General features: G+C 50.2%; 1 protein-coding gene across 1 annotated transcript; it reads right to left on the bottom strand.

The window, feature by feature from the left end:
* Nucleotides 1-13,186: 13,186 nt before the first annotated feature.
* Nucleotides 13,187-61,163, bottom strand: SGSM1 (small G protein signaling modulator 1). Its single transcript, XM_067307350.1, has 26 exons — nt 61,014-61,163; nt 42,557-42,632; nt 33,066-33,228; nt 32,127-32,279; nt 31,482-31,549; nt 30,835-30,980; nt 30,196-30,327; nt 29,512-29,636; nt 28,410-28,472; nt 27,380-27,447; nt 26,753-26,916; nt 26,033-26,162; nt 24,708-24,887; nt 23,407-23,545; nt 22,899-22,963; nt 22,348-22,493; nt 21,580-21,708; nt 20,895-21,077; nt 18,881-18,952; nt 17,249-17,833; nt 16,917-17,041; nt 15,342-15,424; nt 14,814-14,923; nt 14,417-14,513; nt 13,825-13,992; nt 13,187-13,309 (listed from the first exon to the last, which is right to left on the bottom strand). Exons 1-26 carry the CDS (start codon nt 61,161-61,163, stop codon nt 13,221-13,223), a joined length of 3,609 nt encoding a protein of 1,202 aa, XP_067163451.1. The 3' UTR covers nt 13,187-13,220.
* Between the last annotated feature and the right edge of the window lie 8,722 nt (nt 61,164-69,885).

Here is a 69,885-nt window from a genome sequence, read left to right as displayed (position 1 = left end):
CCAACCTCACAAACACGACTGTCGGGCGCTATGTCAAGATTTCCTCCGTTGTTCCAGCTGTTAGCAATCTCCGTCTCTTCCCGCTGTGCAAGTTACTCCTACTACAAAAAGGTGGACATGCATGCAGAAACACTTCAGCTGGACCTGGGGAGCAAGCATCCGGTCTGTTCAGACTGATGTGGGCTTGAAATCCTCTGGCCCAAGCAGTCAGGCACCTTAGCGTCCAGTCTGGCAACCCTCCGCCAAGGAAGCACTTCCACGGAGGCCAGAACTCTTGCGGAAGGTTCAAGATGAGGCCACAAGCACAGCTGGCCGGGAACACTCCCTGCCTCCGGCATTAAGTGCTGCAGGAAGCTGCTCTATTGCCAAACTAAAGATAATTTTCAGAAAGGAAAACAGAGCACAAAGCTTCCCTCACTTCTCCCCATCAGCACCACAGCGGGGGGCCTTAAAAGCTCCTTTCCTGCCTCTTCATGTTCAGCCACCAAGAAAATCAATGCAGATGTGCAGGGAGAGCACTAAGGGCCAGGCCGGGAGCGGAGCAGAGGCCGCAGCCCCGGCACAACCTTTCGGATAAAAGCTCTGCCAGCCCAGGGCCCCCCCCCCCGCTCAGAGTCAGGAGACTCCTCTCCTGCCCCCGAGTTTCACTCCTGATTTAAACAGGAGCAAGACTTGGACAAGGAATGCAGAAGCAAGAGCGCTGATTTAATGGCAAGAGTTTGCAAAACGCACCTCCGAACGTCAGCCCGCTGCACTCGACCATCATTCACCGCCCTTGGAAACGCGCCTGCCCAGGGCTCTGAGCAGCCCCGGCTGCCACCAGGGCTGAAGGGCACCATCCCTGCACGGGCACACGCTGCCCCTCACGACTATACCTTCAGCACGCACAAAACGCCTCCTCCTCCAGAAAGCAGAAATTGCCAAGCCTTCTTCATCCCTCCGCCCTTGAGATCCAGCAGCAACAGCCAGAAATCCTTGACAAAAAAACAAGGATAAATGAGCATCACATTTGTATGTATAACGCTCCTCAGTAGGAGAGAGCTGTTGCAGATCGCACTGCCGCGGAGGTTACATTGCATCCGAGCGAAAAGTCGGCGGGTGCGGATTTTTTGCCAGTTGTAATCTCCGGCGTCGCTGCCTTTGCTGGTTTGGGCGAGGACGCGGGAAGCCCATCCCTGCTCGCGGCCTGCCCCACGCTATCGGCGGCGGCGCAGGGTCGGCGCGCGGGGGACGCTGGCGAGAACAAAGGAAAGCAGATTTCCTGGGAGCCTGTTTTTGTTTTCCCAGGCAGAGGGGTGACTCAGATTTCAGTTTGCGCTCCTGTAACTTAGCCAACAACAACACATTGTTAGTCACAGCAATAAAGGTAAGTATTCCTGTACTATTTGCTGAGCTAATAAAAGCTCAAATACACTTGCCCCCCCCAGGGCCAGCAGGTCCCAGTAAGCCAAAGAGACCATGCGCTGGCGGCCGAACCCCTCCCCAGCTCACAGCGACAACAGCCTCTTACTCCCAAACAGCCTCCCCGAACTCCGGGAGCAACTAGGCAAAGTCATTTCTAGCTAAAACAGAGATGATCTCAGCCCGAACATTATCATAGCTAAGAGTTTTATGCTAAATATCAGTGAACACTTCCACGTTATTCTCATGTAGTTGCTGAAAGTGTTGCAGAAATGCTTCCGCTCTCTGAAAAGCGCTCCGAGAAAAGACGCTGTACTTCCTCTGTGCTTGAGAAACGGCTTAACACACCGCCGCTCTTCTGTCTCCTTTACCCGAGCTTGTTTTCCACGGCTGTGGGGTGCATTCCCGGATGCTATGGAAATATCACAGTACGAACTGCTCCGTCGCGGCCACCGCACACAAGTCCGGCAAACCGCAACGCCGAATCGCCCGCTGCCGAGGGTCGTCCCTGCCCGCACCCCTCCAGCTCGCGGCCCCGCTGGGCCGAGCGCAGACCCCGGCGGCGGCGGCGCTTTGGGCTGCTGCGCTTCACCCCGGCATCGGACTGAAGCAAGCGGGGTCTGCGCAAATTGTGTTGTACTGGCGCAAAACGTGGCTACCCGAAGGATTTGCCCAGGTATTGCTACACGCAGGTGTGGATAAGCCTTTGTGCAATGACTTTATTTTCCCTAGAAAAAGGGCATCTCTGAAATACATGTTAGAACACATTAAACAAGGCAGACGTAGCTAGGGGTGCTAACAGGACAGAGCGCATCGCAGCAGGGGAAGGTGTTTAGACTGGAAATACCTTGCACTGAGATTTTAGCATGTTCATTCACGCATGCTGACAACGCGCTATAAACGCTCCTCGCCTTCGCCGCCGCCGCGGTCAGGTCGGGGCGCTGCGCGGGCCAGACAGGCAGCGATGCTGGCGGCGGTGCGTGGAAACACACGCGCGTGGCGCCTCGGACCGCTGGCAGCTCCCTCCGTCCCCGGCCCCCGGCTCGTGGCGTGCTGGGCACGTGTCGGGTGAAACAGGTTTGTCAGCCGCTGCTCCTGGGGGCGCGCAGGCAGCCTACGGGCTCAGACTCGCGCAGCGGAGGATCAAAATGGGACCACTGAAAATATCGGGGCTGCTAGTTGCTCATCCGCCCCGCGGCGGCGGCTGCTGCCCTGCGACACGCAGCGATCGCAAAGCGCCTGACCTGCCCGTGCTGCCGGCCCCGGTGCACCGCAGCAGGGCGCTTTACCCTCTTGCACCAGGCAGAAAACCGCGACGGTTCAGGGGCCGCTTTGCAGGCTGCCGTCCCCTCCGTGGCACCGAGGGGCAAAGCTGGCGGGCAGCTGAGGCAGCGCTCGCCCCCACGAAGCTCTAGAGCCTCCCACCAGGCTCCAGGCTTGGCGCCACTTGACTGAACTGGTGCAAAAAGCCACACGGGCGCTTTTGTTCTGGATTAAACCGGGTTTGTTCTCACTGAGTCACTTAAAAACAGACTCAGCACAAGTCTCTACACACGCAGACCTCAGGCCTTAATTTCCCATCCGCTTAGGCTGGGGCCGCTGAGAAAAAAAAAAAAAAAAAAAAAAAAAAAAAAAATCAGGCGGCGAAGCTGATCCTGCAGCTAAAGAACCGAGTCGGGTTTAGAGGGGCAGAACGCAGAGGCGCGTTACTGTTTTCAGTGGCTGTGCCAGCGTAACTGCACTTCAAAGCACAACCTCAGGACATCTGCATTTGTGAGCACACATCCAAAATTAAAAATTAATGAAGTTCACTTTTAGGATCATTTACTCCCCTCCATCTAGACAGCCTAATTTTTGCCAGTCTCTCTGCACCGCAAATACAGGGCATTTCTGCATTTGCACACTGGGGACCTGGCCACCAGTGATTAGATTGCCAATTAATACCAGGTAATTAACACATTTGTAAGGGTTGGTTGAATCTCATCCTGATGTTTCCCAAACTATGTATGTTCAAGGAGCGTCTTCATCAGGCTTTTGAAGTTCTTAACTCTAAGTTCACTGGCAACCAATTAACCTGCGCTAAAAACTGGTGCTGTGCCATTAGAGCAAACATGCCGCAAGAAGCAAACATATTAAGGATTAATTAAATACCAGATTTTATTTAATTAAGCCTCTTCTAGCAAGTATATAAAGGCAGGAATCTGGAGCTAGCATCCGATCTTGCTTTAGCTTCTATCCCATTTTTAAAAGTGCACTTGGACTTTGTTGGCGGTGTTTAAAACATCAAATCCAGGCTGACGCAAATCTGTTTTGCCCTCCCGGCGTAAGCACCAAAATCGAAAGCGCAACATCAGCATGGGAAGGTGGCTGACGGCACCAAGCCCTGCCAGGGTCAGGGTCCGCTTCGTCCCCCGCCACGCGCCCGAGGACGCACCGGGCTCTGCAAGGACGGCAAGCGCCGGCCCCGAGCACAGGCGCTGCCCCGCGAGCGCCTCCCGCAAATCCCCTCTTCCGCTCCCATCCGCCTCGCAGCATCTTAACGGGAAGCTTGTCTCTCCTTTCACCCGCTTCCCTTCCGCAGCCCCTCCTATCGCTAAGAGTTTAAAGGTCCAGAGATAGGTCCAGGGAATGTCAAGGCGATCTAGCGAGCTCAAGTCCAAGGTTGTTTTCTGCACCGCCGCAGCGAGCGCAGCCCCGGCACCGCCTGAGCCTCCTGCACGAGCCACCTGCGTTCGCGGGTGATCGCGTGCAGACAGAGCAGGGCACCGCCACGGCCGCTGTCCGGGCTGCGCCGGGCCGGGAGCTGCCCTCACGTCAGGGCCCGCAGGGCCCCGTGCCGGCTTTGCCTGTGGTGCAAATTGGGGCAATTCACTGACCCGGAGTGGCTCCGTTTTTGTCCTAACAGTAATCAGCTTAAATTCTCTGTGCTCCCCCCGGGGATACGAGGCAGAGAGCAGGCAGAGGAGACGGTCCGGGGAGCAGCGGGAGGCGGAGAGCGGTGGTGGCGAGGAGATGTCGCGGCCCGGCTGCACGCGGCACCTGCCCGCTCCCGGCCAGGACGGGGTCAGGCAGCAGGGGAACCTGCCAGGTGGACCAGGAGAGGCAAGAAACACCATCGGGGAAGACGAGGGCTGCGACAGAGCGAAAGCAGCACTGCGACAGCGCAATGGGGGGGGTAAGAGACACCCGGCAGGAGAGGTGACAGTGGCGTCCCTGAGAGACCGGGGACTCGCCAGCAAGGGAGGGCTCTGGAAGCACGGAGCAACGTGAAAATACCCATCTCCACCAAAAACGCGATTCCAGCGTCACGCCCGTGGCCTCCCCCCGACGACCGGGACCCCACGCCACGCGCGAGCGCGACGGCCCCTCACCTGGCTCCGCTCGTGCCTCCGGGACCCAGGCGCTCCACAGTGCAAAGCTGTCGCCGACCTCCCGCAGGGCGAAGGACGCGCTCTGCGAACCGGCCCCGGCGCACGCAGCAGCCGCCGCGGGGTCTGAGCTCGAGAGAAAGACAACGATGGGGCAGCGCCGGCCCGGGGCTTGGTGGGGCGAAGGGCTGCAGCCTTCCCGGCGCAGTCGCGGCCGCTCCGGCTCCCTCCCTCTCTGCACACCAGCCCAGCCTCCGCCCGGCTCCCACGGCGGGAGCAGGGCTTGGCTCCGGCAGAGCCCACACGCCCGGCGCAGGCCTGCCCCGGCGCTCCCAGCCCCCGGGGTTCGCTAGCGCCAGGCTCCCACCTCTCCCTGGGGCTCCCCGCGCGTCCCGGCTCCCCGAGCCCACGCACGCCGACTCTCGGGGCCGTTAGAAAACTTGGCCCCGTCCCCAAGCAAAGTCACGCAACCGGCGGGGAAACCAGGGCCTCGGGAAGGCGCGGGGCAGACCGCTGGGGAGGCCGCTGGCACGAGCGCGCCCGGCGCTTGCGGGGCAGGTGGTTACTTGCTCTTCCCTTGGGCAAGACGCACAGGACCCCCAGCACCGGGGGAGCCTGCGATCCCTCGTGCCAGGGTGGAGAGCAGCAGAGTTTCCCCAAAACACATCCCCAAAGCTATTCCCCTCCCCCTGCCCTCCCCTAGCTGCCCCCTGCCTTTTCTGGGCCCCCCCTGCACGTGCTGAGCTGCAACCCAGGACCCTCCGTGCCCCCCCCGCTCCTCCCAGGCCGTTCTGCTGAACTTCTGCCAGATCGCAAGCAGGTTTCCAGAGCAAGAAGCCGGCAGCCTGGGGGCTTCACCCGGCCCCAGCGCGCCGGCGGGAACAAAACCAGCACGTCTCCGCCAGCCCCGGCGGCTTCCTCCGCAGGGCAGCGTTACTCGCTCCCAGGCCTTCCCCTTCCTCCAGCCCGCGCTGCAAGGAAGCCAGAGAAGGGGCTCTGCAGCACCGCCTAAAACCACCAGCAAGCACAGCGCCGTGAGCAACCATCTGTGACGTTCAGAAAAGAAAAACACATTCTCCACAACAGAAATGCTGGAAATGGGTGGAGGCTAAACAAAAGATCATGCTCCAGAAGATCTCAGGCCCTCGAATGGTTTCTACATTGAAGAAGTCCTTGCCAACAGCTTAGAGAGCACAAAAGTAGCTTAGCGCAGATTAACTCAATTTGCATCATTTTGAATTACCGCTCCGGTAGCTGCAGCAGCAAGCATTTCTGCCACACGTTCAGTGACTAGAGGAGCTTTTTCCAGACCAAAAGAGTTAGGGACCGATTACGTTGCCGTGGTTTTGAGCTCTCATTAAAAACTAGCAGCATTTTTTCTGGGAACGAGGAGCAGGTATGCTGAGGAGGGAAGGAAGCAGAAGTCCATGACGAACATTATCCTCCCAGGTGCCCGGACAGATGCACCACGAGCACCCCCCCGCGAGGCAGGCTGGACTACTGCCTTACCAGGGACTACACAGCCATTTAGAACAACCAGGATTTTATTGATTTGAAAATACATTAACCATAGAGAATAGAGCTTTAGTTTTTCTTTCGGAACAACAATAAGGAACTGTTTACATTAAAAAAAACAAAAGCATGAATAAAATAATATAAAACAGATATTATACCACAGTGTGGACTTCAAATAATCTAAGAACATTAGCAGCACTTCTACAAATATATTAAAAGCTATAGTGCTCATTAATCTCAGATAGAGCAACTCCCAGAGACCAAAATGGCATCCAACATGTAAAAGCAGCAATTCAGTGTAGGGCAACGTAAAAGTCTAACGCCAGTACACAAAACGCATTCGTAACCCTGCCGTTGAGGGTAATCCCTCGTCCCACAGGGCTCGTGACGCTGCCCGTGCCCTCCCCGCCGCTCCCTGCTCACCCTGCCAAGCTCTCCCCAGCACGCCTCAGCACGAGCGAAGTGACGATGAGGGGCCTAAGGTTACGGCTGAGGTGGACCTTCAACAAGATTTTAGACTAACTCTGTTTAGGAAGAACAGCTTTCTCCTTCCCTGGCTCCCGGGAATTACTCACCAAGAAGAGACTGAATTTCTGAGAATTAAAGTAGATCACCTTATATAGTCACGAAAATGAAATCTAAGCGTCTCAGTATCCAGTATCAAGATTTTTAATTCATTATCTTCCTTAGCAGTGAAGCAACACAGATTCTTAAAACTTCCATGTATTTTTTGAGATTTTGTGCATAGCTTAAATTCTAGCAGATTAAAAAAAAAAAAAAAGTGCTTTTTTCCTTTTACCAGAAGTTTCTCCATTTAGCATTTTTTGGTTCCTACAAGAAAGTTAAGGGAAAGCGGCTTTCCTCCTCAACATCGCCCACCTTCTCCGGCTCTGAACAGCCGCTGCCAAGGGAAGGCCCCCGGCTTCGAGGGCTCTGCCGAGCGAGGCCAGGCAGCAGGGCGGTCCAGCGGGACCGGCCGGCCCCGGCGCTCCGGTGTCTGCACGCAGGGCGCAGGAACCCTCCTTCCCTCCCTCCCTCCCCGCCGCGCGCTGGGCTCCCTGTTCCGCCTCCGCGCGCAAAATCAATTAGAGAAAGGAAGCTGTTAAACTACTGAACTGGAATTAAAGGTTGAATGTGCTTATCACTAGTCTAAGATTAGATATATATTAAAAGAATGACACGGCTATTTCAAGAACACACATAACCCAGGAAACTCGGGATTCTGATGACGTTTAGAAGAAATCTGAGCGCTAACTGTAAAAAAAGCGCAGCTACGGCACCGAAACAGTCTCAGCTTGGGCCCACACTGCCACCGTGAAACCAAGCGTGGAGAACGTAACTGGGGACCACAAAGACCTCAAGCACCTCAATTGCTGATACGTGTTTACTTCATGGCAGGCAACAGGGGTGAAGACCTCGAGTGAAGATCATCCGAGTGCCTTAAACAGGAGGCAACAGTCAATGGCATTTCTACCTACTTTAGGGTATCTGAAATAGAGTTCTGAGAGCTGAGTCTAGTAAAAGTTACAACACTTCCATATTGCTAGAAAATTGTCACTTCATCTATAAGTTGTGCTCTTTTGCTATCGATTTGTGCTCAAGCAATACTGAAATCCAGAAAATGTGCCTAGAACCACTTGGTACTGGTGAAAACTCCTAAGCAGGTTATTTACTGAGCGAAAACATTTGACAAATGTATCGATGAAATAGCAATCACTCTGGTCGCACTGAGGAACCGGCTCGGAGCCTACCATTAGCTGACCAAGAATGCCACAGTACCGAGCAGCAATTTACTATATTTTAAGATATTTTTCAAAGCAAAGCTTACGCGATGAGAATCTTTAAATTTAGCCCATATCTATTTTGAGGACTGTTTGCCACAGTGGCTCCCAGTGCAGTGAGTTATCCAACTGTTCAAAATAAATAGAGAAAGAAAGGTAGGCCAGACATCCCAATCAAAAACAAAAAAAGAGAAGAAAGAATAAGAAGAATCTCATCCGATAAATTTGCTCTTGGCCACAAGCCTGCCTCGAGGTTTGCGCCTCCAGAGTGGGATTAGGGATGGGCTCTCGGCTTGCCCATAGATGGATTCCCAGCAGAACTCAGATTCTAAGCTGCCACATCAGGAATAATCGCTTCTCTTGATATATTTTTTTTAATTATCAGTGAAAATGATTGCCGATACCTGCGTTTCTGTTGCTGACTTCAGCTACAATAAAAGCAATATTTGGATATGTTAAGAGCTGTTCAAAAGATAAGAGGCTAGGTGAGAGCAGAACAGTGCGGCAGCAGGGAGTTCCCATACAGAAAACCCTCTCCATCTTCATGAAACATGTTAGTAGCAAAGCAATTCAGAGACTCAATACAGTAACAGAAAAACTCCTATAAAAATCACACATTCAGGAACAAAGACAACTTCTAAAGTGTTTACATTAGTAACCCTAAAAAAGATGGGCACCGAGAGTTATTTGGCAGATTGCATCAGCAGAAAGCTCAAATTCACAAAGAAAATCCATTAATAACTCCCTCAGGAGAAAACCGGGCCAGAACTCAAATATTCCCTGCCTCTAAACATGGCAACATCATGTGAGAGCTGAGCAGCTCCAGCAAAAGATAAAGTGAAAAACCCCACACCTCCGCAGATGCTCAAAGCAGAAGCTCGATGCAGAAGCCAATGTGACTTGAACAGATTAGCTCACGGAGTCTGTCCTTCAGTTCAGCTCGAGTCCGGAGCGAACCAGAGAGGAGAGCTCGGCTCTGATGAAGTGGGATCCAAACCTCCCTTCATCAGACAGGAAGGAGGCAGCAGTCTCGAGAGAGAAGGCACAGCAAGCCGGAGTCCCTGGGTGCACACAGCTAACGCAGGCAGGCTAAAGATAGCCACCAGACTTGCACTGACATTGCGTGGGGTGAATTTCAGCCGTGTGCAAATGCTAGGAAAAAATATTCCTCTCGCCCAACAAGCTAGACAAGATTACTGTATATGGGCAAGCATTCCCCTGCGAAGGGCTTTCTCTAACTCTCTCCCTGGTAAACAGCAATCCTCTGGCTGCAGAGCCAAGAGCGGGAGATCTGTGTGCTCTTGCAGGCCCATGGGAGATTCATTCTGCCCGAAACCAAGAACGCTTGGTTTCAGCAATGCTTTCATCTCAGGGCAACCTACCAGAGGTACAGAGTGAGGCCAGAAGAGGCTGCGGCAGGAGAAGGCCTATGAACAGTTAGACAGCAAGAGCAGTTTCTTAAATTTGGTGACTTAACTTTCAAATAGGTCTCGAGTCCCAGGCTCCTGGTGTGCACTTGCTCTGCAGGTCTACGCAAGCACGTTAACCTACCAGACAGACAACTGCTCTCCCAGAGGAGTCACTAAAGAGCACAGCCCCTACCGACGCTGGTCACAGAAACTATTACTTCGGTTAAGATGTTCAAAACCGAGATGGGACCACGCGTGGACAGAGGCTGTGGAGGAGCAGAACACAGGGACTATCAACACGACCTGTTTCTAATCTCCCACAGGCAGTTGGCCGGTTGGCCGACCTGCTCCCGTGCCTGACCAGGGTGGCAAGGGTGAGACAGGGTGTGCAGCCAGAGAACAGCACTGTACCTCCATGCTGGGCCCGAAAACTGTTCACATTTTCTGCTTCATATGAGCACAGGAACATAAAGCTGGACCTTTGAGGTCAGAGACTCTAGTCCTCCTGGAACATTTAGGAGCAGAACATTCTCACTGACTTCAGCAGAGCTATTCTGCACTGACACTAGTTTAGAGAGCAGATCATCTCCACAAGCAGTCTGTGCAGGTAATTCAATACTCTCTTCCTAACAAAACAGTAGGATCAGCTGCAAAGCACAATGACATCAGTCCCAATTTAAATGCAGCCTGACATATTACATTCTTTGGACTATCCAATTTCTTTGCAACTCATATCAGGCCTCAACTCTGCAACTGTTCTTACCCAAGCTGATCCCAGGGCATGAACAAAACCCTGCGCAGCTCGAGCAGCAGTCTGCCCATGTGGATTTTACTCAGCACCATAGCTGGAACCTCAAGGCTGTGTTTCTTTTCCACAGTTTTAAAACCAGAACTAAACCCAAGCCAAGCTGAAGTCACAACGGTTCTTCTGCTCTGAGCTTCCTGTTACCATAAAAGAACAATTATCACAGTACAAGAAAAGTGACAGATTGGCACATCATTGAATAGGTGCTATAGAAACCACACAGTTCTTCAAAGCAAAAGATTTCTTCTCCCTCCCCCATCAAAAAATAACCCACTTAATTCACATATTTTCTCTCTATACTGTATATATATATATATTATATATAGACACAATTTTTGGTAAACATTTACAAGATATGTTTGCAACATTGAAAAGATATATCTCCATTTGCATAACAATGCACACTCACATAATTCAGTATACAAGGACACACAGTAATGTACAATCAATAAATAAATACTTTTTCTCCCAGAAGTTATTCAAAAAACACTGCTATTGAACGGCCCAAAGACACTCTCAGGTAAGACAGACAGCAAATATTGTGCAGAATTTCTTGGCTGTTTTTGTTTAAAAACCAAGAAAAGAAAAACTGAAGTTTGAAAGATAAAGTGTCAAAGATGTTGCTTGATAAGACTGTATTTAAGTCAACATATTGGTTCTTGTCCCTCAGACAGGGGAGGACAGAGCTCTTTCCCTTCCCTTTTGGAAGGGATTATGCAGTCAAATTGTTACCTGTCCTAAGATCTAGAGAGCTGCAGAGGTCTCTGAACAGGAACAGTCTGGTTGGGAGGGCACGAGCTTCACTCTGCTTTATGGAAAGATGAAAAATCCACATGCGAACTTGCAGATTTGAAGTTCAAATGCCTTTGTTCCCTGTGCTACTGCACCTTACGGACCAAGCACTTTTTGGAGATTTAATGCATAAAATTGCCTCCAAGAATTTCCTACGTTGTTGGTACATCTTCACTCATCAGAAATATGAGAAATAAAAGAATCCCCATTACTCTCACCCCCTGCTGCAGTCCTCTCACCCACAGGGTTCAGTATGCATCACCCTTCCCTGTTTTTGTAGCGATAACCCCCTCTGTACCCCAGCACTGCAGAAAGACTGATTTGCTCAGATACTGCAGACTGCTTTACCAGACTCTACAGGACTTTTCTGGAGCAGCAGTTTTCTCCTCTGTAGCTTTATATCTTTCTTTTTTCTACAAGCAACATCTGACACATGCCACAACTAAACACAAAATACAGTCAGCACAGACTGATGTTCCACGGAAGAAGGGAAGGGCCCCTCTTCCCTTCTGATGAGCAACACTCCACCAGCAAGAGAAAAGCAGGGCTTACCTTGCAGAGGGAAGGAGGGGAGCACACACATCACACACTTCAAGTGGCAGAACACAGATTTTTGCAGCAAAATTTGAGAGAAAGTACCCTTATAGAGAGCTACAACAAAGCATCTTCCCTGCTGCTAGCAGCACACGATCACGGCAATCTCCTGTGGCCATGAGAAAGCCCTCCCTGACTGATCTGGACCTACCAACAACCTACACCTCTCCTTTTCCTTTTTTGTTTTTACCTGAGTTGAAAAATGAATCCAAACCCTCCGTACCCCAGCCTCAGCGTGACACAAAACTCAGCTCTCACCCTGGCAGTGCTGGAGAGGCACTTCATGCAGCGTGCTCCAGGGGCTGCAACGCTGCAGAGCCGCTGCCATGCGTCTTCCAAAAGCAAAGACCACTCGGGGACCTTGGGCTATTTCCTTCCTCACAGGCATAACACGAAAGCAGCCCACAAAGACCTGACCGGAGACTTTCAGTGGACTTCGAAGGCTTTGCAGCCAGCCCCATAAGCACACACAAAACCTGCAGGCACTACGGGGATTGTTTGCACTGTCTAGCTTTAGGCAGCTGGTCATTGCAATGACTAGAGGAAGAGACAGGCACCTTCAGAGGGAAAGTCAGAACAGCCACTTAAGTCGGGAGCTTTGACTTGCCTTCCAAGGAGCTTTCCCCCACCACGGGTTGCAGGAACGACAGGGAGACCAGACTCCTAATGCAAGCAGCTAGAGTAAGGCAGGTATGAAAACCTCAAGTCTAGAGTTCCCAGAAGAGGTTAGGACCAGATTTTCTAGCGCTCAGAGCCCATTACAGAGGCTGGATTTTGAAGTAGAAATCCGATGCTGAATTCAGAGCTCTTCTGAAAACCCATCCAGAGCTGAAACTCTGTGTGCTCAAATACTATAGTAACAAAAAATGCAAAAAACCCCAGAGGGAGAACAGACTCCTAAAAAAATTTAAAGGGGATGCTATGCACCAAGGGGCAACGTCAAAAGAAGAGGAACTTCTGTGACCAAAGTCCCTCTCTGTTACTGGTAGAACCTCATAATGCTAGTAAGAAAAAGAGTACTGAGAGCGTCCCTGTCTTGCCTGGGCTTGCACGGCTGGCTGGGCTCCCTGTGCCACAGAGTAACTGCTGTCAAAGGAAGCAGCTTTATTTCCTTGCAACAAAGGCTGTAGAGCCCAAGTCAGCCCCAAGGAGGGCTGGCAGCACTGCTCTCCCAGACCCCAAGCTCTGACCTGGGATGCTGGCAACTGCTTTTGCAGTTGCGGTGGTAACCACACAGGCTGCACTTCTATTGCAGCAAGGCAAGGAAGTGACTGCCTGGGTTCTGCTTCCAAAGCAAGTCTTTAACGATAAAATGCAATTGTACAGATCTTTGGTTAAGTCACTGAAGAATGCTGAGAAGAATAGAGCCGGGGCTCCCTGACCTAACACTGAACACAGCATTTTGAGAGCTAAGGGTACTTCCACTTTAGAAAGCAATACGTGTCCAGCTACCTCATTTCCACGGGTCTGGCACTTCAAGAAAAAGGAGAGGGGGAGGAAGCATCGAAGGGGAGTCCCAGCTCTTCATCTGGATGCCTCATCTTCCCCAGGTCCTTCATTTGTTCTCAATCAGAGTCTGGACTTTATACACAAGGTCCCGAGCCAGCTTCAGGATCTGCTTGGTGTTGTGCCGCTCAGCCATTTCTGGAATACAGACAGAAGGAACCCATGAAGAGCCTCGAGCAGGGCAGCCCAGCCTCTCCAGAGGAGTCCCCCCGAGCCTCGTAGCTGTCCGTTTCACAGATGAGTTTCAGACAGCAGCTGAAGCTGCCAATTTGTGTCCGAGTCCCCAGGCACAGTCCCCTCTAGAGACATCTGACTCGGAAGGGCCGTTATTAACCAACTCATCTCTGGATGGTTAGTGCCAGCAGGAATCATAGCCTACGCTCACAGCTCGTGTTAAGCACAGTAGGTGTTTAAGCAACATAAAGTAGGCTGCTGCCTAGGATGGCAGGCTGGCTTTCCCCAAGCACCATATGACCCCTCAGAGCCTTGCCCTTTAGCATCACGTTCCAAATATCAGCGCCTCACAACCAAACGCTGCTCTGTTAATTTTAAACATTTACTGACATAGTCAGCCATGTAACCTCATCACAGACATTTGCAGGTTACATCTGAGGAGCTGCCACAAATTCAGCCCAACAGAACAAAAGCTGTACCATTGAAAAACTTGATGATGTCTGTAAAATCCATGTTGTTCTCCAAGATGATGTCCCGGTACATTTCCACCAAAGCCAGGGCTATGAAGAGCACATAGTGTGCAGAGGAAACATGTGCGGCTGCCCAGATGGTCTCCCAGACAGCAAAGACGTCATCATACACCAGTTCTGTGAACAAAGGAAAAAGCCCAGCAGTTACTAAACCAGGCAATGGCTTGCAACCATCCCGATTCACAGAGTTCACAGCAACTCTGGGAAGACAAGCTAGGCAGTTTCTTCCCACAAGAGCCAGTTCCAATTGGAAGAAATAAGTCATCTGTAGAGACAAATATTCTGGCCTGCAGCAGGTCAGACTTCAGGACACAAATCTGGTAGAGATTCAGCACCAGTTCTGGGGAAACAGGGTCTGTCTAGACAAAAAAAATCAGCCACAAATCTACCAGAGAAAAGCAGAACAGGAACACACAGCAAAAAATTAAGTCCAAACAACTGAAATTGCAGAGTCAAAACATGTTTAGAAAGGTGGAAGCACAGCAGACCTAGCCTTCCCTTCCCATTTGCTGGTCTCGACTGTCTCCCTCCCTGCACACACCTCTCTTGAAGTCCAGGAGAAACCATCGGTAGCAGAAGTAGAAATGAGTGTAATCCCCATTCTGGTGCATCAGCTCAAATAGCTCAGAGTCTAGAATCTGCCAAGAAAAGCAAAGGAAAATCATCAGTGCACATTGGAGGCACCAGCCATTCCTCTATTTCCTTCCCTCCGTTCCCACTGCTCTCCTTCCATGCACACCATCTTTCACCCAGCTTCTCCCTCCTTTGCAACCCTGTCACACATTACTTCCAGGCTGTCTTTACAACCTCCCTGCTCTCCTCCTGCTTCCCATGACAGAAAACTCCCCTCAGCACCTCCTACTGAGGCTCCCCTGCCCAAGAACAGCTTTCTCTTGCTGGTCTGAGAGGCTGCCGTCCCTGTGCCAGGACCCACCTACCTGGATCAGAGATCTCATGTTAGCGAAGTGGGTGTCCATGGCTCCTCCATGGGGGAAGTTCTGATTCATCCTTTTCATAAGCTCAGTGAAACAGCTGAAAGCCAGAGCCTCTGCACAGGTAAAAAGAGAGTGTCACTGCTCTGCTGGACAGACATCGCTGTACCTATACTCATGCATCACTATATCCAGCCATCCAGGAGCAACAGAATATCCCTCTGCGTTTCGCACACACAGAGGAAAGTGCCTCCACTGTCCGCACAGCAGGGACTGGCCTTGGAGACACAGGCCACAGCTCACACTGCGAAAGGCGTCTCACAGTCCCACCATGGCAGGGTACAGAACACATACTGTCCCCAGTTTGGGCTACTGGAAGTCAGACAGCAGAAAGGACAAATAGGATCCTGCCATTAGCTGCTCCACACCTCTGAGCACGGGACCCTCCTGCTGCAAAGATGAACTCACCCAGCAAATCCTCCCCACATAGTCCCACCAAGGTACCAGGAAAACTGAGCAGAGCCACCCACTCACCGTCATCCAGGATGACCAGGAGAGGGGCTAGCAGGTCACACATCCCCTGCACATAGCCGATCTCAATGTGCTGCCAGATGTAGCTGTGTGAGAGAGCAGGAAAGGCGGCCCATGAACCCTTCCCATGCAGCAGAGCTAAGCCACTACACCTGCCTCGCACACGTGGGCTCAGCCAGTCTGCCCGTGCACGAGTGACCCAGCCTGCCTTGTCACCTGCTTGCACATGTCCTGTCTTCGCTCCTCGTATGCTGGCACTCTGTACATGCTGCCATCAGCACACGACAGCAGGCAGGGCAAATCAGACCTCTTTACTCTGTTGTGCCTATGCCCCATGTGTCTACAGCCAGGCTGTAAACTATTAAGTTCTTTGGAGGACTTTCAGGTAAGCCATGCACGGCGCAGCCCTAGATCAACGCCATGCAATGGCCATTCCAGGGAGATCAGTGCAGGAAAAAGTGAAATCAGAAAGCACAACGTGGTGGGGTGGTTTGTCAAAGGACAGAGACTGACAGAGTTTGTTAATTCAGCTCTCATCCTCATCCTTCCCCCTTGATTCATCCTCTCGGCTAGCAGAAAGCCTGTCTCTGCACAGTATTGCCTGCTTTTGCTCCCCTGGACTCAGTGTCCTAGAGAGCAATCAGCCCTGCAGAGATATCTTCCCATATTTGGTAGCAAGTCAAAATGTGTTCAGAAAGGACTCAGATGCACTGCTGGCACAAGGAACAATCTTTTCCATCCTGCCCACTGGTCTTCCAAAATCTGCTGTACTGTAGGTCTCATCTCAGCAGAGATCTCAGACTCTGACTGTCAGATAAAGTGACAGCTTTAATAAAATAGCTGTTTCTCCTCGTATTTGCAATATGAGTAATCAAGTTTTAGCTTTCACTGCGTCTGAAGCAGCTACAGTGGCTGAGCTGGAGATGGCTGGGTCTGTAAATGTCACACAGAAACCTCTTAGTCAGAGGAACTAATTAAAAAAAAAAATCATAAGCCTACCCAGGTATTCCTGTCTCCTGGGTTCTTTTTTAGGCACTAACCACGAGGCTATCTCTTTCAGACGCTTTCTCATTAGCACTAGAGCTCTGCAGGCCAGCCCTCATTACAACATATTTTCCAGGCATATTCCAAAAAGCAGTTGGGCTGCGATGCTAACACTGTGAGGCAGCAGGCATAGGCAGCCCCAGGGAGCTTGCCAGCAAGACAGGGAGCCCTCTGCTTTGGCTCACAACTCCAACACACGGCAGAGTCGCAGGGTAAGCAGTTCCTAGCACAAGGCAGAACTGTGGGACTCCTCAGCCTGGTAACCGTGAGGCCCCTGGAGCCCTGTGTGACCACCAGCTCTAGTGATGATGAAGGGGTGTTGGGGAAGAAGTAAAGGAGGCAAAACTCAGTAACTAAAGCAAAGAGTCTCAAGCTCCAGTCTCAAACTGAGTGAAAGGTGCATTAGGATTGTTGGAAAAATTAAGAGGTGAATTCTGGGAAATCAACAACCACTGTCCGGAGCCTGTTCCTGGACAGACCCTGTCTGCAGGGATGACTGCGCAGGCCCTCATCCTGGCCCCACGCAGTTCCCACCTGCACATGATGTTGCGGAGTTTCTCCAGGTTGGCAGGGGTGAAGTACCAGTAGTTGCGGTCACAGCGCTGCACATCCTTCTCAATGCGGTGCAGGTTCACAGTGTACATGTCCAGCAGCTCTGGCTGCCCAAAACAAAAGCAAAGTTGATTTATTTTCAAATAAAAACCAACAGGAATGTTGCAAGGGCAAAGGAGCAACAGGGCAGAGCTTGGGTGGAAGGTGCAGAGCCACTGTGCACGTACTGCAGGACTAACACAGGGCAAAGGCAGGTAAACAGTGAGACACCCACAAAGAAACCTAGTCAGTGAACATCACAAGCAGATACTTACAGAGTAGGTAACACCCGTCAGGGAGACAGGGGACGCTTCATTGTTAGCCAGATCAGCTACAGCCAGCGAATCCAGCTGCGGATACAAACTCTCCATCTCTGGCTCCTCAGAGAGGTTATCTTCACTCTCCACCAAGCTTTGCTTTTCAGCTTCGCTGTCTGCCCAGCTCTCTACCACAGTCAGAGCCACAGCATCACGATCCTGCAGCACTCCTGCTGAGTTCTCACCCATTCGAACAAAGTCCATGCCTCCACTGGTGGCAAATTCACCTTCCAGGCTGTCTTGGCCCTGTAGCTTGTCCTCCTGCAGAGCACTGTGCGAGTTCTGTGGGGCTGGCACATCAGACCCGCCGGCCTTTCCCTGGGAACTGGCTGAGGATTTGTTGGTTTCCAGGGCGCTGTCTTCATTGCTGAAGCTGCGTTCTGAGAATCCTGATGTGATGGAGAAGTTCTGGGAAGAGGGATGGCCAGAGTCAGGGGAATACATGCCGTTGGGAACTGTCCCATTGGAAATCTTGCTTTGTTTGCCATCTTCCAGTTGAGCATCTGCTTCAGTCTGTTCCACTTCATCAACTGATTCGAACACCTGCACAGCATAAGCAGAGAGCCCCATAAGAGCAGGCAAGTCCTCTGCACTCAGCAGTTCTTGGGGACGTAATGCCCACGCTCCCAATGGCAGCAGGGAGCAAGCTCTGCTCTGAAGAGGACTGTATGTAGGAGGGCATTTCCCTACACACACACAAATATATTGACAGCCAAGTAAGCAGCAAGTAGCTCTTGTTTCTGGTTAGCACTCTAGCCCCAAAATGGGATGCTGACCAGCACCCAGTGACCCACAAGTCCCATAGGAACATTGGGCACGTTGATGCTTGAGCAACAGCGCAGCACACAACATGTTTACATGCAAGTCCAGGGATCGCTCACTGCAGCTGGCAGCCCTGGGCTGGGCCAGGCCCTCTGACAGTCATGGTTTGTGCAGGTCTCATACAGGCAACCAGTAGAAAGAAGCTCAGAGGACTCAGACATTTTAACTTACTAGTGCTGCGCTCGGCTGTGGCTCCACATCTTCACTGCAGTGGAAGTTGACCTCAACCAGAACACCTAGCTCCTCTGTCCCACTTTAACCACACTCTCAGAGGAGTTTCTGGACACAGTGAAGGGCCAATTCTGAAGAAGTCCCCAGCCTTTAGGCTCCCCCACTTTGATATGCAGGTCAGTGTTTGATCATTTCCACAAACCACAGCCCACAGTCCCTGCTCCAAAAAACTATGCTCTACTCAGCATAATATAGTGGGCAGAATGTCATTTAAACACATTGGTTAAACACATGGTTGTAATACATGGAGCAGCCAGGGGCCCTCAAGTGTGAAGGCCACATGGGGGTAGGTCTTTCACTGAGTCCGGGCAGAGCAGGTTGGTGAATATTAAACACGGCCAAGCAGCACACAGTTCTGACCTCAGTGGCTCCAGAGGCAGGTCCGCAAGTCACTGAGCTCCCCTGAATATGGCTTAGGTTTGCCAGAAATCATTATGGCTATAGACTAGGGATCAACCCAAGCTGGGGGAGGGAGCCTTAGGCTGTCGAGGGGCCAGCGTGTGACTGGGCAAGAGGTTACAAAGCACTGCCTTTTACCTGCGTGCTGGAGCTGGAGTCGCTCTGCAGCCGGGCGTGATTCTGTCGGCCAGAGCTGCAGCTTTGGGAAGACTGCAAGAGAGAGCAAAAAGGCCAGTGAAAAGGCAAAAAGCATAGCATTCCGGTGCTGGAACCGGGGAGAGGTTGAAGCCACACTAACAGAGGTGGGCACATCTGCATGTAAAGAATGAATGGAAAATGCATGCAATAAATTCTCAGATTTGATCCACAGAACACATTCACTTCACATGAACTCTGCTGTGCAGATTTGTCACACAGCCCAGCACCCTGTCTCAAAGAGCAACTGACATTTACTGCTGGAGAAGATGATAAAAAACAAAGTCCCAGGCCAGTTCAGTTGTTCAAACACTGTAGGTTTGGTTCTGAAATGAACTGCTTTCTTCTGGCCTTCAGAGAGGTCAAGCTGTCTCCCTGGAGTGCAAGTTTCTACTAGTCCCTGTCCTAATTTGGCAGCAACGAGACTCACACGATCTTAGTTTACACAAACGATGAAGTCACAGGCTGTAAAACAATCCCTCTAAACATACTAATGCTTTTTCCTATTATTAAAAGACAAATATTGATGCTTCAAGCCAGTCTCAGTCAAGAGTGTCTAAAAGTCAATGGCACCATTTTCAGTCTTCCAGCTGAAACACAGAAGAAAGCACTGCGCTTTGCAACAACCAACTCAGTGCCTTGTCTTGTGGATTCCCTCTGAGCAATGAGCCTTCCTTTTGGAGCGAGTCCTCCCTTTATCCAAGCCGCCCCTGTGCAAGGGATATTGCTGTGCCATAGCCTGCAGCTGCTCACACTACACGCAAATCCAGATATACGGAGCGTTGCAATTACGTCACACAGAAACAATAGAGTTTTAAGAAAACACAACGCTTTCAGAATGACAGCAGTAGTTGTCCCCACCCTAATATTGTGGGTGTTTGCTGGGAAAGGCTATGATGGAGAGAGGAAGGGCGATAATTTTCCTCCATTTCCATGGGAGCATTTTATAACAGGAAATTTCAGGTTTTAAAATGGGTAAAGGGTGAAACTTTGCATGTATTAACTCTGTCAGCTCCCCTGTCAGCACACGTCCCTGGAACAGGGCAGACAGATACAGAAAAAGAACGACAGAGGAGACACTGCAGAGATGAGAATGATTCACAGAGCTACAGCAGTGCCGACTGAACAGCCCACTTCTGCTTCTCACCCACGAGAGCTGTGTCACCTCAGGTCTTGCAAACAGATCCTGGCTCTGGTTTGCCTTCCCTGCATCTCTCACTCTCTGTATACACACATGTAGCCCACGTGGTTGGAGCTAACCTCATCTCTTTCCAGAAATACCCACATCAACTCCCAAGAGGAAGCCAGATGAAGCTTCCATGGGGTAGGCACAAAGCTCAGAGTGCTGCACCCACCGGGCCCTTTCTGGCCTGGCCTGTGTTTGTCTCCCGTGGGCGAGCACAAGGTCAGAGGTCCTGGTACTGCTCATCCCATTACACAGGGCTCCTCCTGCCCATAGCCATGCTGCTCTCCTCTGGCTGCTGGGAGAGCACGGCCGGCACGTCACCAGTCCCTTCGCAGCCCATCCTGCCCAGTCATTCTTCTCCAAGAACAAAATCCACATGGAAACAATCACTGGACTCTGTTCCCAAGATTGTTTTCCTTTCAGAGGCTCTTCCCTCCACACACTTGGGTTTGGGCTGTGGACCTGTCTCCTCACTACACCACCATAACCCAATCCCATGGAGCCAGGTGCCTGGGGCCCGAGTCTGTCCCAGGTCTGCCACATGATGGCAAGGTGTACACAGGCCTGTGCAGACAGATGAAACAGGTGAGAAAGCTCCTATCCTAACTTGCATGGATTACAGTGAGCAATGAGGCCTAGGGCCCAGATGCAGGCAGAGATAAGGGGAGGAAGGTGAGCAAGGCTGAAGAACTCTCTCCATCCCTCCCTGTAGTACAGGCTGAAATGGTGTCTGGGTGGCAACGGCCCTTCCCAAGTCCCCTACTTCCTTACCTCGTTGCTGATAGTTGAATCTCTGTGCATCATCCTCTGAATGTGGGAATCTAGACTTGCCCCAGAAGAGCACTTGGCCAGAGCTGCTGCGTGCGACTCCTTCTCCCTCTGCCGGACGATGGCCTCGCAGCCCAGCCACTCTGCCATGGTATGCTCGTAGCAGGTGCGGATCTGGTCATCAGCCTGCAGCATTTGGAGACAGTGGGTCTCTGAGCAGCTGCCCCTGGAATAGCCCAGAAACCAGCACTTCCTCGACCCCCAAAACAGCCCTGCGGGGATGAGTTAAGTGCATGCTTGCACTAACTATGGCTAGATGGGACATAAATCACCTGGTCTGACCTGCTCTCTCTGCCAATCAGAGCGCCTGACCCAGGAAACCTTGCAAAAATTAGGTTGGAAAATGATAATTACCTCCTTCCTACCTGAAGGAGTTCCAGACAGGAACAGGGCACTCTGAAGCTGAGCAACTGGCAGCTGCACATAGGAACTTCAAGCCTGGTCCTATCACTTCCTGACCATCTGGATCTTTCTCCCATCTTCTATCTATGGCCCCAGTACCATGGGAACACAATGGCCTGTGGGTTCAGTGTGGACTCTGGTATATGGATGCTTAGAGCTAAGAAACTTTCAGGGCACACAAATGCAATGCACCAGGTTGCTGAGCGCGCTGTACACCCATACAGACCTCTTTCCTTTCTGCCTCCGTCATTCCAAACTGATAGTGGCCCAAAAGGAAGGGCCAGACAGCCTTCCTGATCTCATGCTGGATCCCACCATAGTAGATCAGCCGCAGCAGCTCTTGGTCCTCATAACTCTGTGGGGAGAACTCTGCATCACTGCGCAGACACAGACAGGACTTGGAGCCCCTTGGCTGGCAGACACAAGGGCAACCCCAGCTGGGCCACAACACCTTTCAGCACCAGAGTACTGCTGAGACACTGAACACCCACAAACTCGCTGCCCATTCCTATAGAGCTACAGATGCTCTCTCAGGTCTCCACTTTGGCCTAAGTACAGCCAGAGGCCCCACAGATAGACATTTTGGGAAATACTGGCTCATTACAGCTGGAAAGTGGCTCACCAAAGTTATCTAAGGTCACTGCTGTGCCTCTGTGCTCCAGCAGCATGTCAGGGCTGCAGCACCAGGCACAGCTCTTGCACTGTCCTGCTCAAGTGACCAGAGCACAGTACTCGGGGCAGCACCACGGACACTGCCGCACACCAGGCCAAAATAAGAGAGTGCTGAAGACAGACAGCAGCCTTCATTCCCTGGCTCCTGCGTGTCTCGGATTAGGAGCCCTGTGCAGCCTGGGGCAAGTTGTATGACTTCTCTTCTTTGGGGAAGATCTTGAATAATTTGCTTTACTTCATTGTGCCACAAGCACTTTAGTGACCCTGTCCTGGACTCCCCACGCCCACCAGAACTGGCATGTCCTGAGAGTGCCAGCCCTACCGTGCTGTCCTGCAGGTATCTCTGCCATATGTCCACAGTCAGTCCCGAGCTAGCATTGCAGGGCACATCAGGAGACACAATGTTGTGGTTAACCAATGCAGATAGGTGGGTTCGCACTGTGGACAGGTGTCTGCAGTAGGCCAGCCCTGCATCAAGCAGAAGCAAACATTCACCTGGAGCACTCAGGGGGTCACAGGAAATACAAGAGGAAGTGCAGAAAAGAGCTCTGGTGAATCTGGTCCCCAAAGGACAGCCTCTGAAGCCACATCCAGCCTAACCAGCAAAGCAGGGAGTCTACCGGGACAGGCCAGTATTTTGTTGTCTTATACCATCAGCATCACTGCTCACCGGGCCGAAATCTGAGGATCAGAGCCTGAATGTCTGCTCCCAATCCTGAACATGTCTAGGTGTGGCCCTGCATACAACAGACTTGATCCAGTGCCCTTGGCCACTACCCTGCTGCCTTAGCACCGCTCCTAGTCCTGAGCCCAGGACTTACCCCTGGCCCATCACACATCTCAAGAGGCATCATGGGGAAGACAAGTACTCACATCCATAGAAAGCTCGGGAGAGGATCTGGTACTTCATATTGTCACACAGGAGCTTCAGCGGGGCTCTGCCAATAAAAACATACGAGATGTGAGGAGAGGATATGCTCCCATGCATGCTCTCGGCCTCTGCTCTGATCTGACTGTTCCAGCTTTGCCTTCGCAGATATCTGAAAAGGCAAGAGAGCAAGTCAACCTGCTGCACGGGGTCCCACCGAGAAGCCGGGCTGGCAGGTGCCGAAGCATCACCTGTCCTGTACCTCTGCTCAGCTTGGGATCAGTCAAGACATCCCAGACCAGGAGACAATCCTCACTTCACCCTGGATACATCCCATAGGCTGCCCACAGCCAGCACAACTGCGAATAGTCCCTGGACAATTGAGTTGAGTGTGAGCTGGAGACACAACTTGCACCATAACTGCACTAGTTCAGCCCTCCAAACTCAGCTGGGCTTTCAACCGTAACCCTTGTTCTATTTTATCTGCGTTTATCAGTGCAGCATTAGAGATACCTTTCATGGCTGCAGCCATTGGATGGCCCACCGTCAGAGGAGCCGCTCTGAGAGCAAGAGGAACAGGAGGACTTGCGGGTGCTAGGTTGCCACATGGGAGGCAGGCCACCACCCTGCGTGTCCATCAGGTCCTGGGGCACTGCAAGAGGGCAGAGAGAGAGAGAGGAGCATCAGCTACTGTCTTGGCACTGCCCCTGGAGTCAAGTGGGCCACAGCAGGCCAACAGAAAGGCAAATTTTGATTAGTGAATGCAGCATCCCACAGTCTTCCCAAGGAGACTCCAATAACCAGGCAGGACCCATGCCAGGTGATCACAGCACCAGCACTGATGAGCTCAGGAGAAAGGAAGGAAAACAAAGAACACTGATGAGAGAGAGCAAGAGAGCACCGTCTGCTATTTAAGTCCAGTGCCTTCAGCAAGCTCATCCTGAACCACCAAGTGCCAACCCAGGCAGAAAACGAACACCCAACCCAGAGAGACTCGAGACAAGGGGCTGCAACAGGCTCCAGCGTAAAGAGAAGCAATAACCTGATGAAACTTTGTCCCAGGAAGCATGGATCACTGGAAGAAAAAAGGCCCCATCTTTCAAACATCCGGATCCCATACGAGCCTTAGAGAAAGAGAGGAGCATCCAAGTCACAAGACCGGCAGCGGGGGAAAGAGTTTGATGAAGCAGTTGAGAGGGACAGCAGAAACAAGCAGCTCTTCATGTTGTCATTTGCTAAATCCCTGCTTAAACTCAGAAGCTCTATTGCAAAGGCCTCAGATTTTGCTTTTTAAATGCAAGGCCAAGGTACTGCCCTGCAAACTCTGCCTGCCAGGTGCAGAGATAGTGCAAGGTGAGGAGACAGCCCTGAGACATTGAATCCCCCTACCCTCACCCCTGTACAGCTTGCTTGCTCTTCTGACCTGGAAAGGCCCTTTAGTCTTGGGCCTCCCTAGGACAGGGGCATCATGATGGTGGTGAACTGTGGGATGCAGACAAAGATTAGGGAAGAATAATCCTATTTGTTCCTCACCGGAAATCAAATCACGGTAGAAATTCAAGCTTCCAGCTGGGAGAGGGCTTACTCTCTGTGAGGCTCACCAGCTCTCCCTGCCTGTGACATTGAATAAGTGCTGATATTGGCAGGAAAAAGATTGGAATATTCTTACTCAAGCCTCTTCCCTCTGCCTCAGCCTGAGCAGGTGCTGATAGGTCTTTTATGGTCAGCATTGACAAGGGACACCTTGCTGCAGGAATTGTCAAATGACAGCACAAGCGAGCAGTTGTACCAAACACAAATGACAGCTGTATTACACTGATGCCGAATGGCCCCCAAAGTGGCAAGGGGAGGTCGGGTCGCAGTGAGGAGACTCAGAGACCATTTGGGGATCACCACCATCTTGCTTGCAGCTGGAGTCCTCAGGATCTTTCCTCTCCCAGCAGTGACGGAGATCACAGAAGCAAGGAATGTATGAAAATTACCATTAATGGTAACTAAAGAAGACACAGAGACAGGACAAAGGCACAAATGAATGGAGGAAGAAATAATATGTAAAGAAAGAACTGATGCAGTTCCATCCCCCTCCTGGGAACATCCACAGGCACCACACAGACCTCAGTGACGCCAGCTGACGAGATTAAACAATTCATTTAACAGAAAATTTGGCCTCCAGCATGGAATTTTATGGAGTAGATCAAAAGGAAGCTACAGAAAGGACCATCTCGATCAGCTATTTTAGCCTCAGTCAGATTTTTTCTGACTCACTTAATTGTGTTACTCAGCTAAAGGCAGGGGGAACTAAGAATAATTTTTACTGATGTTATGAAGGAGTCAGAGGAGACGTGAGGCCCCTTCTAGCCTCAAAAGTGTAGGAACAGATTTTTGATCAAATTTCATAGCTTTTTAAAAGCACTCCAGCAGGCTTCCATTACACTCTTGGTTTCTCCTCTTATAAAAACCATCTACAATGTTTCCAGAGGGACCATTGTAAAAGTGTTCTTGGTATCCCAAGAGCGGAGACAGGGATGTAGTCAAACACGTTGTTCAGATCATTCAGAACTAGATATTAAGAGAGATTTCTGGTCTGTGAGTCAGGCAGGATCACCTCCCTTGCCCTGTGAGCTAGGGAGGAAAGATATGTGGGTCAAGCTTGGTAGTACACAGAGAAGGGTTCTGCTACCACCTCTTTGTGCTGCAGGAGCAAGGCAGAAGGAACAGAGCTGGATTTAGTAGAGTGCTTGCCTAGTTGGCCTGGTGATAGCAAGAGCAGAATCAGACCGGGAGGCTTCTAATGATGAAAACTGATCCCATCCATGGATACCTGCTTCCTTGAAGGAGGAGGAATGCCCAAGAACATGATCAAAGTGAACATTGTTACTGAGGTTATGTATAAGATTTTTTTTTTCCAACCATACAGGCATCTGTATCTGGTTCTACAGCTGCAGAAACAAAGGATTCAGGAGCAAGCAAAAGGTAAAAAACACATGATTTTTAATAAAAGGCAGTACTGCTACAAGCAAAACTCTTCTCTGGAACCACCTCCCAGTACAGTTTGCAATATGTCTGTCCACGCTGGGTCTTGCGCTTTTCATATACCCAGTGATAACCCACCCAAAACACTCACTGCCAACACACTTACCAAACTCAGACTGTGTCCCCGGGTAGATTATTCTGAAAACATAATCTGTGGCTTCGTCATCTTCCTTGTCGGACGCAGACTCGGAGGAGCCCTGGGGACTTCGCTTCCTCAGCTTGGGAAACACCTTCCCCTAGGTGAATAAAACTTGCTCTTCACAAAATTGCCCCATGCCCTACCTGCAGGGCAGTGTGGCTGCTACCTCATTCTCCAAACTCCTGCCTGACTAAAGCACATGCTCTGTCAGCATGGGCTGATGTTTGCATGTTCCCTTAGCCAGGGAAGTCTTTGGGCTGACCTTTTGCTTATGTTGAGAATAAATAACCCTGGTTATGCACACAGCTGCTACAATCCATGCGGCAAGACAAGGTCCATTGGACCTAAACCTACCATGCCTTGTGGATAGCGCTCCCATACCTCCTTCCTTCCTACAGGTGTGGAGATCGTGCTCTTCTCATAAGAGCCATGCATTGCAAATGGTTTGTGATTAGCCCAGAAGTGCGTGTTTAGCTCCTCAAGGGCATGAGCTAAACCAGACTGCCATACTTCAAGCCTGCCCTTTCTTCCTACTTTGGAGGGTTTGTCATTTAAAATACAGCAGCCAATAATGCTAGGCAGAGGGTCCTCCCCATTAGATCTGTTCTGAGACACTCCACAGGGAAACATCAGCAAGAACCCACAATGCCATGTCCTCAGGAACAAGTCCAGTTCCCAGGTGCCTACCTTGCCCCGCTGCGACCAGAGAGGTGGATCCAGCTGCCCATGGGGTAGGAGGCCATTTTCCAGGCAGGACAGGAACTGCAGTAAGTGCCCCCCTTTGGGGAACCTCAGTGGAGGCCTCTGAATCCCATCCTGGCTCACCAAGACGACCGTCCCACCGCTGTCTACTATTAGCAACAGCAACAGCAGAGAGAAGATACACACACAAGTGAGGGAAACATTAGTAGCCAAAAATGCAGAGGGCAATTGTCTTTCTGGTATACAAAACACCAGGATTTTCCTCCTTGTTTGGAATCTTCCCTGAGTCAATAACATGTCTGGGGCCCTGAAGAAGGCCAGCCTGGGAGATCACATCCCTGAAAGCCACAGAGCATTGCTCTGCAGGAAGCCCTTTCCAGCCAAGAAACACAGACAAGAGCTGGTTTAAAGGTTTTCCAAGAAGGAGTTGCACAGCAGCAACAACTTGGCGCTAAGAACCTCTGCCCTGTGGTCTCAGGACATCTGCCCTGTAGTTGAATCAAAACATTCCCGTAACAGCACACCCCAAAAATACAATGATGCAAATGTCAGTGTGATAAAAGCATCACACAACACCATCCAGTCCAGCAGCCCCCCACACTCTGGCCTTACCTTGCTGGTGACAGTGCAAATAGACGATTTCCTCCAGGCGAATAGTCATGGCATAATCCCAGTACACACTGGAACAGAGAAAGAGGAAAAGCCCTGAACTTCAGGGATGCAAGTAGCTCTGCTTCTCTTCACATCCACTCCAGATCCTGCCCCCAGCTATCCTAATGCCTTGGGGAGGTAGAGAAAGGATGTGGCCCCAGCAGCAGCGACTGCCACAAGGCCAGCCCGAGTCAGTAACAACATCCCTCCAGAAACAGCTACTGCCCCCTTTCTACTACAACTCAATCAGAACATGTCTAGTCCCACCTGCCTCAGGCTGTTCCTCTACCCTCGCATCATTCCCCGACATGGACAATGTGATCATGCATCCTGGCATGCATCCTGTCCCCCCAGAGAGGGGCACAGAGCCCTGAAGAGCCAAGCACTCTGCTCTAGGCACCCTGGAAATGACTCCTGCCCTGCTGCAGTGCTAGGAGACCCTTGTGAACCTGGTATAAGCAGCTCTGGAGCCCCAAGAGAACATGTAGTGCAGTCTGAGCCTGGGTTGCTGCTCTGATGAGCTCCTTTATCCAAGGGAGAGGGAATAAACCCTAACAATTTGTGTTTTTTCAAAGCTCAGAATAGATCTGGCTCCATTTGCTTCTGCTTCAGAACTGCGCCCCCCCAGCACAGGCACCTCTAGAGCAAATCTAGAACATGCTGGGAGTGTTGCTGGTCAACACAGGGCAGAGAGCCACAGAGAGACACCAGGAGGAAGCTGGGGGAAGAGGATCTCTCCAGGAGAAAAGATGCCTCATGTAGAGTTTCATTTCTGAGGAGAGCTTAGCAAGAGCACTGCTCTATGAGGGTGTCAGCATTTAATAACATTTTATTTCATCGCAAAAAGCCCCAAATTTCCAGATCCTGAGAATCAGTATCTGTCACTTTACAAAAATAATGCTTAAAATAAAGGCATCATAAAACAGCTCATAGGGAGAGTTAAAGATGGGGAGGAGTGTGTAAGAGTCACTCCTAGGAGACTTATACTTACTTTGTCATCTGGCTCCTCTCTTCTTTGGTCACATCTTGACACTGGGAAGTTTTAGAGCTTAGGCTGATGCCCAAGCCAAGAACTCAGAAAAGTAGCGCAGAGATGAAAATAGCAATTTAGGGGGAGGGTACCAGTTATCATGAAACGGCCCCCAGGAGCCAAGAGTAAAGAAAAGATGAAAGGAACACAGAAAAACAAAACCCAAGAACTATAATTGAGAATAAACAACCTGAAAACAAGTTTTGCTGAAGATTTTTGCCCCAGGCCAAAGAAACATGCTATGTCCTAAATGCTACAGCTTTCCTGGAGCATTTACTAGGAGAAAGAGATTTTCTGTTTGCTTTGTTTTGTTTTTCAGGCAAATTGGGGTCTGGCATGATTCGGTAGTTTGTTAAAAGGATTGCTGCTGTCAAGAGAAATACCCCCAGCACATATGGCAATCCCAGATGGAGGGGCATCGCAATACATACTATCAAGTAAACTTCTCCTAAGTAGACTTCAGCCCTACTAGAGGAAAAAAAATCCAGGGACTCCATTAAATCCAGAAAGACTTTGAATACCTCCACATAAGATCAACTTCAGACTGCACTGATAAATAGCAGTATGAAATGGCACACACACTGTTACTGAGGTATAGTTATTTGGGAACTGTTCATGTCTCCTCTCTCGCTGCAGATACTCCTCCCCTGTTTACAAGCTCTTCAGTTCCCCAGATTAACCAGTAATAACAAGTACAAATGTGAAAGCGGTGTAGCGTGTAGAGAGTGCATTCTCCCCAGGAAATCACTGAGGGCAATAAAGCAACTGATTTTGCATCTTTCAGAATAAACACCCTCTTCAGTTACCTTGCCGAACTCTTCCCAGCAGAGGGGGGCTCTACTACAGCCTCTCGCACCAGCTCTCACAGCTCGTATCTCCCATCACCACAGGCCTCCTTCCCTCTCCCACCCTCTGTTATAAACTTCAGGAAGATTGTTCTGCTCTGTGAAGTCAGTGGAAAAACCTCACTGAGGGCAGCAAACCCCAGATCCAAGCTCTGAACCTCCAGGGTCATTTGCCTCCCCACTCTGCCCCGTGTTAGCATGCACTTAGAGCCAGTCACCTCTTCTCATAGTCCAGATCCCCCACAGAGCCGTTCATCAGTTGATTGGGAGTCCATTTCAGTGCCATAATGTCGGCAGTCTGGTGAAGGGACAGATATCCCGGGATTGCTTCCATGTCGTCTCGCTTTAGAAAGGTAATGTAGGAAAAGAGTGAGCTGGTGAGATGCAGCCTGGAAGATGCCAGAAGCACAGAGGCCCCAGGCTCAGTGAGGCACCTCATGCTGCCTAAGGCCAACGCATGTCCTGGAGCACAGTCCTGGACTGTAACGTGGCCCTGCCTGCTGCCCTGAGCCCATCTACTCACTGATAGTGAGAAACTTGCGGTGACTCTGCAAAATCTCCCAGCAGAGCTAGCAGGACACCTCACTGGCTTGGCAAGAGGCTGAGAGCAGCTGCCTAGCTGAGGCAAGCCATCAGCAGCTCCATGTAAGCAGTTGTGCTTTATTTATTTGATTACAGTAAGCAGACGAGGGAGCCTGTCTGTATTCAGACAGAAGCAGAGATCTTCCATTCCACGAGGAGGATCCATATTGCCAGGACCTCAACAAATGCAGTCTAGTTGCTGCACTCCCAGACTAAAAATGAGCCTGTCCCCATCTCCATCAAAGAGCGTCTTGGGACAGAATTACGTGGAGGGGAGCAGAGCAGGAATTTAAAGCCCAGATGCCCCATCAGGTACTTACTGGCTGCACCAGGACATTGTTTTTGCCATACAGGAGTGTAGCTCGGGAGTTCTGATGCAGTGACTCCACGTAGTCCCTCGCAGATAGTGATGGTCGGTCATCCATACTGCCACTCGAATGCCTTTTCTGAATCTGGAAGAGATCAGCTATGAATGTGAGCCGAGCACACACATCTCCTGCTTTAGAAAAGCTTATCCTGAAAGCTTATTCTTTCCCTCACTTACACACTTAAGAAATTCACTGTTAGAACTCTTCCTTTGTGTCCTCTAAGAGGATTCTGGGCTCTAGCCAAGCTCAAGGCTGTACTTACAAAAGCCCCAGGACTGCACTTTGTTTGCAATAAACAGAGCAAGCTTCAAGTGCCTTCACTTTTAATTCACATATGCTGTTCCCAAAGGACAGAAACTCGAGGATGCAGTGCCCCTACTGCTCCAGCAAGCCTGCACCCTCCACAGCCCATGCTTTCAGCTATTCCAGCTTGAAGACTTCAAACAACTGCACATTTCTACCTTTTCTCATCAGAGGGCTTAACAGCTCTTTTCAAACAGATGAAGTTTCAAACCCTGGACAGCGCTGCCCATCCACCCCAGGAGGAGTGCTGTGGGAGGCTGCCCATCCCAGTCATCTGTCTCCACTCACACAGAGCGCAGGGCGCTTGGTCGGGGAGTCCTGGCGACAGTGCGAGCTGTGGATCCGGTGCCTCTGAACGAGCTCATCAGCTGAGGGATCTGTCCAGAAGTGATCAGCTGTCTTCATCTTGGTGTACTCCAGTGCACAGGGCCCCACTGCACAGGGAAGGAAATCGCAGACAAGGTCAGTATTAGGAAGCCATCAGTACGACACTTCTCCAAGATCCACAGAGCCCAGCATCTCAGAGCAGAGGTGGTGGGATGGCAAGCAGCAAGCTCCAGGCTCAGTACACATTGCTGCGTTATGTAACAGCAGCTAAGAATTCAGAGAAATTCAGCCACCCCTGGCAGTGAGCAGACAACCAACCCATTACATGACTAGCCATATGCACGCAGAGCCCTGCATTACAGCACTTTACTACTCTCCAGGTCCAGGCTTCAGCGCTGGTTTATGCCTGTCAGTATTCCTGAAGGCTCAATTCTCCCACCAGCAGCCGGGTGCACTGCTCTTTATAAATGCTCCACAGCTCCAGGAGCTGTCCAGCGCTACTAAGTTTTCTAGAGTTCTCGCTAAAAAGCGATTGCATTGGCATCACAGAATGGGGAACACAGGTTTGGAAAGTCAGCTATGAAAGTTGGGTAAGAGGAAAGCGTTACCCAATAAAGATGCAAGAATTGGCCCATCCACAGGATCCATCAGGAGAGCTTCTTTCTCATAGTACTTACTAGAAGAAATAAAAGAGAGCAGAACACTGTAGCATTTCAGCCCCTTGGGAGTGCAAAGGGATAGAGACAGTGGTTTGAAACCACAATAACACCCTTTTCTGCATCCCTCCTTGGTGAGGGGACAAGAAGCCTATTACAGGCTGTTCCTGCCAGCTGTGAAATTCTGGGGGAATAAACCTCTTGCAGAACATTGCAAGCATCACCATCTCTTAAGAAAACATCCTCAGGGCTGGAGATGAAACCTCCCCAGGACAGGACACCTTGACATGCAGTCTCCAAAAGCTAGAGAAAGACAAGGACGATGCAAATGCTGAACACTCAGCCATCAGCAGAACAAGCATGCCTGTCTTTATTTTAGTGAGTGTACTGTACCCAGCAGCACTGTACCTGCAGCAGAGTATCAGTTGGAGGCCCTGTCCTGGGCACAGCTGGGCTGTCCCATTCAGGGACCCCTCTGGCCCACCTGGCTGCAGCTCAGCCAGCAACACCTCCAACACTATTGGAAGCTGTAGACTCTGTGGGGGCTGCTGGTAGCAATTTGGGAGGGGCAAAGGGTTGGCCTGTGCCAGCACTCACCTGCTGTTTTCAACTAAGTAATGCACGATTTTATCCAAGACCTTTTCAAAGAGGGCTGTGCGGATCCAGAGGTGCTTGATGGCTTGAGGAGACAGGTTGGGCAGCTTCGGCACTTTGCGCACGTTCTCTGGGATGCCTTGGACTTGATTTCGTCTTTAGAGGCACAAGGCAGAAGACAACATCATCACTGGCTCACATCACTGAGCACTGCAGGAGCACAGGACCAGCACACTCACTGCACCTTGTGGGGCACAAGGTCAGGCTTTCAATGGTGCTGACTGTGATGGCTGGGGCATGCCCAGGGAACCATGTAGGGGACAGGGTTCTGGGGACTGCTCCCTTCAGCCAGTCCATTCCCTGCTCCAGAAGGCCCAAATCTACATTTGAAAAGGATTTCACTAAATCTATTTTCAATAATAAAGGCATCCTGGAAGAAGTCTCTGCCTCAGTAGAGTTCTCAAACCCACAGACCTTTTCCACTGGTGCCTGAAGACAGAAGTTTAAGCAAAGAAGCTTATCTTAGGACAGCTTAAAGATTCCTGCCCTCAGGTAGTTGCTTCATCCCTCTCCCTGGTACCTGTCCAAGGATGAGTAAGTCACTTTCAAACAGCAGTTGAATTACTGCAGGTTAAAGCCCTGTACATTGAGGCAAACCAAATTTGGTTCCAGTTGACATAGTGTATTGATCCATCAACTGTGACAGTTCAGGAGCAGGCATGCTTAGCAGTCCCTGAGGTATGGGACAAGGGACACAGTAAATAGCTAGGGTTGCTTCCTAGAGAAGCAGCCAGTTCACTCAAGATACCAACAGTCCAAGACAGGACTCTGCTCCACTGAAAGAGCAATCCCCCCCTGCAGAGGCTCAAGTTGAACATTGCAACCCATACCCACACCAAAACGCAAGCGACCTGTGAGATAACAGGAATGCTGGTGCCTTACGCATTCTCAATAAGCTGCTCCAGGTCTTGCACCTTCTTGCAAAGCTCCTCTGCCAGAGGAAAGCTCTTGCCCACCTTCATAAACAGAGCTGCTATCTTGTTACTGCGCAGGAATCCAGCCGCCCTCCGCTTCAACCCATACAAGACACAGGCTTCCACAGCAGCTGCAACAAAACAAAGTCAGCATTGCAGGAGAACTCTGAGCTGTGCTGCACTTACGCCAAACTGCTTGTCCCTTGCTGCATGCATGATATTACTCTGCAGCAATGTTTCCCAAGAGGAAATCAATCCCATGTTCTAGCCCCTGCCTAAACAGATAGAAGGTCAAGGTACCCAGATGTCATTTGACCCAAAGCAGCAGGCCTTTCTGCCTGCAGAGCCATCAGCTCTGCTGACTGTAGAGAGATATTATTTCAGTTTTGCAAAATGGAAGACAACAAATTGAGCTTGGTGAAGTCTATTAGAAATTTGGCTAGTCTGAATAAAAGCACTAGATTAACACACGTGAACATGAACTGTGGGTATGCCAAGACATAAGTATTTTGAAGGAAAGTTAACTTATGCCTGCTAAAGGAGGTCCAGGGTCTCCGTGAAATCATTGAAAGGGACTAGTCAGATAGACTAGCCCATCTCAGACTCATTTTATCTGGCCAGTCAGCAATCTGAGGAGAACTTATGAGACTGGGAACGTGCATCTTTCACACAACAGAGGTGGTCCTCTATACAACCAACAGCGAGCGGTCTGCACCAACATGCCAAGCTAGCAGCCTGGATTACAATTTCTTAGACCACTTTGTTCTTTCATAAAACAGGGTGAGAGAAAGGACGCAGACTCCTATGCTTGCAGTTCTTTGTTCTGAAAATGCCAGGATCCAGCTCCACAAAACAATATCCTGAATGCAAACAAATCAATGCTAACACTGGGAAATCTCAGCATGCAGAAGGGTCGCATTCTGCTTCCAGTTCGCTGCCTGCAAGGTCTCTCTTATCAGAGTGGTGATTTTCCCAGCAGAGGAGCGATTGGCTCACAGTGTGGCAGTAATAGCACAGGTCAGGAATTGCCAAGTGCTCGTTCATACAGAATCACTCTGGCTATAGTCTGTTGGAGTAAACAGTTTCTCTGTGGTTTAACAACTTGAGGCTAAACACCGCTGTCCATTACACAGTAATGCATCTGGCTGTGCTCCCCTAGCTGAATGTGTTTTAAAGTGCTTCGAGTAGGCAGTTTGCTTATAGGGCTAGCAGTCACAGCCAAACCTGGGATCGACAGCAGGATTTTGTAGTGCCACGGGAGAGGGCAGCGCTGCCAGCAACACAGCAGACTCCAGAGCGCAGGCAAGCTTTCTGCGAGCTCAGCGGATGACTCCCTTCCTGCTCCCCAGTGTGCTCAGGGGAAATTTGTCCACTTACTAATGATGGTGGCTGGACTGGACTAAAGGATGGGATGTGAAACTCCTCTGCAGCTCTCCAGAGAACTTCCCCCCCTCTTCAGAAAAACGTACATATCAGATATGTGACAACTAACAGGAAAAGCGTGCTATATTTTCTTTAGGTGGGACAGTTGCTTTGCTATGTAAACATAGTCGCAATATGATTCCTTTGTGGCATGCAAACATGGCAGAACGACCTTCTCCCCACAAGTTTCTTGAAGACTTTAAAGAAACAGAACTCGCTAAAGTTTCCCTTCAGTCCAGTCTGAGGAACTGGTACATCTGGAACAGGAGAGTTCGTTCCTGGCCCCTGTGCTGCAATGGTCCAAGTGAAAAGGAGAAAGCCAGAGAGCAAGGCACAGAGACACTGAGCGTTTCCAAAACAGCAGAAGAAACGGGGCACCTTTTTCACAAAAATCTCTGTGTTCAGACAAATTTTTTCCTGAAAAAAAAATCAAAAGGCAATAGAGAACCTGAGGATAAGCCACACGCAGAGGAAAAACAGGCAACGCTAACAGCTCAGTCTGGCTTCAGTGCCCCCTCAGGTCTACGGTGACAGCAATGAGTGGCTGCTGGCACACGGCAATACAGCCCCCCTGCAAGGCTTCACCTAACGCCCTGCGCTGGGCTTGGCTGAAAGGCAATGTCAGGCACTCACTAAAGCTGCACCAAGCGCTCAGAAAGCGCCCACCGCCTGCCCATTCCTGCCAGGCTCTTCGGCAAAGGTGCCTAGCCAGCGGCGAAGGCCTCGGAGGAGCCTGCTGCCAGGGCAGACCGGCGATGACTCCACAGAAAGATGCACGCACGTACAAGCTCCACTGGCAATCTGCTTGCTGGAGTCCCCCGGGAGGGCTCAGGATGGATGCCTAGTATCAAACACAGACTTATTAAAAAGGCTGATCAAAGCACTGGAAAATTACACAAACCCACGGTTCTGCAAGCGATTGATCTGGGTCTGACAGAACAGCTTTCCAGCGCACCGGCACCCCTCCTCCTCCAGGAAACCAAATGTTGCAGACAACTGCACCGAGCCTTCTCAGCAGCAGCCAAGCAGATGCTGATACACCTCTCGCTTGGTAAGGCATTTTTTCCTACAGCTGAACAACTCTGTGGAATCATTGAAAAAGACATTTCATGCAGACCCGTAAACATCAGCTCCCAGGGCTGAGAGACGGTCTCATTATCTCTGCCCTGTTTAGTGCCATGCCCGAGTTCACCACTGAGCAGGCAGGGCTCGCAGCACTGCAGGTCTCGGTGTGCTGCGAGACACATTCTGGGCTAATAGCAGAAGAGCAACACATTTGCGCCAGCCAAGTTCCGCTCACCCAAAACAGCCACTCAGAGTAGTTGGATGGACACCTAGTTTTTAAACAAAGCCATGCACAAACCCTCCTCGCATCCAGACATGCTGCAGATACCACTGCCCACGCAGGCAGAAGTCTTCCCACCTGTCCCAGAGGACCATCTGCAGCTGCAAAATAAGACCCAACCGCTTCATGGCTTTGGGAGCTGACAGCTCTTCTGGGATCCAGAGGACTGACAGAACGAAAGCAAAAAGACCCTCCCTTTCCACCGCACATGCACAAATCATCCCACTCCACATCCCTTCACTCTTTTGCTCTGTACTCCAAGGCTGAAATACAAGTGGTAGATACAGATAGTCCTACTTGCTTGAGACTAAACTCAGAGTCATACTATGCCCAGCCATGGAGCAGACATCTCCACAAAGGTTAGACAGGTCTCTGCTGCTGACCTCCTGCAGGGTGGAGCAGCAATTGCCAACCTCTGTCAAGTGCGGTGAGGAGCCGGCTGGAGCGGAATTGCAAGCAGAAAAGCCACAGGAACACTGAACCAAAGCCACAGCTCTGTTTTTGGAGTGTAAGGTTATGCTGACAAACAGCCAAGCAAGCAAATCACAGCAGCATTTTCAAAACTTGGAGAGAAGTCTTCCTTCTCCACCAAAACCGAACTGACAGTGAGGTCTCTGCAGGACCACACTGCCCACATCAGCTCTCTACCAAGGAGATGGACTTCAGCCTGTGCAGTGGACAAAGGTTTTAGATAACGAGCCAGAAGATGGCACTCACGAACACACGAAGCCAGGGCTGCCCTACCTTCGCAAACACATAGCTTTGAGAAGCAACCAAGACACGGGGCCTCAGGATCCTCCGTTCACAATGCTGCAAAGCTGTGGGGAGGGCCAGGAGCAAGGGCTGCCTCCTTTCACAGATGCCCTGCAACCCTCCCAAGAGATAATCTCTATTTGACATCAAATACTTAATATGCAGTCAATTCTGCTCTGAATTTCCAACAACGGCTAAAAGCAAGCTTGCTCACGCAGGAAAGCCAGCAGATTACTTTGTCCACATTATGGCCAATGCAACAGATTTTCCTGCCAGATAGAGAGCAGCACTCAGGAGCAAATGAGGACTGAAGAAAAGGTTTCCAGCAGGTTCCAGCAAGACAGAGTAGTCATCAGCATCTGTCCTCAACATTGTATCCTGAACCTCTTCAAAACCCTATTCCTGCTAGCAAAAATATACATGAACATGGGGTCTACATAGGAAAGACACTCCCAGTGGCCAAGGGCTCAAAAGCTTGAGCTCATGAACTAAGTGCACCTTGTTGACATTAAATCGAAGGGTAATAATATTTCCATTTTTAACCTTATGATTTTTTGAGCCCAGTTCATAATTTACTGTCACCACTGCAAACAGACACTGTGAGACAGAGACTCTCCCCATCACAAAGGATATAACCCACAGCAGAGACCATACAACACAGGGGCTCTGTCCAGCTGTGCTCAGGCAAGGGGGGAGTTTTATTTCTTGGTGAAATGTTAGAGAGCTTCTGAGGTCCTGGAACAGAGAGTCATCTTGCCTGGCACAATTAAAATTACTCGGGGGTTAAGCACAAAGGCAGTCTTAGCACTGACATGGGCAACAAACCCCTTCCAACACACATGCCCTCCAGGCCTGCCACTGGCCCTCTCATCAGCCTCCAAGGGCAGCATGAACATGACAGATGTCAACTTGCATTTGTCTATCTCCAACCCTTCCCTGGCTGGGAGAACAAGGCCGCTTGGGGCCATTGCCCTTTTCTGCCAGACCACTGGTTTCATCAGAAGGGATCTGCAGTACACTGGCTATCAAAGGGACTAGGAGGGCTAGGTGACGAGGGCTCCCTGAGGAAGAGACCTTCCCCCAGAGAAAAGGGCAGCTCTGCACAGCCAGAGCCAGGCTTGCAACATGCTCTGCTTGTCAGGGCAAGAGGTTATCTACAAGCTCACCTGGCTCATGGACAGCCACAGCACTGAGGAAGCTGCACATACCATTCAAATTAGAGTGCAACAGCAGACAGACCGTAAGCTGTAGACACCCAAAAGCCAGTCAAAAATGCAGTGGCATCATTAAGAAACCAGAAAGAACCAATAAGTCCTTCGTGCCTGGATGCCTCAGCTCTGTGTCGCAGAATGCTATAAATAATTCCAGGCTGCGAAGCCTCGTGCTGTACAGAAAAGCAGAGAATGAGTCACACCTTGAAATCTGTTCTGCTCTTTCGATGCCATTCTGCCAACAGTGTACAGAGACACGCAGGCCTGGAACAAGCACTTGCATGTCTTTTATCCAAGGCCCCAGGGAAAAAAGAAGGCGGCAGCCCTTTTGCTCTCCAAAGCAGGAAAAGGAGACCACACAGCTCCTTTCTTTTTCTCTTTTGTGCATATGTCTTTGGATGCCTCGGTCTCATTCAGTGGTGACAGCACCACATGAGTCTTCTCAGAGCAACTTCTTCAAAAGCAAGTTGTCATCACTTCTGTCATTTTCTTCCCAGCCTCCAAATTAGCAAGCTGCCCTTCAGCTATTTGTAAATTCAGGAGCGCAGCTCCCCCTCCGCATGCTGCCTGCGGCATTTGCTCAGCAGCAGCCACACGGCCCCTACCCGGGGAGCGCTGGCAGCGCAGCTGACTAACTCAGCAAGCCTGTCGGCTGAGAAGCAACAGTCACAGCAAGCTGATGAGGCTCTGAACAGGCACCAGCTTCCACTCTCTTACCTGGAAGCCACAGATCCTGGTGTTGGTACAGAACAGCAGTTTTAGCTCTCTCGGCATCCTTTAAACTGCAAGCATTTGGCCTGTGTAAGAGCCAGAGAGGAGTGAAATCTCCACCCTTGGAGATGGTCAAAACTCAACCGGATGAGGCCCTGAACTACCTGATCTGCCCTTGAAATTGGCCCTGCTTAGCAAGGGACTGGACCAAACACCGCTAAAGGTCACTTCCAACTCCAGTTATTCTGTGACTATAAATCACAGCAGCCTTTAACAGCTGCCTGATAGTCCCTGCACCAGAGAGATTCCCTGGTGGCTTCAGTTCCAAGGCTGAGCCACAGGAAGAAGATGGGGTTTTCCATTTTCAGAAAGCTTTGGGTTTTGCCCTTTAAGGAAGATTGCTCAGCCTAGGACTCTGCTTCCAAAACGCATTCCCGTCTCAAATCCCTGGAAGTAACAACACCGAGCAGATCGTCTCTCTGAGCAGACACCCCACCGCAGTGGAGGCTGGCTGTGCTTGCCCAGTCTCCTCTGCTTGCAGCTGCAATGCTTCCCCTTGCAGCTATGCTGGGCTTCAAGCAGGGACTGCAGGGCTGCCTAGCTGTCATTTAGGGAGAAAAGGTGGCAGCAAGCAGCAAACTACAAATAAAACCGGCAAGTAGCTTTCCCAGCAATTGCTAGTGGTCTCTCCCAAGGCCCTTCAAGCCATACCTTTTGCAGGGGACAGCAGGCCACCCTCCCTTAACGCTGCTTCTCTTCAGAAAGCAGGAAATGCTAGTCAGCATCTCTGCGCTCTGCGAGAAGGAATACAGGTTGCTTCTGCCAGAGGCCTCACCGCATATTGGCCACACAAATGCTTTGCAGGGGGAACGATGAAACCAGTCACATCGGGCCTGAACAAGGGAAGAGGCCCATGAGAATCAGAGACACCAAACAAACCCGCAGCAGAGGCTGGCAGCAAATACAAGGCAGTCCCTCTGCAATCCCATACAAAGCTCTTCATCTCCCAGCCTCCACTTTCTCCTGTTCCCTACAGCAGTGCCAGGTTCTGGGAAGGCCCCTGTTCTCAGGGGGATCATCATAGCACAGGAATGAGGGAAAGGAAGAAGTGCCAGAGATCTGGTCCAGGAGGAGATGGGCACCACGACGAGGCCAGGCTCTGCCCAACACTTGTGCATCTCCCAGCGATTCACCAGACAGCCAGGACAGCAACAAGCAAAAGGGCTAAGGCAGTTCGAAAGGTTCAGGCCAAGGGAGTTTACATCATCAGCTTCACTACACAGCAGAGAGCCCGGCCGGAGACTACGGCTCTGCAACGCTCCGCACTGCGATCTACCTGCTCAGGCAGCACCCTGCGTGTTGCCATAGACACTAACCCAGCAGCCCTGAGCAGCGAGAGCCAGCACACGGTAAAGAGCATGAGAAATTGGTGAGTGGGCAGAGAGCAAGCACGGCTTCTTCCAGGAGGGCTATGATGCCTCTTTGGTCTTTCCTCTCAGTAGAAACAGAATACACGAAACAGAGGGCAGCAGGCAAGCGCAGGTGCCTCAGGCGATCGCTGCGTCCTGCTAAACGAGAGGGAAGGCACAGCTTCCTCCAAAGAGGAGGACAGCCAGCGAGCGCGCAGAGATCGGTCTGAGCCAAGAGAAGGGCCAGCCCCCACCTTGGCAGATGGGGCATTACCCATGCCAGAGCTCTGCCCGGGGCACAGGCACCCGTCCCTACCCCCCAGGATAACGCCCTGCATCATGCCAGGCAGTCCTGGCATCCAGGCCCAAAAGAGTTCCCCGGGAGCTGTTCGCGCTGGGGCTGCCACCTCGCAAGATGAGCGGTTATTGTGGCTGCAGAGACAGACACTCCTGCTACCAAAGCTGATTTATTTTCAGGGCAGGAAAAATTCTACTGTTGAGAAAAATCACGGAGCATCCCAAAGAGGACAATTCCACTGATATTGGTGGATGGAGCCTCATCTCACACATGCAAGAGGGGACACACAATAGAGTAAGACAGTGAACTACCTCCACCGTTCACCCAGCACTCTGTGACCAGCCGTGACAGCTTCCACATCTGGGCCCTCCCGAGAGCAGCACCTGGAGGACCAGCGTGTCTGGCAGGAGCCCTGGCGGAACTGGCCATCGCGATGCTGACTGCTGCTCTGTTGTAAATAACACCACGCCAACGGAAAGGACTATAAACAGACTCAAAAGCAAAGGCATCTGGAAAACCACTGTCGTGCAAGCCAGTTGTCAACCTGGAGGACAAGAGGGGACTTGCTCTTCTTCCACAGAGGTCACTGATCTCTCCAAAACCTGCATCCACTGCTCAGACAACTGCCAGCGAGGAGAAAGAGGCAGATGGAGGGCACCAGGCACCTTGCCAAAGTACGCTCTCAAGGTCTGCGTGAGTGGGTAAACACTTGACACTGACAGGGCTGCCGGCGTGCAGAAAACACAGCTTGTGCCCGATTAACGCTGTCCCTTTGTTTCCTTGCAGCCCTCCTCACCTGGCTCCAGTTCCATCCTACCTGCACCTCAAGCCCCAAGGGGCTGCGAAATTTTGTTCTGGTCCACGCGGCACCTAGCGCAAAGGGCCTGGTTCCATGCCTAGGCCCCCCCCGGGCTACAACAACAGGAACAAGCTCATTCGACTGCCTGAAGTGCTTGCCCTGCTCTCCCCCCTCCTGTCTGCCAGCCAGGTTTCCCCACCTTTCCAAGGCTCTCCCTGGCAGCACTTGGCAGCCTGGGCAGTTCAGGTTGCTCAAGAACCTGCTTTACCTAGGGCATTAACTGTGTCGAAAGCAAGCACTTATTTTCCGGTTTAAACAGATGACTGGGAAACTTCAGAGAAGGGCCAAAACAACAGAAACTATCTGATTTTGTCACCTTGGTCACAAAGTCTCCTCTGATGGTCAGCAACAATCTTATCAGAATAGAGAAACTCTGTTTTTTCATCTGTCAGAGAAGAGATGGGGAGCCAATGTGTTGGGCTATTAGCACAGCTCTGTGGGTTGGTCCAGCCCCCAAGAAACCTTCTCCAAGGCAGAGCACCTGCTGAGAGGGAGTTGGGACACGGCTGTCAGGTGGGCTTGCCAGCCGCTTTGCCCATTACTGTATTGTAGTCTCAGTTTGGCTGCTCTGAGGAAGCCGGCATGTCCTCCTCTCTCAGGACTACCTGCCCAGTGAACTCTGCATAAGGTGGGGATGCAGAGACATCACCTCAAACTCATGATATATTCCAACCAGAGGAGCTTAAGGCACCTGAAACAAGGCTGCTCTCTGTTGCCCCCAAGGTTCCTTTCAGATACGAATACTCCTACCGTCCTCAGGACCTCTGCTCGGCCCTTGCTGGAAGTCCACCTAGGTACCAGAGAGGTTATTTAAAAAATGCTTTGCCAAGATTTTGATGGGTTAACTCCAAAACACTTCCACATTTACAAAATTGTCACTAACCAGCAGAAAAAAAGAAAGTAAAAAAGAAGAGGTTAAGAGGAGGTCTGGCACAGCTGCCAGAAAACAGGCCCTAAACCAGCACAGTATCTGAGCAGATCCTCTACAAACCCGGTTTTAAATGCTGTAACAGCTGTTAGTCTTTCTTTTCCTGCGTTCACCCAACCTGAAGACTCATTTCCATAAATTCCTATTCCATAATAGCAAAGAAAGACTTAACAAATTTTCTGTTGAACTAATTCTCAAAGGGATTTAAAAAAAAAAAGATTGTTTCTAGTATTGCTAAAGTGATTGTATATACTGTCAATGTCCTCCCTCTTCCAGCATGTCTCAAGTTATTTTAAGTATAGAGCAAAGGCCTTCGGGATTCGGTTTGCTGCCAGAATAACTCCTCCTCTGGGAGTAACCACCATCCCAGTCTGAGCACCAAGCCCCATGAAGGAAGCGTGTGTCCACAGGAAATGCCTGTATCACACCAGTGCCACAAGGCAGCAACAGCCCAACATTAAGAGAGCGCTCAAGCCCCCAGGGTTGCGAAGCTCATTTCAACATCCTGCCACAAGAGACTCACCGCAGAAGGAGATGATGTGGCTGCTGTCCTCATGCACAAACTTCCTCGTCACAGCCTCCTCCATGATCTGCTTCACCTGTTGAACAGAGGCCTAGTTAGAGAAGACATAAAATTTCACCCATAAACCACAGAGAGCGGAGAGACCTGCGGCAGAGCGGGCACACGATGCTCTGCTCAGGAGGCAACAGCAGAGCCTGCCTGCACAGGGAAGGAGCGCAGGGCTGGGCACGCACTGAGCCATCGGCACAGCGGTGTTCGTCTCCGCAAGGAAACCTCCCCTGCTGTCTGACTTCTCTAATAGCCACTAACAGAGCATGAGGTCCCTTGGAGAATCACTGGACCTTTGCTTGCCAACCACCACAAGCTATTTCAAAAAGTCAGGTAATAACAAAGGGAGAAGCAAATGTTTTGTTTTTTGGAGAAACTTCAGACTAGGAAAACATTGGGCAGAGAATTAACTGCAAGAATCAGACATCATTTAGATAAAACGCACCTTAATCAGGGTCACTTATTTAATGTTTTTATAGTGATTTTATTCTCTTTCATTTTATGAGGATTTGATAAATTTCATGTCACACAGCCGTCCCAAATGACCTGGACCTATCTGTCAATGCCCAAGTCAGTGAATCACCACACCCGGTCACCAAATGTGACCAGGAGTGTTATTTGCATAGCAATGCAATCAGCACTGCCCTCCAAGTGACTGAGTCTATATTGCTCAGGACACATTTTTGTTACTCATTTCTGGTCCCTTAATCAAAAGGAAACTGTCATATCAGGGGCACGATAAGGGGAAGAAAATAAATAGGAACCCACATAAATTAGGAGCATGATTTTTGCAGACACAAGATGGGATGTCAGAATGGAAAGCCAGACCTGCCAGGTGACCAAGCTGCAGAGGAGAGACTCTAGCCTCAGGGGAGCTCCCAGGGCTGCCCAGCTACTCTACGACAGTAGCTCTGAAGCGCCTAAGGAGTCAAGGACTAGCAGAGCAACAAATCCAAGTACCTCTGGCACCAACGCTCTTCCACTAGCACCTGCGCAGTCCCATCCCTGACAACTTTCACCCTGCCCAGTCCTCCTCCATCAACTGAGAGCATCCATTTGGTAGGAGTAGAGAATATGGGACTCCTCCGACCTGTTCCTGGGATGCAGCAGGGTCACCCTGCACACGGGTGCTAACGAACCCTTTACGAGTTGACACTGTCTGTTATACATCACCTCAGAGCCAGCAGTGCAACGGGAGTCTACGCACTGCTCCGAGAGCGGTTCCCTGGCTCGGCCTCAGCAGCTCGAACAAAGCTGCGAGGAAGCCCCAGCCGCTCTAAGGGTTATGCTGCAGGGCTCGCACTCACAGCTCCCGCACAGATACTTCCATGGTGACCGCGGCCTCAGACATGCTTGTCCTTGGCACTTGGAAGCTAGAAAACTGGACTAGACAGAGCTTTGTTATGACCCTATACAGCAAAGGCAGATTACAATGTTGCGTCATTAATAAATAAATAAATAAATAATCCCCTCCTTTAAGTGCCTTGGCTTCCTATTTCTGATGATCAGCCTCCAATCCAGGTTGCCAGCAGACTGTCCCCTTGTGCTGACTGACTCCTGTTGCAAGCACGTTGCCCTCCCTCTGCATCTCTCACTGCTCCTGGGAGTTACCTTGCTGATGAAGGACTACTGCAGGATTATGCAAACCTCAATTATTTTCTACAGGAAGGACACTGAGGGAACATCGAAACAGATGCTGCTGCTAAATAATAATGATTCTAGGCACCTCAAGCATCCTTGCACTCTCACCAGAGATACCTCTTCCCAGTGCTCACAGACTGAGGGAATACTGCTCAGGGCACTCAGACTTTCAGGCTGGGATTCCATGTGAAATGCCCTTAAAGCTTGGCAACGTGGGAATACTGTCCTGCAATCAGGGCCAAAGCATAGCCATGGGTCCCCAGAGCAACTCAGAGCAGTCACAGCTCTCAAGGAACACCTCCTCCATTTACCCCCATACCTCTTTAAGATCAGGATTTACACACAAGAGGTGTGGAGTCTAATGCTCAAAGAGGTTTGAGACTTGCTCAGAAAGCGCTGGAGAAGTAGGTGTTATTGATGAAGCATGCAGCCCTAGAGTGACCACCTGCTACTGGATATGGCCTTTGCTAGCTCTACTGGCCACCATCCTCCAGCCAGACTGCGTCCTCCAGACCATACACACCACAGCCTCGCTGGCTAAGTCCTGCCAGGTCCCAGCAGCAGACCATAGGATCTGCCATCCCTCTGTCTGTCCCCACCGTCACCCCACAGCCCTGCTGCAAACACAGCAGCCTCTCCATGCAGACCCCAGCTGGCCTCCTCCTGAGCTGCTGTGCTTCTCACAGGCAGCCTGTCTCATACTTTCACCCTTCCTAATCCTGCTGAAGTCAGCAAAAGTCCAGCTGCATGTTTGGTCCTCAAAAGTTTATGCTCCAAAACAGCATTTCCTTTTAAACCCTGAAGTGCCAGCATGCCCGTATTTCATCTTTCAGTGCCTCTAGAACATCCTGCTTTTCACACTTTGGTTTCAGAAAATGCAGAGGAAAGAATTCACAGTGCAAAGTCATGGGTGTAAGAGAGGCTCTGCTTATCAAGGTGTTCTCTGTAAAGGGACAGGGAAGAGAAAAAACAGGAGGTCAAGACTTGGCTAAGCACAGCCTGCCATGTATGAGAGACCTTTAACAGCATCATTTGGGGAATTAAACTCCTTTGGAAGCTATAACCAAGGTCAATTATGCACGGCTGACAGCTTAGTAAAGGAAACCCTTTTCCAAATATGGATTAAGAAAAAGTCATACCTAAACCCAAACGAGTCCCTCTGCATGTCAAAGCAAACAGGTCAGCTCCCTGCACTGCTCTGCTCCAATGTGCACAGTGACTAATAGCGGGTTGGACTAGATGATCTCCAGAGGTCCCTTCCAACCTCAGTGATTCTGTGATTCTGTGATTCTTGAACCCAGGAGGGAGCAGGATTTGCGCAATGATTTCACCTGTATCCCCAGCGGCTCAGATGAGTCAACATGAGCCAGGAACTTGCAGCAGGGAACGTAACTGAGATGTGGAGGGCAGATGTTCTGGTCCATTTAAATTTGAGGGGGATGAGAATTCTGTGTGTGCAGGAGGGCCCAGGAAGACCAAGGCTGGGATGCTGGGACAGTGACACCACAGCACAAATGGTCCTGCCAGGCCCCAGGAAACAGGGAGTCAGTCAAATCGTTCATGCCCGCACACACTGCAGGCCCGATTTCCTGCACTGCTGGGACTCCATAGTGGGGATACGGTGACCAAGACTGGATGTGGCTCAGAGGGCTGGGAAATTCACCTGGACTTACAGCACATAACAGTTTCTGCAGCTTCAGTGTCATGATTCCGCACTCAGAGAGCAGTGACTCACTGAGCTGCAAGGAGAATGCCCAAGCTGCAAGGTGTGCAGGGCTCAGCTGCCAGATGTATGCACAGAATCCTCCTCTCCCTTAATGTTTTATTGCCACAAATGAGCAAAAACTGGAACTGTACCTATATTCTCAGGGCATCTTCTGGCAAGGCAAGGCCAGGTGAGGCTAGCAAGCCCCTTATTTCATGATGCCTGAAGCACAGCGTTACCCATCGTACTAGCTGCTGTGCACTGAGCACCACAGAAGTGAGGCAGGTCTTCACTCGAGCTTCAAGGCTTCAGCAGTGTTTTATCTGAAACTTCAGTAAAGCAGAGGGAACACTGTGAAACAGAAATGGGGACAGCACAAGTCACATCAACAGGAAAGGAGTCCCTCTTTAATTTGCTGCATTGTATCTAGACACATCTTTTGACCTTTGCTGCATTAGAGAAATAGACCTGGGAAGAAAAATACACAGCAACCTCTCACCCACCAGGAACCAGCGCCCAAGTACTTACTACGATAGATTTCTTCCTTTTCCTCAGTCTGATATTAAAAGTTTCTAACAATGAAATGTCATTCCCTTCTTTTGAGACATTAAACAATCCAAGAATATCACTGAACGCTCCCTCCCATATTGTTTTTATCCTAGTTTCACCACACTCCACTGCTTCTTCTCAATCCCATCTCAGCCCTGTATGAGACACACACAAACAATGACATGCTCCCGTGGGGCCATCAGGGTTTCCTCAAAATTAGAGTCTCCCAGCAGGCCGAGCTGCCTTTGTCCTAGACCGCTACCTGCCCTCACCTTGTCTGGCTGTGCTTCACTTGTCAGAGGGCCATGGGCATTTTTCTCTCACATACTGAACTAATCTATTAGAAAATGATTAACCCACAGAGATATAAATGCACCTTCTAGGCAATATTGGTCTGTTCTCAGGCCCAGGAGCTTGTTCCTGCCTCAATACTCCTCCCAGCAGTTCAAGGGACACAGCTGATCATGGGGCCATGCTGTTAACCATGTAAGACATTTTCTAAAAACTCTCCAAGAAGAAAAAAAAAAAAAAAAAAAAAAAAGAGTGGGGATTTTTCAACTCCAATCAGTTCTCTGGATCTGGAATTTCTTCAGCAATGTTGTGACCAGGAACCATCACAAGGAACTACAGCTTCTCTATGAATCACCCAAATGTCTAAATCAACCCATATTTAAAAAAAATATATAGATATACTTGGGAATCAATGCACACAGTCTGTTACCATCTTCTGATTAAAACTAGGAGCATATTCAAATTGAAACAGTATATTCAAACACTTATCAGCCACCTTCCATCCGAGCATCTACATCAACCTAGGGAGCAGCTACCGTCTCGCTGTTCTGATGCAATGCCTGGAATCACACCTACCACCTGCCCGAGCTCTCTGGGACGGGACCATCTGTTTATTCAGCGCCTGTAGAGCAACCAGCACAACGGGAGTCCACTCTGACTGGGCATCTTGGTGCCAACACCTGCATTCACAAGGCACAAGGAAATCTTCCAAGAGATGCAGTTTAGTGGAAAATTACCCATTAAAAGAAAAAAAAAACAGCACTGTATTGACTGAGGTTATCAAGCTAAACAACATAAATCAAAGATATTTAAAGAAACAGAAGTGAAAAGGGCATCGTAACAAGGGCACTCACCTGACAAATGAGGAGCTAGAAGAAAATGAGCAGCTATACAACAAGCAGAAAGTTCAGATCGCTAGGGCCTGGACAGATAGATACGGTTTCATAACAGAAAACAAGGGTTATATCGAAAAGGTTTTCAAACAAAATCTTACATTTGTGCAAGACCCAGTCATAAATGGACAAGGTTGGCACTTAAATGACAGCTGAGCGGGACAGCTCTCCATCCCAGAGAACCCCAAAACTCTTTACAGGTTTAAGCCATACAAATTAGAGCATTTCTCCTTCACTGAACAGCTGCCGTCTTTGAGAGGAAGCTAATGTTCAGACGGCAGCAGAGCTCTCGCAATTTAACGCAGGAATGCATCTGCCTGTTGAAAACGGAGGGGAGCTGGGAGGGAGACTGCGGTCACGGCACAGAGAATTAATTGGGGAACCTGGCTCAGTATATATAAAGTCCTGCAAGGCTTGTGTGACTACAGCGGGTCATCCAAAAGAGGATACGTCCGCCAAGGTACGAAGAGCCGAGCAACACCTTCTGCTGAGCAACGCGGAGCTGCGCCCTCCCACCGAGACCACGACACGACCCTGCTGTCTGCAGATGCCCTCCGGCTCCCACCCAGAGCCCGGCCCCTCCACAGCCGGGTGCCATCGCAAACTCTGCGGCAGCAAGCACCAGCCAGGACACTCCCGGATCCTTTTCTAAAGGTGAAGTGCATTTTCGGTACTGCAGGGATGCAGGAGCTGACCCGCATTCAGCACAAAGCACAGAGAGGACTTAAGAACCTCTCAAAATGCTGCATTCCACCATTTTAACAGTGATTCTCACGTTGTAGCCAGAAGAAACGCAAAAGCTTTCCTCAAATGAAGCTGCCCACTCTTTAGATAAACTCAGTCTACGGAAAATGAGATGTTTACTCTTTTATTAGAAAGGAAATTAAAACAGTGACTAATAATTCGAGCTGTAGGTAAACTCAAGAGGGAGTATTATAAACTATCTGACAATAATGCAACACTCTCCCTTCCTCAGCTGTAAACACAGAGCCCACTGTGTGCATCGAGAGCGCCGTCATGCACGTGCACACCCCACAACACGGCATCCACACAAACTCAACAGCCTTAATTCCAGCTCCAAAATGGAAGATAGGATTGTCTGGATATTACTTTCTGAATCACTGATTCACATGAAGAAGCAAGCTAGTCCTTCCCTGCCATACAGACAAAAATGAATTTTAAGGAAATTATTTTTTCCCTCCTTGCCCTATCTCCAGAACAGCTTTTACCTTTTATACAGGGCTATATGCAAAACTCACTATGTAGTAATTTATATTAAATACAGCAATGGCTGCTCAAGGGACTCAGAGAGAAACAGACAGTTGGTTTTCTTTGACCTGTGTATGCAAGAGTTGTTTGTAGAACCTCTTAGGAGGGGGGAGCTGAGAGTCCAACAAATCTCACATGTTCTTAGGCTCCCCATCCCTCACTTTTCCTAGAACGGACAGTTATTTGCAAAGCAGCTGTAAAGATCTTATCTTTATTTTTCATGCATGTTCTCCTCATGTAATGCACACAGCAATCGGAGATACGCTGTTCCTTCTATGTATACGCACTCACTTCCTAGCCTTTTAACCTGCTCTACAATAAATGTTTACAGGATTGGGGCTTCAAGATGCACAAACAGGGGAACTGTCTCACCAAACTTTTAAAGAATGTGTTTTACAGGATCTGAAACCCAAACGTAGTCAGAAGAGCTCTTGGATTAGGGCATTCATCAGGGATGTGGGAAATCCTGGCTTGTCCAGTTCAGACCAGGGATTTGAGCCTGCACTCCCACATCTGTGATGAGGCCCCTGACCCCAAAGGTCTCGGTCTCTCCTTTGGTTCACACATTCCTCCTTGGCCTGGCCAGTTCCATTACAGCTGAAACACTGCCGCTACGTTTTTGTTTTTGACAAACTGCTTTCTTTCCCCCTTCAAAAAAAAAAAAAAGAAAAAAGAAAAAGAAAAAGAAAAAGAAAAAGAGAACAAACCTTACCTATCTAATAACTCCCAGACCCCAATGAAGGATGCAGGCTTAGAGCTCTCTACTAAAAAAATTCCCAGGGATATGCTTCACCTCAAAGTCCAACCTTCCCCATTCCCGTAACACAGCTTCATGACCGTACCCAGTCCCAGCTGTCATTTACACTGGTGGAGCAAGCCAAATATTACAGCAGTTCCAATAACAGCCAAGGTGCAGAGATCAGGAGCAAACCAGTAACTCTGGGTTTAATTAGTCTAAGGCAATATTTACCCACAACTCTTTTCACCTGGCTGGATTTTTCCATCCAATTTGCTATACAATCTGTCCTCTAGATTATTAAGTGATGATGTTTACATTCACAATTTCCTTTGCCATCCCTCTTGCAAAGCCTTTTACTGGTTATCAAGGCATTTGTATTGAAGCACAATATCTCCCATATGTTTGGTCATGCTCATAACTCTGCGGAATTGTTTATAGTAAGCCAGATGCAAACAGACTGAGAAAAAACAGCCAGCCAGCTCGTGCTTCAGGCACAGACACACGTTCTGGCCTTCAGGAGGCAGCTGCACTTGAACCAGGCTGGGGCAGCCTGCAGATTCTCCAAGCTAGACACTGGGCTGGTTCTCTGTTTGCACACCAAGCAGAGGAGCGCAGGCTCTGAGCAAGGTGATGCGGCATATTACTGCATCCCCCCCGTTAGCATGGACATACGCCTGCTTTTTCTAGGAAGGAGGCTCCATTCAGGGCATTTCTGCCGAGAGTCTGAGGACTCCCAAAGGCAGCAGGCTGGCTCGAGGGCAGCTATTTCACTGAAAGTATCCAGCTTTGTTCTTTTCCCAGTCCTAGTTTAAGATGAAGCTTGACCACTTGATGAACATGGCTACAGGACAGAGCTCTATACAACATGTCTGCTGTGACTCTTCCCCACACTGAGGGGATCAGGATAACCCTCAGCAGGGACAGACTATTTCAGCACAGCCCCTGTCCAGCTGAAAGCAGTAGAGAAGCCACATGCAGAGCAACACAGCACTCTGGGCTTCACCTCTGGAGAACATCAGCAACACGTTTGTGAGCAATCGGCAATTCATACCCAGCCATAGCCTTCCAGGGCAGGAAGAAGAGGAGGTTGTGTTGCATAGGCCTGTTTGCTGGATTCAGGGAAATGCATTTCTCCTGTAACCAACCTCACAGATCCAGGGAGAAAGGACACCTGGAAGAAGGCTTTTTGTGTGGTGACATACAGGCAACTGAGCAACGAGGCTGATAATCAGGTGCTCAGATTCCTTTGTCTTGCTCCAAAAGGGCAAAGCAGCCAGAGGATTTTAGCATGCATAGCCAGAGCAATGAAAGGCTAGAATCAGGTCTTATTTCAGACCCACTGGTTGGATTTTCCACAGGAAGTGACTTCATATAAATAAAACTACAATAAAATAAATGCTTCCAGTGATTGATTTGCTCTTTGCAGAAGTACGTTTTTAAGAACTTGCTGTTGATTTGGTTTGCTGTGAGAGAAAGAGTAAGAGCTTCTACTGAACTCTCATGTAACCCACATCCTGGTCAAAAAATGAAAACAAAACATATACAGAAAAAAAACATTAGCAGAAATTAAGATCTCTTCTGCTACCTCTGAATATGTGTCTCTGGAGGGACTGACATGGGATATAAAGAGTTGCTTGGGATCAGATGATGCAATACCCAGAGGAAAGCAGCTGCACTGCCTGCATCCTCTCAAACTTTATCTTGTCTAGGAGAGCAGTCAAGCACTGGCTATTACGGTAGCAGAAAAAAGATGGTCCGCTAGTTTTACTAGCACCATTTCAATATCACTGAAAGACCCTGGCAGACACTGGTGCCTTGCAAATCCCTCCTCCTTCACCATCTCTTTTAACAATTGTAGGAAGCAGAATACTATCCAAAGTAAATATACAGGGAATCAAAAAAGAGCATCCCAATAAACATCCAGCACTAACAAGCAGTGCTTAGGATCAATTGCTGCTTGTCACTCAAGTCTCCTCTCTAGATCTCAATGCATTTCTTTCCCATGAGCTTGTTTAATCTGCTCTTCTGTTTAACTTGTGGCATCCACAAAATCCTCTGGCAAGGAGTTCTGCAGATGAACTACAAGCTGTATTAAGAACATTATTCTTAATGTTCATTATTGCATCCTACTCACTTCATTTGATGCCCCCTGGATAGTCTCCACTGATCTTCTCCATGCAGCTCTTCCAGGCTGAAGAGTCCTAGCATGGGAATTGTTCCATGCCCTTGACACCCATATTGCCCTGCTGGATCCCTGCCTGTTTCATTCCCCTTTCCAAACAACGGGGACCAGAGCCACACGCAGTGTTCAAGATAAAAATGCAGCACACTATGGATTTAAGATCAGGACAAATGGGTTTCACAACATACATCCACCATGGCCACAGTGAAAGCAATCTATGGAAACTGCAGGCTTAAGCCAATATTTGGATCTAGCTCCAACTTTGACCTCAGTGAAAGGTTTCTTGGTAAAGACCACATCTTTTGACCCATGCCCTTCCCTCACCTAAACCTCACCATTTACAAGCAGGGCCTGAGCACATTACTTCTGCTTCTGATCCCCTCCTCACCAAGAAGACATTGGATTGCACAGGTCATATTTACATATCAAACTCCATTTAAGGCTTCCTGCATTCATATTTTAGAAAGCTGTCAGTCCAGGTTTTCCCTTTCACAGTATTCACCTGATCCTTAGCTTCGATAGCGTGCGTGTTTCCTACCACATTAACACAAGAATCTTATATCTACGATTCTGGTAGTGAGTGCAAGACTATTAGCCAAAGCAAGTGTCATTTCCTTCTTTTTTTTTCTGAATTAAAGAAAGGGACTTTGTTCATCTTTTCAGTAACATACAAAGCTTGAAATCTATATCCATAAAACCCACTGACGATATAGGCCTGAAACTTAGTTTACTTTTGTGTGTTTGCTTTTCAAATTCTTTTGTGAGTTGGTATTTACTCATTCTCATTGCAGTCTTCAAGTGCTGCTTTGATTATATGTTTGGAAGCTACTTCTAGCACTGGAAAAATCCTATCTTACCTGCTAGTTTTGGTGCAACAGCTCATGTGGGCACTTCTTGATGGAATCTGGGCACTTCTTTAATTGATTCTCCAAATCAAGGCCTCTTTCCAAGAATAAACTCTGCTTAAACTCTATAGGAAATAGTTTTCCATACACAATACAAGATTTGTCCATACAGTGCTACAGTGTTATCACTTCTCAAAAACTACAAAATGCTAAAGGATCTTTTAGTGAAACAGATGCAAGATTAAGACAATCTCAGGCACGTTTGTACTGGCAAGGACAAATACAATTCACTTGCACTGCAGCTCAACCAGTCACACTGCAGGGCTTTGCCACCAGCTCATCCAGCTACCACTTCCCAGAAGAAATGAGAGACTGATTTTTGTCTCTGGCTCCTGGGCTGGCTTGTAGCAAAGGTGGTTCAGTGTATGAGACAAAGCAAGTGGAGAACTTCTGTTCAATTTTAGGACACATTATTTATTCAAAGCCCTAAGTCCTCTACTTCTCTGGACCCCTGAGTGGACAGCCCAGAAGCCCCCATGGAGCAAAGAGCGCTGGGGACAGTGGATGGAAAAAACAACTTGTACTCAACTGCATCACCTGTGCTGCAGCTAAAAGCTGCTTTTTCAGCTAAAGCAGAATTTCTCAGTCCAACATCTCTCACAAACTAGATTTGTCTTATCATTTGAAAAATGAAATGTCTACCTATTGCCTCTCTGGCTGCTTTAGAAGGCAAAGCTTCAACATCCTCTTTTACCAGTCTTCTTTATAAAATTCACGTTATGAAATCTTGAGTATTGCAAGATGTAGTTTCTTGTCTTTGCAGCAACAAACACCCTAATTGTCCCCAAAGCAGGTGCCAGGCAGACCTTTGTGGCAGCAGCACAAGTTGCAGCTAGTCCCTGCCACTTATTTGCCTGAGAATTTACTGCCTGACCATTAAATAATGCTGGTGCTCCAATCAGTTAAAATACTGCCAGTTTCAGAGTACGTGTACTGTTTACACCCGGAGACTTCAAGGACTCTCTCCAGCCATTTTCCTGGGCTAACAGAGAATCGGTCACAATCAGCTTAGCTGTAGACACACAGCTCACTCAGCAGACCTACCTCCACTGTGGGCTTTTGAATTTGTAACTGGCACGTGCATCCCAGCAAGCAGGAACGAGCAGCTGTCAATCCCTTTACCAGGCTGGAGACAGCAAGGAAAATTCTGTCCTCAGTCACGTGAGCAATAACGAAAAGCATCTCCAGTGAAATCAGTGAGGCTGGGACAGACTTCAGCTGTATGCAAAGCCTAGTCCCTGGGCTACGTCCTCAGCTGGCAGATTGCCATTCAGATCAGTTAAGTCTCTGGCCCGGAAAGCTCAAGAGTCAGCAAGCCAACCATCCCCATCGCTTACAGAAGTGTTACATTGCAACGTGTCCCATCTAGCTAATGTGCCAGGCTTACACACACGCACACATGCACCTCTGTCTTCTCTCCCCTCCATCCCTAACCTCCTTTAGAAGATAAACACTGACAAACAGCCACAAGTTTTGTTCTCAGTTAGAGCAGGGTAATTACAGGGTATTACAAGTGGAAGGGAGTCACTACTCCAGATTTACACGGGTGGACTGTAGCCCACCTGCTTTCAATCGTGTTTAAATAAATCCTTTCTATAAGCCATCTCCAGTCTCAGTTCAGAGCGTGATTGCTAGGCAAGTGGTTTCTCCCACGGGAACTGGAGCATCCTAGTAAACAATCAACACCATTTTACTTGTTCTACTGCAACACGCTTATTAGCCTATTAGCTGCACTGGATGTGGTGGCTAAGGCTGGCAGTCGTTTCTCCTCTTGCATCAGTGACAATGAAATCTGGAAGTTCATTGGAAAGAAATACTGGCACAAACACTTAATGGAAGAGAAAACGGTCTGGCAAAATTTCATGAATTGGCTCCCTCATCCCCATCTCACAAAAATCACAGTTTAATTTTTAAGTAAAGTATGTGCAGTTTTTGTTTTCAAGTTTTTGAGCCTTTATGTTTCAGGTTTTCCAAGTATCTTCACAATTTTGAAGGAGAGATCTCTTCAAAAACAAACCCAAAGATAAGAAGAATATTAAGTTTACACATAATCTCTTGATTCTTGCAGCTGGATGTCTACAATAACCACATTTCAAGTAAATTCAAAGAGACATCCTCTGTCCAGGCACGTACTTTTCTATACCACCCCTTTGCACTGTTGGGCACGTTCAGTTCAAAGGCTCCACCTAAAATTTTTTCTAAAGCAATTTTCAGAAACAGAGGTAGAGCTAAAAACTCCAGCTCAGAGTCACTGATGCCAAAACTAGAACAGAAACCCCCCAGGCACCAGAGCCAGCAGTGAACTGCGGGTGCCTGATGGATCCTACTTTTCTAGTCTCTCCTGATTTTCCTGGACAAGCGGTTGGGGCATCTTCTCTCCTGCCACAGCGCCCAGATTCACGGCCCAGCACAATTCTCCCCAGCAGTGACTCTAATCTCTTGACTTCAGCAGAGTCACCATCCACGATGGACGCGGCAGCCCTTGCTGTTCTGGGTATAAACAGTCAGCCCTCCCGCGCTGCGGGGAGCGCGGCACGAGGACAGCTCTAAAGCCGCCAGACTCTTTATGTATACTTGCATTTAACACTGTTTGGCAGCTCCATATTCTTGCTGCCACAGAAACATTGATTGTAATCCTCCTGACTGAGACCTTTGGCTTTTCCAGAAGTCTTGTTCAATTATTTATCAACACTTACTAAATAAAATATAACACATCCGCAGCTGGGGTATCATTCACGTGATATACACGGGATTTTCAGGCCTGCCAACAAAACTCACACAGGAACCATATGTACTCAAAGTTAGGAGTGCGGGTGGGTTTTATTGAGGGTGGGGGGAGGAGATGTTACTGTGTATAATATCTTTTTGATTTAAAAATTCTGAATATTTGGACAGTTTGCTAGAAAAGAAATCAAAAAGACACTAAGTTGAAGAGTCAGTAATACAACATCGTACTCTGAGGAGAAGAAAATAGGAATCATCCCAGTGATTTGTATTTGCAGACAGTATTTTGCACCAGTCTGCCTGCAACTGACCCCCTTCATAGGGCATCAACTTTTGGCCCAAAATCCATACACGGAGCATTAATTTAAGATTACTGCATATGTTGCAGCAGGTTCTATTCCTGTTTTGCTTGTCAAATGCAAATTTCCACGACCATCTGGCACTGCTAGTACAGGCTATCTGTAGGATGTTCAAGGGAGACACAGCCATACTTCAGGAAAAACTTTAGTCATGTCTCTATTTTTCAATGCCCCATGTGAAAGCTTTATCCTATCTGTTTTGTTCTGCACCCATCAAACCATAAGCTTCTGTCTTCTGAAGTGCTAAACATTACATTGACAAGTATTTTGGATTCAATTAGCAAACACGGCAAAGAGTGACATTATTTGCACTGAAACCGGGTGCAATATCCGGGCCTGTCTTGCTCTGAAGTAATGAATCTGTGAAAAGGTTGGTATTTCTATGGCAACAGCCACGATGCCACAAAGACAAGAGGATGATATTTTGGTAGCCTAGAAGAGGGGCTGGGTAGGGAGGAAGGAGTCTTCTCTGGAATACAGATCTCATCTCCCTGAACATTAAGAAACAGGATAAAATGAAAGAAAGAAGCATGAAACCTGTCCTGGGTATGAAAGATCTTGCCAGGGTTGTCCAGAGTATGAGAACACCTCTGCACACCCGTGCTTTTATCTTCAGAAGGAGAGAAAATGACCCCCAGTGATTAGAAAGACTCCTTTCAGAAGAGATCAATGCAGACAGTCCAAAAATGCTGTATTAAAGCCTTCTGTTTACCTTTGATATAGGAACATTTTTAAAAGGCTGACTTGGGTGCTTGAGAGACATCAGAAGGTCCCTCTGCAAACAGTAACTTCCATTACAAACCCACAGTATATCAGCCTCATCTTCATTTTGTCTGAGCAGTTTTGACAGCTACATAAAGGCCTTTTTTTAATTTGGCCTTGAAAACATTTACAGCTATCAACATTCATTTTTTCAGGAGATCTGAATAATGTTAAATTAATTTACAATTTTCTGCTGATCCAAATGAGCTAGCTGGCATGGGCACCTGCAAGCTGATATTTCAGAACTATAGACACACACACACGCTCCAAAAACACAGACCCGAGTTGCCAAAACATCGCTATTATGAGGCATTCTGGATTTACTTAACCACAAACTAGACTATATGACTGGGTAGCAGGGGCACTTCATTTAAAGGGTAGAAGTAAAAAACACTGGTTGTTGTCCCTATGATCTACGATAGAATTAGTAAACAACTATATAGTGACACTCCTTCAAGCTATTAAAAAAGAACCAGTAAATCCAATACAGATAGAAGACTATGGGATACCAGTAAGGGAGCAGGTTCTGGTCAATGAACAACTGCTTAAAGAAGAATTCTAAGAATAGGCAGCAAAATGTTAAATACAGGCACATCAGATATTTATTTAAAAAAATCTTAAAGCTATTAGCTGAGTGGCAAGTTAAATAAAAACTAAATTTTAGCAGAGAAATAAACAAGACAACTATTACTTTCAGATTCCATTCAATTATTTAATGCACTACAACTTTTCACGCAGCTATTTTTCCATAAAATGCAGGCTATACTACACTGTATAAGGGTAACACCAGCTTTTCCACCCATTCTTGCATGCAATGCAATTACCTAGAAGCAGTCAAAAATATATCACAAGCGTCTTCTCTATTAACAATGAAGCTTGCAAAAAGAAAAAGGGGAAGAGTATCAGTTGCAAGAAAAGTATTTTTAGTTGAAAACCCAACACCCTTTTAAACCGGGACATTTCAGGGTTTTTGCTTTTTGTTTTTTAAATAAGCCTCATTTAATTTGATTAAAAAAAAAAAAATCGGAGAAGATTTGCTTATGTTTCTTTTCCACAACAACATAAAACAGGATTCTTCGGAAGGTCATACAGCTGCTTCTTCTATTACAGTCTGCTGACAAATAGTCAATTTTGCAGCTTTCAGGATTAGTTTGATTTATTTTAACCATATGGACCAAACAAAAAAAGACAGTGACAGCACAACTCATTTCAGCCTGTGTATCTACTGCAGAGCAAGACTTCTTAAAAATAAAAATGCATTAACCATGGCAACAACCGAAGGCTGAAGTCCATTTGCTTGTTGTGGTGCTCTGGGTAGTTGCCTTAGGAAGATTTTTTTTCCCCCCATTTACTGTTTATTTACCTTTTCTAATCAGACCTTGTCTACACAAGGTTTTACTCCTTCAGCTATTGCAGTAGGACTACAGACATGGCATGGCTTCTCCAGTATGATCCGTGGCTGTCCTCAGACTCAGTATAGCTCACCTACACTTGAGGATCCCACTAGACCACATAAAGCCATGGCTAAAGCCCTGGAGTAGAAAAAGCCTCACAAACAAACCAGCAACGGTCTAAAGAAACAAGAATATGTAGTCTGGTGAAAGAGAAGAACTCCAGCGGTAAGGAAAAAGAGGAAAGAGTTTTCTGCAGTTTGGCTCTTTCTGTTACTCCCTGGAAGTCTGCATGAGCTCCTGACTTAACCTGAAGTCAGCCCAGAAGAGGAAGAAACAAAGCAAAAGCATAACCAAAATGGGTCCAATGAGCAGAGAACAACAGGCAAGAGAATGGACAGACAACTCTCAATTTCAGGGATGTTGCTAAATAGTTAACTATATAACCTGTGGGGTCATGTTTCCTCAAATATTTTTTATTAAATCTAATAGAGCAAAAAACATATGGAAAAGAGTGCAGAGAACAGGTTTGACACAGAATTCAAAGTAGCTGTGTGACTCTGTACAAACAGTCTCAGCTTGCTGAACCAAGGCGTCTCTGTCAGATCCCACTGCTTTCAGCAGGCATTGCGGGTTAGGAGAAATCTGAAGGAAAGTGGAAGTACCTGGTACCTGCATGGGCAAAGAACCAACATCCCCACAAACGTCCTGAGGCAGAGCTCAGACTGAGGAGTCCACCAGAAGGTCACAACGTTAATGTAAAATCTCTGCTCTGCATCAGCACTGCACGCTTGCTAAAGGGCTGCTGAAGAAACAGATACTAGTCTGTCAAACACTGATGTCATGAGCCCATGGTGGGTTGGCTGGTGGCATTTCACTAGCACAGAAAGTCTTTTCACATACCCCACCTCTCTCCCTCAATGCACACTTCATTTTCACTTGGCTCTGCCAATAAACTGTACAATACAGTTATTTTACAAAAAGCCAGAGAACTTTTCCATATTATCAGAAGGGCATGTCATAATCCTCAGCTCTTCTCCTCTAGAGGCAAGGTGCACTTTCTTTCTGCATACAGATGTCTGTCCAAGGTAAATGTCTACCCAGACAAGAACAAGGCACTGCCACAAAAACCCTGCCCCTGGAGAAAGAGCAAAGGGTTCCTGAGAGAGAAGCCCACTACTGAATGCCAGCCCCAAAGATGTTCATGTACAATGACAACCTGCAGAAGCCAGGGCACAGTCTCTGGCAGGAAGCTCACATTCACTGGCCACGCTGCTTAACTGGCACACCGAGCACCGGGCAGTCCTCGTCTCTGATCCTGCAGCAGCCGTTGATGCACAATCTGCTGTTTTGTCTCTCTCCGTTCAGGAGGAGTCGCAGACAGACCGTCATAATGAGATGTCAGTTTTATCTACAATGCTAAAATAAATGTCATACCCTTTTTCTGGTTTAATAGCTGTTGTCAAGGCAACAAGTAGCATTCCTCACCACCACACCCAGCACAGGATTAAAGGTGCAGAAGTGATCTGGATAAACAGCCAAACACACTGCTCCATTGGATTCCAGCCATGGGTCTTGTTCATCCTACTCAGTGCAGCGTCTCCAGGAGGGATGCTCCACTTCCCTGAGTCCATAAGCTGTACATCAAGATGATCATAAGACCAGAAATAAAAAGACACACATCACACACCCCAAAAGCCCAGGAGAGATGACCTGCAGGGACAGACCACAGGCAGGAGATGACAACAGCTCCCCACCAATCCTGTCCTCCAACACAAGGCAGAGCTGGAGCCCAGGTTCCTCAGCAACGGGGCCCATGAAACTCAGCCGCTTTGGACTCAGCGGTCACGGATGGCTAGCTCAGATTGCCCTGCTGGCCCACACAGCCCATCAAGCTGGCCACATGGCCTACTTCCATCACATAAGCAAAATACAAACTACTTGGCAGATAAGTGGGGTCCAGAGACCCTCAGCTCCATGCCTAGATCATATTACAAACATCAACCTCTGTCCAGCAAATGCACAGAGAGAATGAGCTTGAGGCAGTTCAGCACAACTATAAGCTAACAAAAGAGGTGGAAAGATGCCTGAGAAGAGAGACCAGAGGAATAAGCAGACTTAAAATGACATCCCTTAGCACTGGACACACAACACACAAATACACATGTGCACATTCCCCATTTTCTTAGCTTGTTGTTGCGAACAGCCCAGAAGCACTGTCCACGCAGGTTCTTAAATGCTAGACTGTCTCCCAGCACATGAAAGATTTTGCTACAAATACACGCTTGTCCCATCCCAGCTCTCAAGATGGGCAGTATTTTCCCACTTGAGAGATGCCCCTTTTCCCCCTGCAGAAAGTCAAAACTTGTGAGACTGGCTCTGCCACGAGTGAAGGGCGATTTTCAAGAGCTATGGGAGCAAGCAGCCTGCTTTCCCGGCGTTAAAATAAGCTGTTGCTGTGAAGATATATCCCCTGCTGTTTTATCTACCCAGCAATCATGCAGGCACATTTCACTTGACAGGTTCCCTCTCCTGGAGCTCATACTGGACAGATTAACGAGAAGATAGATAACCCTGCTCGGGTTTCTTTTTCTTTTTCTTTTTTTTCTTTCTTTTTTTTTCCTGCAGATTGTTAAATCTGATGCCGTGAACTCCCATGGCAGCACCCGCAGGAGCCAGCAAGACCCCGCGCAGAGGGACGGAGTCGGCCTGCCCGTGCGAGCTCGGCGGCCCCCGTGGGCCGGTGTCGCGGGGGAGGGGGGGGCTGGTCCCGCGTGGGGCCCCCGCGAGCCCCCCCGCCCGGCGCCCCGAAGGTCCCGACTGCGGGAGAGGGATGAGATAAATGGCACAGCGGGCGGCGGAGGCACCGGCGGCACCGGGCAGGGCCGGCGCCGCGGAGGGGGCAGCCCCGGGTCTGGGCAGCGGCGCGGGCGCGGGCCCGCACACCGACGGCCCCCGCAGCCCGGCGCAGCCGGCGGCAGGCGCCCCCCCGCACCCACCTCCTTCTTGACGGTGCGCAGCAGCCGCTGCCGGGTCTCCGCCTCTGTGGGGAGAAGGGGGAGAGGCCCGTTAGCGCGGCTGGCCCCGCCGCCGCCGCCGCCGCCCGCCCCCGGCCCGGCTCCCGCCCTACCCGCCGGGGCCGCCGCCATGGCCGCGCTCCTCCGCCCCTGCAGCGCCGGCCGACTGGCAGCGGCGCCAGCCGCGCGGCCTCGGCAGCGCCGCCCGCCGGCCCGGGGGCGGGGCCTCGCCGCCGCCCGCCAATCCGCGCGCGCCGCCGGCCCCCAGCGGGCGGCGGGCAACGCCCCCCTCCCCCCCCCCCCCCCAAACCGGGCAACGGCCCCTCAACGGCGACGGTGCGCCAAGGGCAGCGGGCCCGCAACGAGCAACGCCCTCCCCGACGGGCAACGGGCCCCCCCTCAGTGGGCGCCTCCAACGGGCAACGGGCCCCTTCCCCGAGGGGCACCTCTGTCAACCGGGCACCGCCCCATCTGGGTCTTGGCGCTAGGCACCCCCCGAACCGGGAACCTCCTCCTCCTCCACCAGGCAATGGGCGCTGCCCAACGGGGAACCAGCGCCTCCCCCCCAGCCGCTGCCTCTCCAGCCCGGCCCCGAGCCCCCTCACAGCCGGGCACCCTTCACAACCCATCCGTGGACCCCTCACAACCGGGCACCCCTCACAACCTGGCCTCCTGCCCCCTCACAGCCAGGCACCCTCACAACCCATCCGTGGACCCCTCACAACCGGGCACCCCTCACAAGCTGGCCTCTGGCCCCCTCACAGCTGGACACCCTCACAACCCATCTGTGGACCCCTCACAGCTGGACACCCCTCACAGCCCAGCCCTGGGCACCTCACAGCCGGGCACCCTCACAACCCAGCCCTGGGCACCCCACAAACAAGCACCTCAAAACAGGCTCCTCCACAACCAGGCATCCCCTAGCCAGGCCCCAGCACCCCCTGGAGTCCTGGGGCCACCAGGCCACAGCGACACTGTGCCCAGGCCTCCGTGGGGACAGTGAGGGGCCTGGGCAGGAGGCAGCAGTGACGTGCCACCGCGGAAGGGCCTCCTTCATGCACCAAGCACCGATACTGATCAATGTGGGCCTCATTCCTGCCCCAACAGGCGAGCAGCCTGTTTGCCAACATCAGGCATGCAGAAGCCATGACGCAGGTCCCCAAATTCCTGGGGGTGACCTGAAAAAAAGTCTGCATTTAAATAAAAATTGGGGGTTCATTTGCCTGGTTCATTCTTGGGCATTGGGCAGAGTTGCTCAGAAGGGATTATCAACTCCGTTGTTTTAGGGAAGGGAAAGCAGAGAGCCTCACGCTGAGGAAACGGGGCAGAAGGGAAATACAAAACATGACAGAAATTATGCTGGCGTTGGGTGAAGGGAGGATGGCCACAGGCAAGCAAAAGCAGGCTGCAGGTCGGAGGGTTTCTGATTTAACACCAGTCCCATGGTTTTGTTTAGATGCAGGTGGAAATGCTGCAAGTGTGAGTCTCCTGCCAGCGTACGGCAGCACCGTGCTGCAGCAGTTGCCCTGCCTGGAGCAGGCATGTGCTGGACAGAGGGACACTGGGGCCGAGGTGGCAGCGTTTGGCAGGAACTAGCCCTCAGTATCGCCCTTTTGCTGAGGCAGCCTGCCAGAGCAATCATTTCTAGAGAAGTAGCATCTAGGTGATAATCCACTGATATCTTGGGTTTTATAGAGGCTCAGGAGCCAGATACATAAAGCTAGATCTCTGTAGGTGTGAAGTGCCAAAGTCCTTTCCCTTCTGCAAAGCCACATCGAGCTGCACCCACCAGCCACGTGTCTGTTGGTTCTTCTGCACCAGGAAGACAATAATGAGCTGAAAAGGTCTATTCACACGGGACCTGGAGATGCCTCCTATCAAAATTGTAAACACTTTAGAAAAAGCCCTGCCTAGTAGTTCTCATTAACATATTTTCTGTTTTTCTGTTCCCTCATTTGATGTTCCAGGACATTTCCATAGAAACAGGATCTTTGTTCCTTAGCAGTCCAGTTTCCAATAACTACAAACCACATTAGAGCGAGGGCAGCTGCTCTCGGCTCCGCCGCATGCACATAGATCGCGGCCGTCAGCTGTTGGCAGGTCGGCACTGCAGCCTCCAGCGGGCCTCACTGTCCTCGCTTGGAAAGTGAGTTAATTCTGGCTGTACAGACTGCAGCAAGAAGTCTAATCACACCTGGGCTGCAGAGAGTACGGCGATGCTCAGAGGGTGCCTCCTGTGTCGGCATGGAGCATCGCTCCCACTTCATTGGGGCCTTCCTTCGGGGCCGGTCTCATGGTCTAGCAGAAGGAGCGCGGGGGAGCCTGAGCGCGGAGCAGAGCAGGCAGGGCTGTGCAGGCGGGGTCCCATCCGGCAGCACTGTGATTGGTGCGTGACAGCAGAGTGCCACCCGGCTGGCACCGTCATGCAGCGTGGGCAGTAGTCCCCTGGTCGCTCTCTGATCACCGTGACCTGCTCCTCCAGACACGAGCTGCAAGCGAGGTTCTCCCCGGTGGTGCAATCCCTGCCTGCCGGCTGCCATCCTGCTCGTCTGACTCCCGAATGCTGCCCTGCCAGAGGAAGCCTGTTCCCTTCCAGTCCTCCCTGGGGAGGGACAGGTGTCCACTCGTCCGCATTCAGGTGCTGACTGCTGGCACATGGCAGGTGAATGCACTGTGAGGCCACATACTTTGCGAAGTGCAATGCGTTCACCTCCAGCCTGTTACAAATTCCCACCTCCGTGAGCTCCCTGGGTTACCTGCCATGGCTCCGCAGCGCAGTCCACCTGAGTCGGGCCAGCTCTTCCTCCTCTGGCACTGCTCCTGGAGCTGGGCTGCATTTTCCGTGCAGTCAAAGTACCTGCATTTCAGCCAGTGCTGTGTGCTTGCAGCTAGTTGATGGCTCTGACGATAGTGGGAACCACTGGTCCCGATGGCTCCCCTCTGCAGTCCATTCTGGGCATTAATCCAGCAGGATGTGGGTCTGCAAGTGGATGAGAGAAAATCCTGGACTCAGGATAAATTCACCCTCTTCTGTAGTTTGCCTTTTGCACAGGCCCCTGAGAATAGCTATGCAAACTGTTCCAGAGGAAACCTAGTTCCTTTTATGTTATTTGGGGCTTGTTGCTTTTTAATGTTTATTTGCTTGCTAAATACCCTGTTGACAGAGATGATGACAGTCCAAATGTTACTAAACTGTAGCAACAGGGCTGGCTAGCTTAGGGGTACCGTGATGTTGTAAAATGGGATGCAGACAGACCCCAGGTGGATTCTGGAACTGGGATCCAGTCTGGCCGGAGCCAGATGCCACTGAGACTGAGGCCACTAACTCCTGTTAGCAATTGCTGGTTTTTGACTTGACACTCGGGATGCTGTTCTCAGACCCGGGAGTCACCCATGGCCTCCGGGCTAGATGGCCTGGAAGTGGCGCAGGACTTGGCATGGCGCAACACTGATTTTTGCGCCTGGTTTGTCAGTACAACAGCACTTCTGCTCCCCGGAGATGCACTCGCCGCCGAATACCCCAGCGCAGCAAAGCCCCGCTGCCTGCTGTCACAAGATGGCACCATTGCATCTGTTTTACCAAGCAACCTCCTGCACCGAGGGGTCTGTGCTTGGCACCGAGAGGAGAGCAGGGCAAGGTCTGGTCAGATGGGCTCCCCTTCCCCATTCGGGAGCATGGAGCTTGCCGTTGGGATGAGAAGGACCAACACTGCTAAGAAGAAGCAGCCCAGGGTTTGTTAGCTCAAGGCTCTTAGAACTGAGACCAGCCAAATGCTCCACGGGGAAAGAAGCAGGTGTCAAAGCACTGAATTGACTGTACAAAGTACGCTCAATAGTGAAATATTCTCTACTTTAAAGTGGATTTCTCCTGTGCCTGTACCCACACGCACCCCATCTAGCTGGGGACAGAAGAGTATGACAGTATTGCAATGTTCATCCAGAGGAGCTGCATGGCCCGACACAGAGTTTGGCCTCAGGTCAGAGTTTTTTGACTCCCTTATGCAATTATCCCAACACAGCAGGCTTTGAACTGGAACCAGGCTTTAAACCAGTGTGCAATATGCTGATGTCTCAGAAGGAGCTCAGGTTGTGTTCAGAATTAGCTCATACAACTCGTACATAGCTTTGCTGCTATGAGATCCTGGCTGTCAGATTTATTTACGACAGCAGGTCCTACAGTGTTGCACAGGCAATTAAGATAGGCTAATAAATGATCATAATGAAAGCATCAAGGCCTCATAAAACCCCATGTAGGAGCTCCATCAGATACCAACAGTGAATCAAATCACCAAGGGCGGTGACAGCCTATTCACTCCTGTGACCCAGAGCTGTGGGTGAGACACAGTGGAGTCATGTCTCTGCATGTCTGATGCCAAAATTGAAAAGGTGCCAGGTTCCCAAAGGGCCAAGGGATAACGCGGCCGTGTCGTGCTGAGCGCCTTGCACTGCTCTGATCTCTGTAAAGCTTCTCTGATCCGGGGTGGGACTATCTGTACCACCACACACACTTAAACCAAAGGGACCTGCCAACTGTACCCAAGGAGAGGAGCTCCTGGGCTGCTTGACAAGCTTTGAGTTTGGCCTTGGACAGGCAGGCAAATTTCTCCTGCCTGTTTCTCATTTTTGCTATTGTGAAAATGGTATTGGAGACATTGACCTGTCTCTTGATTTGTGTGTGAAGCTGAGTGAAGCAGCAGGCCTTTCCTTTCCCATGTAGAGGAACCCGGCAAAAGCACGGAGCACGTAAGGAGTTGTTCAGGTTAGTGCCTGATTCAGGAAAAAGTCTCTGTCCAAGCTGAGCCAAAACAACTGTTTTAGAATTTTTTCCAGCCAACAAACCCCAACTCCTCCACGGCCCGGCCAGGCTCGGGGGGGGCGATGATCACCTGGTGAGCCGGACACGAATGCGCAGCCTGCGCGGCGCGATGAAGCACTGGCAGAGGGAAGCCCAGAGGGGCAGGAAGATCGTTTTTGTTTCCTGGTGATGGACCGTAGCATTTCGGTACAATCTGCAGTCCTGTCAATCTCCCCGCGTTGCTCCAGGCTAACCAGCACTGGGTGGGCAGCCGTGGCTCGCGCGCTGAAGGAGCCCGGAGAGAACCTGCCTCTTCCCATCGTGCTCTGCAGACGGATTTAAGTCACGGGAGAAACGTTGTGTTTGGGAAAAGGCCCACAGCAGACGGGGTTGTCTGAGCCCACGCTCCCTTCGCAGAGTCTATAACAGAAGTCTCTTACTGCTCTCACTCAGAGAAAGCCACCATGATATTCCGGTTCCCCTAACCCATCTCTTCCGGAGGCTGGCAAGAATCACTGGCCATCGGCTGCTGCCGTTGGTTTCACTGGTCCCTCTGGACCGTTCCTCCCTGCACACCCAGCACCTAAACGGAAACCGGGGCCCATTTGTGCCACGTCCTTGAAGGCCTCCATGCTGCTGTCCTCAAGCGATGGCTATTTCACCATTTGCCTAGCAATATCAGGCACCTTTTGCTGGAATATGGAAATGGTTCGCCAAGGCGATGGCTCATGGAGGGCTCCTGGCACTTCTGCAGGGGATGGCTGGTGCCGGCACATCCGCGGGCCATGTACAAAGCAAGGCGATGCTAGGCCGTTTGGGAGAGACAAACGGTTATTTCTGTACACAGCAGGGCCCTCTCCTGCGCTCCCGCGTCGGTGCTGACTGCGCCCGGCCGCGGGGAGCTGCTCGCGGCAGAGTCACAGCCGCCCTCACTGCCTTGGGACATCCTGCTTCCAGAAAGCTTTTAGCCTGTGACAAAGAGGGGGCGACTAACGTGAAGATTTTATACTACTCTAGGTCTTTAAGGCAGTGAAAGACAAAAATCACATCTGCAGGAGGATGTGCACACACGCACACGCACGCACGCACGCACGCACACTGCTCTCTGCACCTTAGTTCATTACAAGCTCTGTTCGCTCCCCCTTTTCTCTGGCTTCTTTCTCCCTGGGAAGAACAGGGCTATGCAGAGTGACGGAAGCTATTACTATTTTATCACCCTCCTTTGGGGAGAAATTCGCTGAAACAAACACAAGGAAAAGGTCTCTACAAACCCTGTTGGTTCCTTCTCCCTGGAAAATGCTGCTTCTCAACGGATTAAAGACAAGTGGGATGCAATTGGCCCTAGTTTTCTGAAGGCTGGAGAGCTTAAATGAGAGCACGTTGATCTATACTTAATGTGATTGAGTTACATCTCTCAGTATCACGCTAATTAAATTAAACTCCCCATTGCTGCCTCTGCGGCTTAAACAGAATTGCCCAAAGTTGTTTCAAGACTGCAGTTCGCTTCTCTGCATTTCATTGCATGGATGAGCAGGTAGGACAAAAGCAATTTGCTAATAAATAATCGTACGGGTTAGAAACCTCTTCCAGCTAGATGGAAATTAAAGTTTGGGTCTGATTTAAACTAGATTTAAACTCTATATTTTAAATCTAAAGCGGTTTTTGCTTTGAGTAAAGGAAGTAACAGGAAAAACAAAGGTGAACTCCGGAGGGAGAGCACAGAGCCTGTCCGACTGCGGAGCTGCAGGGATCTGGACAACGTGAGGGCTGATGTCTCGGAGGCCGGACGAACTTTTGGAGCATGACCTGGGGTAGATAAGAAGCGGTGGCCTCAGCTGCCGTAGCTATCCGCTCGACGGCCCCTTTCCCTGAGCGGGCCAAAGCGCGACCGCCGAGCCAGGCACCCCGGCTGTGGGAGAGGAGCCGGTTGCGTTATTTCCAACGTGAGGCCACCTGCAATCTCCACAGGCTGCTCTGCGAAATGCTGCTAACGCAGCGTCGGACGATGGACAAAAATATTTGGCTGCAATTGGCAAAATAACAACATTTTACCCAGTAAACACACCCATGTGGCGTGCTGCTGATGAGCATGCACAGCCGCCTGCCATGTGCACGAGGGCGAGCCGCGCTCGCAGCACACGCACAGCTGCTTGCGCCGGGGCTGGAGCACCACGACCAGAACGAACAGGAGCCTGGGGAAAAGCCCTGCGCTCCGGCTGCACAACGCCGGCGCCGAGCCTGGGCAGAGCAACTGCTTGCAACGAGCGCCGCTTCCCGCAGATACCCCCCCTCTTCCCCCCGCCCCGTCTCCTGCAGCCCCGAGAGTTTCTGCGCGCTCAGCTGCGCCAAGGTGCAAACGCAACGCCCGCCTCAGGCCGCGCATCGTGTGTAGTTCAGGAGATCAGTGCAGAAAACAAGACTCTTCCGAAGAGCAAGCAGCTTCGTTTTAGAAAGACGGCGATCTTTAAACAGCCGCTGCATCATGCCCATGAAGCGGCCTTTGCAAGTGCCTGTGCTGCAGCGGCGGCAAGGCCATCCGCCACCGTGGCGAGGCCATCCGCCACCGCGGCAAGGCCATCCGCTGCCGCAGTGCATTTCTGCGTGGCCATGAACAGCTCTGAGCCCGGTTCCTGAGCCTCCCCAAGCGGAACCGAGGAGCTCTGCACACAAGGGTCTCCGCACTTCGGTACACCGAGGCCTTGCATTCGAAATACCTGGCGGAAAGAAGGGCCAGCTGTAGAAAAAGAGCTGTTATTTTTTACAGTTGCTATGGCACCAGCTGTCTTTGTGCTGTCACTTATGCCCTTAAGACAGTCTTCAGCCGGGTGGGATTACATATTGCTTCCCCCAACACGCTCCTCTGACAGATCCAGCCAGCAAAGGGGATTTCTCACCTTCATCGCTAAGCGAGGGAAGACACAAAAGCCTCGGCCGCTGCCGCCCCCTTTCCTAGCTACCCGCAGCAGCCGGGGCAGTTAAGCACAGTCTTTGCTTTAATTTCCGATGGCTGTGCCCACGCCTGTACCGAAAGGACTGCGATTGAAATTCATTGCTTTGCAAAAGCCCAGGAGCGACACAAATCCTGCATAAACCTGTGGGAGATTAACCTGTCCCTCAGCCGTGTGCCGGGCCGTGGCTCAGGAGCGAGCCGTGCCGGCCCAGCCTGGCGGAGCGGAGGCCCTGCCGCGGCAGGGGCAGGACACCCCCGAGCCCGCGCGCTCCGGACCCCGCGCAGGCGCCAGCGTGGGACGAGCCCGACGGCTTCCAGCTGAGCAGCTCAGCCCGGAGAACAAGCTGCTACCTATCACTCCTCGTAAACCCACAAGCAGAAAACTGTTGCATTTTCAAGTGTTAAAAAAGAAAATCATATTCCATAAGTAAAGAGGGAAGGAAACCCTGCAGAAACCTGTGATTTGTGAGGGTCACTAAGCACCAGCAGGGCAGACGGTGACAGTGAGCTAGACAGCTCAGGCCAGCCATGCCTGCAGCCAGCATCCCCCCCCCCCCAATAAATGGCACCGCCTGAAGCCTCGGGCCGGGCAGGAGCTGCGGCAAGCCACGTAGCTCATCCGACCTCAGCGGAGAAACGCTCCTGCTTGTATCCCTTGTCTGCACCTCGTGTAGCATCCTGGATCCGCAGCTGGCCTCACCCCCAGCACCGCTCCGGGTGGGCAACCAGGGCTACCAGGGTCAGATGCGCAAAAATAATGAGATGTATTTTTAACTGGATGCTTCTAACAGATCTTCATGCACGTGCATAAAGGATCAAAGTGTCCAGAGGAGGTTTCCCATGGTTGCTCCCTGGGCAAGTGGTGGCACTGGAGCGCTGCCGGCCCGGAGGCGCCGCGGAGCCGGTCGCAGCAGCGCAGGTGTCCCCGGAGCACCAGGCAACTGGCGTCACGTCGTCACAGCAACCCGCTAACCCTGCCCCTAAGAACCGCGTTTCCCATTAGTTTCTTTTAATTACAGATGAGGGGTGCCTGGAAAAGCTGGCGCTGGAGCGGCCGGAGGGGTGCTGGGAGCGGCAGGCGGTGCGGGTGCGGGGCGAGGGCTCAGTTA

This window comes from Apteryx mantelli, chromosome 17 (assembly GCF_036417845.1).
Source record: "Apteryx mantelli isolate bAptMan1 chromosome 17, bAptMan1.hap1, whole genome shotgun sequence".
In the NCBI taxonomy this organism is placed as follows: Eukaryota; Metazoa; Chordata; class Aves; order Apterygiformes; family Apterygidae; genus Apteryx; species Apteryx mantelli.
The sequence above is the reverse complement of the archived record's forward strand: the minus strand, read 5'-3'. Positions and strand labels throughout refer to the sequence as shown.

Bases quoted from the DNA above. Each gene is read 5' to 3' on its own strand.
- SGSM1 (XM_067307350.1), bottom strand. From the start codon at position 61,163: ATGGCGGCGGCCCCGGCGGGTAGGGCGGGAGCCGGGCCGGGGGCGGGC. The intron at 27,448-28,409 runs GTAAGTATAAGT...TCTCTGTTCCAG, and splicing joins GAGAGGAGCCAGATGACAAA to TGTGTACTGGGATTATGCCA. The intron at 26,163-26,752 runs GTAGGCACCTGG...TTATTCACCTAG, and splicing joins TCTGGTCGCAGCGGGGCAAG to GGGAAGGTGTTTCCCAAGCT.